Genomic DNA, 72,089 nt, shown 5'->3' on the forward strand with positions numbered 1-72,089 from the left:
TAGCTGCAGCAGTAGCTAGGTTCATTAATTATCTGAATGACATTAAGGCCAGCAATTGCACCGGCATCTATGGTGGCTTTTCGCTGAGAATCATTGAAATGTGCAGGCACAGTAACAACAGCATTTGTCACTGGTGACATTAGATATGTCTCTGCAATTTCTCGCATCTTCGTAAGGACCATAGATGATATTTCCTCCACGCAAAAGTGCTTCTCCTGACCCTTGTACTTAACAACAATCACGGGTTTGTCATTCACACCGGCGATGACCTTGAATGGCCACAACATCATGTCTTTTTGAACAACTGAATCACTAAACTTCCTACCAATTAATCTCTTAGCATCTGAAAAAAAAATTATCAATAGTTAGTTCTCATCATTCGTTTATTTGTTGAGTTAACATAGCAGTTGCATATCATTCATGAAAATCTTTATCAATATATGATTGTTAAACAAATGGTACCTAAATCATTTTCATTATGATAAACAAATACATTATGATAAACTTGTAAAATGGCAACAAACGGTGCCTAAATACGTTAATTGGTAGAGAATACAAAGAGAAATTTACCAAAAACAGTATTTTCAGGATTGGTTGCAGCCTGATTCTTAGCAGCATCACCGATCAACCTTTGATCATCGGTGAAAGCAACAAAAGACGGTGTTGTTTTGTTGCCTTGGTCGTTGTAGATGATCTCTACTCTATTGTGATTCTCCAGCCACACAGCAACACACGAATAAGTAGTTCCAAGGTCTATTCCAACAGCACGTCCTTCGTACTTTATCGCCATGATCTTTCAAATAATCAAAAGAAGCTGAAAGAAAGAAAAAAAACTCACAAAATTTGTAGCAACTTAATTTTAAAACAATAGTCTTTTTTGTGTTTCCGAAAACTCAAGCATCTACGTTTATAATATATATAGGTCACACAGAAAATAGGGTTTACTTTTCAAGCAAAGTTCGAGTTTGATTCAATCTGATATTGCATGCAATTGATCCAATCTTATATTATGAGGTTGTTTTTTTGTTACATATTATGAGGTTGTTAAGTCTACTTCAACTTCCCCCTGTTACTTCTCTCTTTAAAAACTATCAATCAATAGTCAATAGTATAGTATAAGTTTATTCTAAATATTTTATTATTATTTTTAATTTCTAAATCTAATATTTTATTCAGCATAAATATCTCAACAAACTTTATATATAAACTTTGATCTTATTTTATTTAAGTTTTTAATTTATTTTTAATATTTATTTAGCATAAATATCTCAACAGCTGAAAGTTGATAGCTTATAGCATATACCTGATGGCTTATAAATGATGACTAGTAGCTGATAAGCTACTTGAAGTGTTTTTTTTGCTTACATGTTTGGTGTCTTAATAAATATGCTTACAACGTTACTCATTATATTTTTAAAATTTTATAATCCTCTTATTCTCTACTATATCTCAACAAATTACTCATTATATTTTTAAAATTTTCTAATCCTCTTATTCTCTATTAGCAAGAAAATGGACACTTCACGTGCCCGTTTTTCCGCTCTTTTTATTGCGCTGACGTTTGAAAATTATGAATGGTGTTTTTTTTATGAATTTTTTATTTTGATTAAAACTAAAAATATAAATTTTTGTTGCTTCCAAGTTATAACAAAGCAAAATAATCATAATTATCTATTTCAATGACACCAACAATATAAAAGGTGTAAGTTGAGTGATAAAAGCTTGACTTTGTAACTTCAACAAACATTATTCAAATCTCACATGAATAGTTGTAAAATGATCATTAGTGCCACAATTATTAATAATAAAATTAAGGAATAAATTCAACATAATTTCAATTATTTTATAATAATGTAATTTTTTCTATAAAATATTATTTTACACAACGGTATTTGCAAATATTTTTAAATACCTTAATATCCATTGATATTCGTATAGAAGATATTCATATGAATGTGAGAACGACATAAATATCATCTTCATCAAATAGAGAGGGCTAACTACTATCTATACCCGTAGACATCCATTATCATCAGTGATAATAGTAAAGTAACATCGACAACAATATATAACAACAACAATAAAATAACACTTCCCTTGAAAAGAAATAGTCTCAAGGTATAAGAAAGAAAGAAAAAAATACAAAGAATAATACAAACCTTACAACAATTGATTCAAAATTCCTTAAAAAAACAATTGATTCAAAGTTAATAAATGTTTATTTGACATTCAAAATTGTTGCAACAAATTTTTGTTAATATATAAGAAAACAAACATCTAAGAAGAACAAATAAAAGAAACATTGATAAATTTAGCTTTTTCTGTTGTTGTTTAACAAAACAAAATGTTCGATGTCATCTCTTTTTTTCTTATATGCAACAAAGCATAGTAAAATAAATCAAAACATACTAAAAAATAAATGAGTATATTTCACTTTTTATTCTCAGTACAAAAAAGAAATACTCATACAAAAAATAAAGAATAATGAGATGAAAAAATAACATAGATAGATATTATATAGTAGGATAAAACACTAATAAAGAAAATAATTGAAGAGTGGTGGGGAAAAAGAATGCAAGATAAAACGATAATAATTTTTATGGAAAAAATAATAAAATATATTACAAATTAATAAAAAAACACGTAAAAAAAATGTAAGAATAATATAAGTGGTTAGTTTTCGTGAAGAAAAAAAATTAAACATAAGTTGTTGTGTGTATGTCTATATATAGGGGGGGGTAGATATGAATTATTTGTCAAGATGTCGATGCTAGATAGGAAAATGAATTTTATAAAAATAAAACATAAATGTTAATATGGGAGTGAAAATGTGCATAAACAATTGTCATTCTTCATTGAATTATCTAATAAGGAAAAACTTATAGGAAGATAATTTTATTCCATCAAATAGACCCAGTGTGAGATGAAAGCACATGAACATGATAAACTTATTTTCACTAAATGTAAATTAAATATATGACTCGTTTTTTATATATTAAAAAATGATTTTTACATTCAATAATTTAGATACTATTTTTTAGAGACTTTATGAAAAAGCATAATCAATTTTGTGATTATTTATCGTAATAACAAGCACTTCTTTAGAAAACAATTGGAAAAATGTAAAAATGCTCTAGAGAAATATTAATGTTCACTTGCCACCCAAGTTTGCTTTCTTCACCGCTAGGTAAGCTCACCAACCTTCTCTAACCACCACCCTTCTTCCCCAATCATTCCATGTCCATGTCTTTTGGATGCTACGTTTCAAATCGATACCAATACCAACCCAGAAAAAATTGCACCCTCCAACATGAACCCTAATCGAGATTAAACATTAAACCTTCGAAACCCAATCCCACCAACCATTATTCCATGGAAATGCCTTCAAAATGGCACAAATGGTTCATATCTAACCAAAACACCACCTCAAAACATACAAAAGAAAACCAGAACATTTGCTCAAGCCCTATCAAATTTTTGTGATATACGCACCTCTCAACTTCCCCAACCGATCTTAAAAGGTGATAACTTTGCTATAACAATCCTGATGAGGAATATGTTGTTGGTATTGCGGCATGAAAGCATAATTGCATGCTAGAGTCATTTGGCCAAAGGGTTCCACCACTCTCATTGTTTTTGAATTACGATCAAAGCTATCAGCTATGTGGAAGAACTTTAACAAGTGGGGTATTCAATCCTTAGGTAAGGGATACTATGAACTCACTTTTTCTTGTTTAGAAAGATGTAAAGAAAGTTTGATCAATTCCATCTTGGAATTTAAATCCATGTATTTTGAAACTCTTCACTTGGATCAAAGATTTTAACCATAGCAATCAAACTAGTTCATCTGCACATGTTTGGGTTAGACTTAGAATACATGGCCTTTCACATGAATATTGGCGCTCTAAGATCTTATTTGCTATTGCTAATACGATGGGAACCCCTATATGTACTGAATCTGCATCTACAAAACCTATGATTTGTAGAATATTTGGCCAATTTGTGAGAGTTTTGGTGGATATGAATATTACCCAAACTCTAAGATATAAAGTTCTTGTTGAGATTAAGGGTTTTCCTTTTTCGCTTTTTTTTAGAGCTTGAATATGATAATTTACCCAGTTGTAAAGGTAAGTTGTAGTTATTTTATGTAACTTTGAAATATCAGATTTTTTCTTTACTTTTGGTTGCATTGTTCAATTGCATTCATTGCTTCCACACAGAAGAATCCGTGTGATTTTTGCATTGTAAAATATATTTGCACAAATATTCATTTTTGTTTTGCTCTATTAGTTAGAAACTTTGCTTTACTTCCCTCGAAAAAAAAAGAAAAAGAAACTTTGCTTTACTTGCATTGAGATGAAAGTTTCTATGATTCCCCTTGTAAAGTTCAAATATTAAAAGCTAGTATTTGATATCTTGAAGCCAAATCATCCAAACATTTGAATCAAATTTCTTTGAATAAATGCATTAGTACAAATTTTACTAGGAAAAGGTAATGTTTCTCAACCACGATTGCTTCATTCCGAAGAAACCAAAAACATAGAAATTCACCCCAAAAACTGACATAAACATGCACCTCAATACCTCATAATAATTTCATAACAATCAAATATTACCCACCATTATTATTATTTGTTTGTCAAAAATTATTATTATTATTATTTTTTATATATATTTTCAAGGAAATTTTCAAAATTCACCTCATTTTGTTGGTCTTTTCTTTTCTATCTTATGAATGAAGAGTAATAATAAAATTCAAAATGCATGATGATGCATCAATGGACCCTTGTAAGTTGTAACAACTTGATGCTTTCAATTTCCAAATGTACTTTCTCATCTACATAGTTTGGACAGATTCACATTTTCTGATAAATAGAAAAAGCTAATTAAACCCAAAATGTAAACAACAAAAAGTTATTAAAAGGTTCTAATTAAAAAACTAAACAAGAAACGGTTCTTATAATCTCTTGTCTCTTGTACAAATGAGAGAAAAAGCCGCTTAAGTCAAAACTGAACCAAAACCGAACCAAGTCAAACCCGGTCTAAGCCGGATATTGAAGCCCCAACTCCACATTCCATGAGCCAACACCACAATCCTTCAATACAACCCTTCTTTTCTTCACAGGAACCACATGGTAAACACGTGAAACCGGTTCAAGCCCAAGAGTCAGCTCCAAACCAACCTTTTCCTCTCCATTCTCACCGGTTCGGTCAGCCGGCTTCATTTTTCGGTCCAACTCCGGTTCATCTCTAAATAAGATCATCGAAGTTTCACTCTCGCTATCTTTACTCTCTCCATCCACCACCGCAACCGCCTCAGACTGGTGGCTAATCGACGACTCATGACTCACTGACCGGTTCATCACCTCTTCAACCGGTTCAACCGAACCGGTCGGTTCAGTTGAACCGGATTCAACTCCCTTGTTATCATTACTACTCTTTTCCTCTTCTTGTATTTTCAGCTTGGCTAAACTCGACCGCTTACGCGACCGAGGCTTGACTCGTTGTTGAGTCAACTCAGTCGACGCGGCTGAGTTTTCCTCCTTCGACACATGGCGGATGTCATAGGCTTTGAGTGGTGGGCCCCTCCCGTTAGCAGCTGCTTCCGAAGTTATCGGCGTGATCGGTGCGCCTTTCAAAACGGCTTCCACCGCGGCTTGACATAGCTGCCAGCTTCCGGACCATAATAAACCGACTGAACCGTAAATTGGGTTCACTATTCGACCACATGCTTCGTACAACAACGAACGAAAAATTGCTGCAAATTAAAAACAAAAAATATCAATAACTTGTTTCTTGATTAAAAAAATTGACAAAAAAAAACACTTGTTTCTATGTGTGTGCTCTCAGGTTCTAAATATAAGAAAATTTCGTCTATAAATATATCAACTTTTATTGATCCAACTTTTTCTTATAGAGAGATATGTGTGTCCAATTGCATGTTTAGATAAACGGTGAGATTTAACAAAACTATATATTCTCATATATGTAATTTTATTAAGGTCACCGTCAATCTAAACATGCACTAAAATTGTAAAATAATTATTAATGTCACTTTTTACGAACCTGGACGAAGATGTTCGGGACCAGCGTTAACAAGGTTCATGAGACCAGCACGACCGTAGAATTTGGCGAGAAACACGGTGGCATTAGCCTGTGATTCAGGGCTTTTGATCCATTGCAAACAAGGTCTTATGCTACAGTTTTCACTGCAACCTTTTCTTAGTACTCTACAACCGTTGCAACTCATCCGCATTTTTAATGAAAATTTTTCAAAGACCCAATTGAGAAAATAAGAGATTTAGAGAAGAAAAATTAGACTTTGATGAAGGCTAAGATTGTGTCTATGAAAAATATGGGAAAGAAGTGTATATATTTATTTGATGTGTGTTGAGAGAGAGATAGAGAGAGAGAGAGAGAAAGCCAATGGATTTTCAGGTACTAGATTGTGGGGAACGCAGTTGTTTCTTAACAATAGTTTTTGTTTTGTTTTATAGTACTACTTTTGTGTATGTGTTGTATTATTGTGTTACTATAAAAACCATGGTTTTTCCACATTAAGGGAGGTTGGGGTTTGAGAAGTAAACAACCAAATTTGTGGAACAAGATAAATGAAAACCACTCTCATGATAAGTGCGTGTGATTAACTTCCAATCATAGGACACTTATCCCTTTGTTATTGGGATGGTAGATGACGTGGAGTGACCTTCAAGAGCCAGCTATTGAGCACTATAACATTTTACTGTGTCGTGGCTTGCAAGTTGTAACTTGCTTGCATAGAGAAGGAGGTACACATTCAATTCAAATTGAATAAAAAAAAATTGTAAGAAAAAGGTAAAAAATTATTTAGAAAATTTTGCATAGAGAAGTTTTTTTGACCGTTAATTCATCACTATTAACCTCAAAAATAAATCTTGTAAAACATTTATTTGTTGAATTTTCTTTAAAAAAATTGTTGAATATCTTTTAGTACAATGTATTTTATATAAGTTTACTTAAAAATATGGACTGAAAATTAAGATAAAAAAAAATTGAAAGATTATATCAATGAAGATTTTTAGAGACAATATTAACCCTCAAAATCAATTCTAGATTCTCTAAAGTCTAAAGATTAAATCAAACTTACACGTATTCTATTTCAATCTTTAAATTGGATTCACTTTTACATCAATTTCAAATTTAACCATGATTGTGTTCATGCCTTTATCACTATAGAAATCTACCATATTACGGAATCTTTAACACAAGAGAGAAACTAGGAAAAAAGTTGAAAGTGAAATTTGAAGAAAATAAGAGAGGTGGGTGTCAGAAAGTACATGCAAATGGGTACAAAAATTAAGAAAAGAAGAATAAGGCGCGTGGCAAACACGATCAGGTGACAGAGTGCGGTCGAATCGCCACATATTATGGTGTGTCTTCATTTCAAAAGCGGTTTTGGAATATTATTTGAAAAAACAAATGGTGTAAAAGCTCCTGGTTTTTGGGAATTAGATGGAAAGTGGTTTTTTAGGACAAAACAGGTAACTGGTTTCTGGTTTTTGGTTTTCATTTTTTGGGACTGTGGGCGCTGAAAGATAGAAAGAGAAAAAGTGTCAAAGCCAATGGTTTTAGTTTTGGATAGATTGTGTGGCGTGTAGATGTTGTAAGTATTAGATTGGTTTTTGTTTCTAATCAAATGTTAGGAGAATAATTAGTTAATTAATTTTATCAATAGTTTAATCTTGTGGGACAAATATGGATATTGTTCAACTTGCATTTGTTTTAGTAGATCAAATTTTAGCACTACATTCGTCTAATTGACACATGTTATGTGTCATACACATTTTCCCAACAAGTCATTTTATAAATTCTTTTTTGTTAAGACTTTAGTCACACATGTAATGTTGGGGTCTTACAAATATAACGATTATGTCAACTTGTATCCTAAAAACATAAATTAAGGAGATTAAAATAGAAAAAAAAATGTTCTAATTAAAAATGGATCTTGTTAATTAGTGCTCTCGAGGTAATGGTTAAGGAATCTACAAATAGAAATTTTATCTTAAAAATATAATACGTTACTTTTTATCAAATAACTATTACACAATTTTTTCATAAAAATTTATTTATTTTGGATGTTTAACCAATGCCTTTAGCGCACGAAAATTTTGTAACCAAGCAGCAAATTCAGTGGCCGGATACTAACTTCTTGAAACTTCAGATTCTTGTCTTTTGTGGCTTGCAACTCCATAAATTACAATGAATATCACCTAAAATTATATGAAAAATGCCTACTAAAAATGTAATGACATAATGTCATCACATTGTGGGCACATCCAAAGAATGTCTTGATGAAAAGGCTATATGGGATGTTTGTTTCAGATGCGAGGTTGGAATTTTGTCCAACCTCGAATATGTAGGGTGTTGCATACATATATTTCATATATTTTGTCCAACTATATAAAAAATAACTTTAAAATGACTTGTTATGAGAATCCTACTCGGCATGAGATTGATTTTCCTTTGATAAGAAATGTAGAAAATGTGCACTTTTTTCACCTTTCTCCTTGGAGGAAATTGAGTTTTCCATTAGAGAATGTGATGGAAACAAGAGTTTAGGCCTAGACCATTTCAACTTCACCTTTAGTATATTCTTTTTGGATTTTATGAAGGAGATATTATAGTTATGTTGTACCAATTTCATGAAACACGACCCTTCTAAAAGGGTTGTCGTCTTACTGTTTGGCTTTGATCCCGAAAGTGGAGTCACCAAGTAGACTCGAGGACTTCCGTCTGATATTACTTCTTATTTGGCTTTATAAAATTATTGCAAAAGCAGTAAGAAAAGTGGTAGAACTGAGTAAATTCAAATTATTCCCTTTGGGTATCAATGGCACAATAGTATCTCATCTTAAATATGTTAACGACGCAGTATGTATAAGGACTTTGAAGGAGAATTTGAGGGATTTGAAATGACTTATGGGCTGAAGGTGAATTTTCATAAAAGGTTATTGATGAAAGTTAATGCCAATGATTCTTTCTTCCATTCAAATACTTAGGATTTGAAATATATTGAAATTATGTGGTAACAAGTATGTGAGTTTGGGTGGGATAATTGTTTCACTAAACTGTAGCTTTACATCGCTTTCTCTCTCACACTCCCCCCCCCCCCAATATATATATATATATATATATATATATATATATATATATATATATATATATATATATATATATATATATATATATATATATATATCGGTAAATGCATGGAATGATGTGATGTAGATTCAAAGCAATTTTATTTGGGGAGGGTTAAGAGGGGGGAAAGAAAATTCATTGGGTAAGTCGGGAATGGAGAGTTTCCATTCTAAAAAGGACGTGGGTCTTTGAGTGATAAATCTTTGTATTGTTAATTTAAGTGTCTTGGTGAAATGGAGGTAAATGCTTTTAGACAAAAAACAAGCTTAGTGAGTAAAGACTATAAAAACTAGATATGGGGTGGATGTGGCGGGGAACCGGAACTTGGAGGAAGTTGGAATACAAAACAATGCCTCTTTGTAGTGGAGGAGTATTTTCTCTTTGGGAGGGGGAAATCCACAAATAACAAATTGGTTCTCGCAAGCAACATTAAGGAAGGTGAAAAACGAGCTGAGTACTCTTTTGGCATGATAAGTAAGTCGATTGTGGTTTTCTTAGAGATAATTACCTTCGATTATATTCAGTTTTGTCCTAACAACACTTGAAAGTGATTGTGTTAGATGGTTGGATGAGGGGAGTTTGACAATGAAAACTACATATAAGATGCACACCCTTTTATGAATCTCTTTTTGCAACATCCATTGATATTGGGCTAGGAGCATGTTAAGGTTTGCAAGTAGAGAAATGTACAAATTTTGATTGTGGGGAATTCAACCATCAATTTTTTCTTCTTATGTTTAAGTTTATTTTTAATTTTTATTTTTTGTTGTGAACAAATGAATGATGCATTCTCATGGTTGAATTCAAACATAAGAGTTGTGATTAAGTTGAAAGAGGTCCTTTAACATCTTATCCAAATGCAATTGGATTAAGTCTATTTTTTATTCTTATAAAATTATAATTTTTTTAAAGTGATATTTTTTTTTTTTTTTTTTTTGGTAGCCAGGTCCGAACCTTAAACCTTGCATATTTTATGCATTGTCCATATCAACTGAGCAAAGTTCACATGGACATTTTTGTTTTTGTTTTAGTATAACACGAAAATTAATATTTATTTATTAAAAAAATAAATTATTCTAATACTCTTATATACAACAAAGATTCGAAGCATACAATTTTTCTACTGTTTAAGAAGTAAACAATTATTTTTAATTAAAAGATGAACATAAACCAAAAGTAAACTTTATCTCTTTTCTAAGAATTACAAGTACATTTAACGACATGTTTGGATTAGTTTATTTTAGAGCTTATAAAAAACAGCTTATACAGATAAATAAGTTTTTATATATTATTTATAAGTTTTTAAGGCAGTTTATGAAAAAACCGTTTATGAATATACACTTTTCATTAGTGAGAGTTTATAAATTAAAATAAAAGTTTATTTATTTACATAAGCTATTTTTCATAAGCTCAAAATAAGTTCAACCAAACCGAACCTAACTCCATCTTATTTGTAAATAAAACTATAGATGACTTATATAAGTCATAAATTCTCATTTGATTTAGGAAATACTCCATCCAGTCTTAAATATAAGACAATAAATTTCTTTTAAGTTCATTGAATAATTAATGTATTTTGGACTATAATGTAAACTAAATATATCATTTATTCAATTACTTTAAAATATAAACTTCTCTTATATTAAGGATCGGAGGACACTGACCGAGGCATATGTGTTCCGGGGGTTCAGCTGAACCACCTCAACCTACTAAATTTTCACATATATCTAGTAGCTTTTGGCTTTCAACCCCTCAAGTGTAAGTGCTGCACCATGTTTGCACCACAAATTCTCATTTTAACTCCAGTAACCCACGCTATTTCATGTGTGGCACCATGTTTTCATTGAAATGTTAAGTACTTCGCCACTAAACTAGGGAACATATGTGATATATATATCGGTTCATATTTATACATGTTTAACATTTTAAATGTTTATAATATTTGAAAATTATAATATAGAAATATGATAAAAATAGTATTTTGTAATTTATAAAATATATTTTAATATAGTCACCATGGGTCTAAATGAGATGATAGAGACATTATGTTATACAAGTGTCTGAGTTCGAACATCTAATTTTCAACTTATTCACACCAAAAGGGGGTGAATTGACAAAAAACAATATATTAAAATGTTATGTCTCTAATATTCATATTTATATCATTATATAAAGACAAACTGCAAAGTTAATCATGAGTTAACTACCCTTTTGGTCGGTCCTTTCTTTTGAAAAAAATTACTTTAGGAATCCAACTCGTTTTTAAATTTAAATTGAAATTCATGCCTGAACTATAAAAAATTTGAAAACTAAATATATTTACTTAAACATTTTTTTCAAATTTAAATTAAAAAGCAAAAATAAAATATAAAAACAACGAAAAATAGTATAAAAAATGTGGATAAACAGACATTTTGTATCTGTTTTCCGCTGGTGATATATAATACTGAATTTTCTTTTAAAAATATATTAGTTATATATATATATATATATATATATATATATATATAGTATAATTTTAATTAAAATTTAAAAGTGTAAACCCTTTGAATCAGGATCCTTGCAACGCCACTGTCGAAGGAGTACATCAAGACTCAAAAATTACACTATACTAAAAAAGTTATCACTTTTGCAGCGAAGTTTTATGTGAATCAACTCGATTTTTATGGTGATAATAGTCTGTTGGTATCGAGTCATCATTGCATTTGCATGTAAGGAAGAAAAAACTACTGCTTATTACATTCCATACTATATACTTTGAGAGGGCATTCTTGAAAAATATATTCAATACTATAGAAAAAGGAATTAAAAAAATATGTAGCGGTGGCTGTGAAGGCAAAAGTTGTATGAGCACATGCAAACTGTCCAAGATAGGGAGGGACGTAAAAACACACGTTTGGGATTCATATCACACAGACACAACGTTTTCTATGTATTTTAATTTAAATGATATATAATAACTAAAATAATCTAAATAAAAATTGTAAAATATAAGATAAAAGATTGTACATCAAATTCTTTTTATTGGATACTTATAGTTTTTTCAAAATTTGCCGGGATCAAATCAGGTTTCAGATTTTTTATTTGTAACTTTGTAAATCTTTTGAAAGAATTTAAAGTATTTAGGGGTAATTTTTGTTTGCACCACCAAATAGATGGGTGCAACTTAGACTGCCCTTTTATTTTAGTTTGCATTATCTTGACGTTGTTATGTTCAAAATGAATTTTCCACCATTTGGAGGAAGTGAATATCTGAGTATGTTAGATCAGCCACGACTTCGGTATGGTGAATGGTTGTCCGACGGAGGAGTTTTCTATGGAAAAGGGGCTTGGGCAAGGAGATGCTCTCTCCCGGTTTCTTTTTTTACTTACGGCAGAATGTCTCAATGTGTTAATGACGTTGTTAGTGAATGCGGGGTTGTATATATCGTGGTTACCATGTTGGGCATCATGACAATGTTTGTCTTTCTCATCTTCAATTTGCAGATGACACATTGATACTTGGTGAAAAAAGTTGGGCAAATGTGCGCTACATACGGACGGTATTGATTCTTTTTGAACAAGTGTCTAACCTAAAGGTTAACTTCCACAAAAGTTTACTAATAGGAGTTAATGTGTCCGATTCTTGGTTCAAGTTTACAAAAAGTGGTTCAAGTTGCAGCCATCTATTTCGTGGTACAAAGTAATGGAGACTTTCTTATCTCTCGAACGAATTTTAGAATGGAGTTTTTAATTTTTTTTATCAACTTGAAACTAAAAGACAAAATAAAGAAAACTATGAAGCTTGATGTTTGAACATAGTTTGAAACATATGATGTTTGAACGGTTCATTTCAGCCCTACCTTACTTCTGAGACAACTCAAATATAGTTTGGAATTTTAATTGAAAACTAACTTGTTTAACTTGGTTTATAAATCAAATGAATTGAATTTAAACTGATTAATTTCTTTAACGAAATAAGTTGAACTTAAACTATTTATAGTTCAAATAATTTTGTTCATGAATTGAGTCAATAATATGAGTTTCGAAATGAAATAGTATTTTGAGAATTTTGAATTCTATCTACAAAATCTTAATGATTTTTGTTTCATTTAGATGTACTTTCTTGACCAAAAAAAAATGCACTACTTCTATATTTTATGTGCTTTTATACTTTGATTTTGGAGTGTTTGTAGTTGAATAGGGTTTTAGTTTTTTATTACATACATACATACATACATATATATATATATATATTGTATCGTGTTCATCTATTAAGCACCTTATGTTTAGGAGAACTCTTATTTTCATTTGATCTTGGTCTTTCTTAGAAGAAAAAAAATTAAAAGATTAAAAATAAAAAAAAATTGACATCTCTTAAATAAAAAAATATTTTAAAATTATATAATTCATATATGTGAATTAAATTTAAACAAGTTAAATTTGAATAAAAAAATTATACGAAACTTTAGTTCAATTTCAAGCCGAATAAATTCTTGTTTAGTCGAGTTCAACTCAACTTTTTTTTTTTTTTTTAAAAATCAACTCGACTTTATTTGGAAAATGTCAACAGTATGTGTGGTAAGGTGGCGTTCATGCAATGCGACAAAGGAGGGTTCGGTGAAGGAAAGCGCGTGGCAATTAGCAATTATGTTTAGATGGGATGTCAGAATGACGGCCATAATGAATTGAATTCCCAATTTATTTGGAAATTGGAATCTTATATAATTATCTCTTTGCCAACTTTCCAATTTAACTCCTGATTTTTGGGAACACTATTTCTCTATTCTCTATACTTTAGCACTTTAATTTTTTTGACTAAATTGTTCTTAAGAGTGGTTTCTGGTTTAGAGTCTCAGTCCTATGGGCGACTCTGGTTTGAAAATAGTTTATGTGGTTCCCACCTAACAGTTTTCTATTTAAGTTCATTGAATGGAACTAATGTTTGCTTAATTGTTAATTAGAAAAGCTTGATTAAATAATTGGAACTAAGTAGTGTTATTTATTTAATTAAATTGTCAGGATTAAACTACTCAATGGCAAATGGATTGATCACCGACTCTAAAACGTTTGATAATGATAAGAGAAATTTGATAGAATCAATTATTTTTATCATAGTATTTGTTTAGCCAATCAAATATGACAACTCAATGATAGATTCTATCATATTATGCATTGTTTTAAAAATTCCATCGAAGCCAAAAGCTGAATTTGTCTCTTAAACGTTTAATTATTATGAATGAAGAGAATTTATTTAAATTGAGTTGGTGGTGTTGGTTTGGATTCTTGAAATATGTTATTTTTGAAGTTTTATTTTGATTCTTTTTTATGTCAATTTTAATGAATTTTTGTTTTGAATAAGCTAAATTATTAATTTTAGTGAATTAGTTTAACTTCCTTAAAAAAAGTTTATAATAAGAATTTGATTGAAGATGAATGCTAGCAACATTCGTTATTGAATATTTTCTATAAAACTCATTTTTTTATTGGATGAAATTCACACATGTTCCACAACTTTGTATGGATTGTATTTCTAAAGTGTACATTTACAATGATTTAAACCAATAAAAGAGTGAGTATTAGAGAAAATGTTAAAAGAAAGAATTGCTTGCACTACTTTTTTATTGAATAAGTTGAGTTGATTTATGGATTTCATTTACATACCTTACTTTGAACTCTTAACTTTTTTTTTTTTTATTGGAAATAATATGTTCTTATTATCGAAGAACAATTATTATGTGACATGTTCGTCAGCTACCAAAGATATTTTGCATCATAGACAAAAAAAATTGTTTGTCTTCTTTTTCCATCCAATTAGTTTTTTATTTTCCCTGCGAACTTTGAACTTTATAATTCGAAAAATATTAATGTTTCTAAATCTTCTAAAACACGTTTAAATACCTTCAAAAACTCTTCTTCATTTATTTTTTGAATTTTATAATTTGAATAGAGCACACAAGCAAAAACGGAGGTGTAAAAGAAATAGCTAAAAAATTACTCCTATACTTTATCAAGAAGCCCATATATAAGAAGAGTTGATTAACAAGAGAATGAAGAAAATTGCTTTTTTTCCCTTTGGTTTTTCCTCATTCCCACATGATTTTTCTAAACAACCTCATAGCGAGTTAATTTATGTTTGGTATCCAGCGTTGGCTAACTTGCACTGGTACCCAACGCAAGTTAACATGCATTGGTGTAACACCCCGTTACCCAAAAGTAAATAAATAACAATAATCATCAGAGTATTTCACCAAACGGGTATGCTACATTGCAATTTCAAAATTCTTAAATAGAAAATAAAACTATTTAATCAAACCACTTGATAAAATATGAAAACATAGCAGCGGAATAGTTTTCAATCCAACAACATCCTACGGCATTAAAGGCCTTAGCATAATTCAACAACATTGTTCAAAAGGCAATAAAGGCTCCACATCACAAATCCAAAATTCGATACATGGAAAAGAAACAACAAGAATATAAATAACAGTTCCCATCCCACGTATCAGAGCCCTAGACACGACTCTTGAGCCACCATCGACTACTCAGGATCACCTGCAAGTTACCCATAGGAAGGGCAACATTTTCAAGCAGAAGGGGTGAGATTCACAACAACAATATAGATATTAAATCTTCAATTGAATCTAACACCCTATAACTTCAAATATAAACATTTTGCAAATATCCATAATTATTCACAAGCCACAACAACATCATCATAATCATCCACTTAAGAGGTATGTATACAATGTACATAATATCAACAACATCAACAATACACCAAGACCACAATGAATACATATATATATGAATGTATATCCAACATCAACATCAACCAGATAATAACTGAAAGAACAACCGAGACTCATGCAAATGACATGACCACTGCTAAGACACCATCTTAGACTTCTGAATGAGATGCATTATGCATGTGGTACCAATCAGGACCGAAGCCCTCACCGCTTTTGAATGGTTAAAGCATTCATCAGGACCAAAGCTCTCACCGCTGTTGAGCAACTAGTACTCCAGGACCGAAGCCCTCACCGCTGTTTTATGCATATGCAATGGACCTACTTGTGTATATCTACATACAACTGACCATGCAATGCAACTCCATGTGACTCCACTTAAACGACATGTATGATTCAATACTTTGCATACATTTCATTCATCATCAGTAATCATCAATTCAGCAATCAAATCAACCACAATAATGCATAATTACATGAAACTATGCTCAACACAACAACATTAAGGTACTACCATTCATGCACGAAAATCAACATTCAGGAACTGAGTAGCTCGCCTCGCGAGCACATCTGCTCGCCATGGCGAGTTCACAAAAACACTAGCTCGCCATGGCGAGTTCAAGGCGAACTCGAGGCGAGTGAAAATCAGGTACTCTCGGGAAAAAGTGACATTTTCTCACTCAAACTCCAATTCTAAGCTCCCTATTCATCTTTTTAACCTAAAACTTTCACCATTCATCATTAATATCCTCTAGGTACCTTAAACCATCCCCAAAACATCTTATAACAACTTTTCAAAAATGAAGTTTTATCCAGGCTTACTCGCCATGGCGAGTTGGACTGCTCGCGAGGCGAGTGATGAAGTTGCTCACTCGCGAGGCGAAGCATGAATGCTCGCGAGGCGAGCGATGAACTTCTGTACGGGCAGAAATCTGGTTTTTCCCCAAAATCCCATTTTTCTTCCAATCACTCCCCAAATCAGTTTACAGATGCAAATTAACTTTCTGTATGCACTTAGAACCTATTTCTAACATCAAATTCATGCTTACAACTCCAAAAACTACAATTTCAACATAAAAACCAAAATCCCCAATTTTTACCAAAACCTGTTAAACTCAAAATCAGACTTTAAAATCTACTCTATTGAAGTAAACCCCACCCTTACCTTAGTTCAGAATGAAAAATGCACAGCAAAAAGGGTTCCTCTGGTTTTCTCTTCCTTGGCTTGGTTTCACGTAAAACTGTTTCTGACTCCCACTTTCTATTTTCTTAACTTCCCACTTAAGAGTAACTCCCTCCTAATTACACTTAACTCCCCCAAATTCCTAATAACTCCAATTAATTCCCCAAACACCAAAATAATTAATATTTCATACTTATTCTAATTATTATTAAATAAACCATATAATAAAATAATACACCACATAAATCACCCAAAAATCACATATACACAAATATATGCATATATATACTCCGCATAAATCACCAAACATCATATATAATAATATATATATACTCCACATAATAAAATAATTAAATAAATAACTAGGGCGTTACAATTGGCACCCAATGTGAGTTAACATATGCCAGTTTTAGGCAAGCTAACAACACAACATTGTTTGCCAAAGACGCTGACATTACAGTGTCTTATACTTAGTGTAAAAATTAGCAAGTTTCTTTGATAACTCAAAAGAATGAAGAAAACACATTTTGTATTCTATCAAATCAACTATATAGGTTCTCACATCGGGTGGAAGACTAATTGGTAAATAACACATCAATAAAAAGTACAAAACTTTTTGCTTTGACCTCTCTCTAGACAAATCTACTTACCTTATCCCTTTTTCCAAAACAGGCTGCCCAGATGTAGAATATAGGCAGCGGTGGTGCGACGAGATTTCATCTCCGCACCACCCTCTCCAACCCCCCATGGGTTGCTCTCTGTTCGGGTATCGAAATGGGTTCCGATTTTTTATTTGGTTGTGCTTTGTTTTTTCAGATCTGACGCTATTCATCTCTTTCCTTTGCCAACAACTATAACTACTCATTCTTCTAGAAAGACTCTTCCCACATCACTGTTACAGCTTCTAAGAGCCATAGTCATCAGCTCAAGCCTTGTTGTTGCTTCCTAGCTTTATTTCTTTAATTCCATATCAACACAACCACCTTCGCTTCCGATCTACACATGCATCCTCCTATTGGTGTTGTTACTGGCAATTGGTGGCTATAGGGGGGTCGTGATTTAGGGTCTTACATCAGAGCCATTTGGTGTTGTTCAAGTGTGTTTTGGTCGTGTGGGTGGTGCTACTCGAGTTTGACGTTGACGGGGTCGTTATGGCGGTGATGTGGTGGCTGTTCGGTGGGTGTTTTTGTGCAGAGGAGGTGCCGAGAGCAGTGCTGCGTGGAGTGGTTGGTCAGAGGTTGATGTGTGATTCGGATGAAATGGGGTGGGAGGTTTTTTGGTTTGGGTGTTGTTTTCTCCGGCGACGGTTGCCTACACCTTGTCACCGACAACAACCTGTTTACGATCTAGGTTGTGTTCCCACTTCGGACCGGCGTCGATGTCCGTGTTTTGTTGTTGGGTTTCGGCTTCCTTTATATATGTACTTATGGTGCCACCTGTTTTCTTGGTGAGGCGGCTTAGGGTGGTGGTGGTATTGATGTGTGGTGGTGGTTTTGATTCGATTGATGTGGTGGTGATTCGGTTTGCGTGGGTGTATGTGGGGTTATTTGGTGTGGTTTGGATGGGTGGTCGTAGTTTTGGTGTTGAAAATTTTGCAGACGAGAGCTTTAACAAGGGTGGTTGGTTTTGCTTGTGTCAGAAGGTGGGTCTTTATGTGGTGTTTATGAGGAGGAAGGTGTTTGTTGGGGGTGATTTCTTTTAGAGGCAGCCTATTTTACACGGGTCCTTGTTTCGTCGTCACTAGCTCTTGTTTGCATTTTTTAGGATTGTTAGGTGTTTATGGTGTTTGGTGGAAGTGGGTCCCGTTGAGCTGAGTCTTTCCCTTTGAATCTGTTTGTTGTTTGCACCACCGCATATCATGTCGGTTGCCATACTTTTTCTGTGTTGGTTTCCGGTGGACCGATTTTTTTGCTTCGAGATCGGGAGTTGGTGTCTAGCTGTAATTTTGTTTGGCGCAATTTGGTGTTTCTCTGATGTATCGGGGGTGAGGGGTGCCCTTTTGATTTGGTCATAAAGTCTGGTGGGCCGATCACTTTTGATTCAAAATCGGAAGTCAGTTCTTTGGCTCAAGTTTTGGTTTTGGGCTTTTTATGGTTTCTTTCGGTGGATCGGAGGTCGAGAGGGGGTGGCAACTGTATGATCCCTCGGATAAGATCTTTTCAGATGTGGCTCAACTTTGGTTTCATGACAGGGAGTTTAGTTTTGAGGGGTTTTTCTTTGGGGGGTGAGTAGTGACGATGAGTGGTATTAGATATCGTTTTTACAGTGGTTGCTTTCGTGAAAGGGGTCTGTTTTAGGTGGTGATGTGTATTTTGGTGGATGGTGTCTTCAAGGGGTTTTTAGGGTGTTTATTTTCGGGAGTTCCGCCTATATACGGCGTCGTGTTTGTATTCTCAGTTTCATCGATCTCCGTTCGTCTTGAGTAGAGATGTGGTTGTTTAATAAAATTTGTTGTTTCAGAAAGAAAAAAAAAGGTTCTCATATCGAATTCCCTTGTATAAGATGAGTGTGACAAACACAAATGCATTCCAATATATTCTTTTGAACTTAATCCTACTGCCCTACCAACTGACAAGTTTCAATTGACAGAGGAGCATGATCAAGCTCAAAACAACATCTTAGAAATGCATTCATGTTTGTCACATTCATCTTATACGAAGAAATTCATTGTGAGAACATATATAGTTAGTATAATACAACACGTGTTATACCCATTCTTTCGAGTTTTCAAAGAGACTTCAAAACCTTTACACTAAGTATAAAACACTTTAATGCAAACACCTTCAGCAAACTACCATGAATTAAACTTAATTCCAACAAAATAACGACACAACATAATAATACAATTTTATACAACCTAAATATTTTCATCTAGCTGAATCAAACTGTTCAAACATTCAAACATTTCATCAAACACTTGGAGTGCAAAATATACATAAACCTTAAAACCAAAACTAAAATATAAACATGCAAACATCTAAATATTTAATTAACTTAAATCTAGTCTAACAATGATTCATAACATTTAAATGTAAACATTTCCTACCAAAAAATCATAATTTAGATAAACCATAAAACTAAAGCATTTCGAATTTAAGAGGAAAAATGTAACGTATAAATATAAAATGTCAATGGATTATGAAAAATTACTTGTTATTGTAGTGGTGGCTTATTTGAACTTGAAGAAATTTGATGTTGGATGATTTGAGAGAGTTTAGAGATTGAGTTATGTGAAATGGAAGAAATAAGATGTTGTGTATAATAACGTAATGTAACGTCCCGAATTTAGATCCAAAGCATTACGCTTAATTCATTTTCACTTTTAAAAACACTACTATTTTTTCATCAATAATAAATTCTTAACAAAAACTCTAACAAAAATTCGTAACATAATTTAATTTAATTCTCAAAATAAATATCCTTCAAATTATTTTTAAAATTGCAAATTCAATCAAAAACCCAATTTCGTCTCTGTACGTGCTTCAAGCAAAAGCATACACATGTCTTCTTTGGTACCTAAAATGTTGGTGTAAGGGGTCAACTTCCATAAACAACAAACCATACAAATCAAACCAAACATACAGTACAATATTATAAAATAAATTGAACAAGACATAAGCTGCCAACAAGAAAAGAAATATTCACAAATCATTCTTCTTTTATTTTTCTTTAGGTTACTTTGCAATGCAATGCATGCTCCTAAAATTTAGACAAACATAAATTTAACCGCCACACATGCAAACATAATTATTTATCCGCCACACAGGCAAACATAGTTTTTTTTTAACCGCCACACAGACAAATATAATTTTTTTAATCCGCCACTAAGGCACACAAAATGCATATGATATGAATGACATGAATGCAATCCAACCACTAAAACAAACACAATCAATTATTAATAATCATCATGCACATGACCCAAAACCAATCTTTTCATAAAACTCATTTTTCCATTATTTTCTTTCTTTCTTTAATATATCAAAATCTAACATTTATTTCTCAAACATCACAACACATGTTTCTTCACATATATCATTCACATCACATCCTCATGCACAAATATCATATAAAACATAATTAAAATCATAAATTTTACCACATAAAGTTGTGTTTTACTTTCATTTCTTCTTAACAACAGTTATGAATCATACTCTTTAAATTATAACACCTAACAATTAGTTACAATTATGATAAGTATGGAAAAGTGTCCTTACCTCTAAGACTTGTTTTTCAAACGCAAAAACTCAACAACCTCACGGACAATTTGCAAGAGAAAGAGTTCAAAGCTTCAAAAATATAAATCCTAAAATTAGAGACAAAATAGGAATAAAAAGAATATATAGAAATGGTTGGAAAGGTGTTACCTTTGCGTCACATAAAAAATGGAACGAAAGAAACTAGACTTGAAAAACTATTTGATGAATGATAGTTACATGAAAAACTATTCATTATAGTTACATGAATAATAGTAATAATTATAGTGTAATTATTATTATTTTAGTTTTTTTGGTCAAGACTCATAGCATAATTATAGGGATCAGTATTTGATATGTGTGAGGTTGGTTCCTTGTATTTAGGGGTTAACAAGAGAGGAACATGACTAATGAAGAGAGACGTGTTTTTTTGACTCAGCAAAAAAAAGAAAACTCACGGCTAAAATTTGAGTGAAAATAGGCATGGACTAAGCAGAAAATAACCACGTACAAAACAATAGAAAATATTTTTGGATACCCTTTAAAATATTCTAAAAACTAAATACATATGATTTACTATAGTTTTTTCCTCGTGCTACTACCTCCTTGTCCATATTATATATATTTATATTTATGAGAAATTCTCATTACAGTAAGTTTAGTTACTAACACTTTAGATAGAAATCTAACTAGTAATCCAGAAGTCCTAGCTCAACTGGCAAAATGCCGAATTTGTTAGGCCGGATGTCATGACCAGGGTTCGAACCCTGGTACCTCCACTTGTGTGTGTGAGTTTATAATGACTTTGCCATTTCGTCTATCTACCAAAAAAAAAAAAAAAAAAAAAAAAAACAAATCTAACTAGTATTTTGGTTTATATAAAAAGAAAATAGATAGATTCACTAATTAGTAAAATTCAAATTGATTTACTATGTCGGAGACAAATACATAAAAGATTATCTTATTAAATCACACTAAATTTACCAATCAACAGATAAATTAATTGTTACAATTTTCTTAAATCAAGAAAAGTACTACGAATCACATATATATAATGTATAAAAATATTGGGATGTTACATGTAATGTGAGTTAACTCATGTTGGTAATCAAAGCGAGTTAACTCACGCTGGATACCGAATGTGAGTTAATTTATGTTGAGATTATTTTTTGAAATTTGAGGTGGAAATGAGCAAAATGAAAATGGAGAAAAGCAAATTTCGAGAATGAAATGGCCATATGCGACGAGACTTCATTGAGCCAAGAGATGGTAACCATATGGGCCGCAATGCCACTATCTCTCATAACAAAGTCTAGACTAGAATTAGGGATACAACCTTTGTTTAGCATTTGATCCCCCAATACACATTAGGGATACATGCATTACAAAATATAGATGATTTTCATGCATGATATTACACTTGAAAATGAGTCGAACCAAATCGAATTTGGGTTCAACTCGATTCGACTAGTTAAGAAATGAATTGACTCGAAATTCGACATGAATTTTTTTGGCTCGAACTCGACTCTATTTAAGCTCGTGAACAACTTAGTTCAGCTCGATAGCTCAAACCGAATGTATCAAAAGACAAAAAAATATAAAGTAATAAGATTGTTAAGAGAGACAAATTCAAAAGAAAAGTCAGCCCTTAATTTATTTAGCATAAAAGTAGCTGAATTACTACTCCCTCTGTCCCTTAATGTATCCACTCATTGCCTTTTTCACATTTCTTAAGAAATGTTATCAGTGTAATTAATGTGTCTGTTTTGTGTGTTAATCTTATCAAATTGTCATTTGTTTGTATGTGTATTAAATTTGACTTTTCATATTTCAAGACAAGTTAGTAGTATTAATTAGGGGTATGTTTAGGAAAAAATAATAAATTCATCTAGTAATTTGAAAGGGGGTTTACATTTAGGGACAAAAATAAAATAAAATGGGGGCTTAGATATAGGGACAGAGGGAGTACACGGGTAACCAATGATTTACTACCAATTTGTCATAGTTAATTATCATCCACTTACCTAATGCTCCATTTACTCCATTTAGGCAATGGATGTGTGACATGTGGCAAAAAAATCTAAGGGTTGAAATTAAAATATTTGTTTAATAATAAAAAAAACCAACAAAACAAAAATGTCTCCCCTCTTCCGTTGTTTCCTTCTTCAGCATTCCATCATCTCCGCCTCCTTTCATTGTCAACCTTCATCCACCGCCGTTCATCGCTGCCCTCTCCCTTAATAACAACACATCTAAAATGAATTTATGTCACCAAAAAAACTATGACACCCAAGTATTTCTCCAAAGAAACAAAGTAGCATGAAAAGTCTGACGTCGAAAAGTAGTTAAATACACCCACTTATTTTTTAGAAGGAGTATTTTAGCAAGTGAATAACTAAAAAGTAGTTAAATGCACGTTAAGATGTAGCTTTGCTAAAACACTCCCACATAAAAATCAGTGGATGGGTGTGTTCTAGCAAACCCCATATATATAGTTTAAATATAACATTAGTCAAGATTAACTCAATTGACAAGAAGTTGATAATTACTCAAAAAATGTGGTTTAACTCATGCTGCGGTGCACATACCCCGTAAGTGAATAATGAACAAAATATCTTTATAAGCATTTTAAATTTTAAGGTTTGTTCCCTCAATTTTTTATTTTTTTTTAAGGTTTGTCTAATTGTATATGTGTTCATCTTTTTTCTCATGGTCAAAAGCCATTTAATTTTTTTTCTTCCGCCTTTTCGTAAAAAAAATATCGCCTAAGTAAACTCCAGTTTCAATTTTTGTAGAGGTAAACTTTTATAAGAATTAATTCTCTAAAAAACCTTTTAATTGAGTTAATTCTCTAAAAAAGCTATCAATATTAGTTTCAATTTGGATGATTTAAAAGATAAAACAAATGAGCATAAAGAAAAAGACCAAAAAATAACCTCGAAATTCCTCTAAAGAAAAAACCTTGAAGTTATGCATCAAGGTGACTATACAATTGGATGTCAAGTGCTTAAAGTATGAGTTTGATTATGCTATTATTGCAAGAATTCTTCTTTTTTCAACAAGTTTTGCTCCCATCCAATCAAACCGATCAAAATACACCTGCGTTAGTTAACTAACACAGGTGTAAATTTCTGTGTTAGTTAAGTGAAGCAGCGTGACTTAAGTCACGCAAGTGTAAAACACTGCGTGCGTTGACTCACGCAACAATTAACACATGCTTGAGTTAACTCACGCTCAGTCTGTGCAACAAGTTAGAACTGACAAAGACCTCTATTTTTCCTAATTTTTTTATTCCTTCATACATTCATTCAGTCAATTGCTTACATTTTTCATCATTCATTCAAGCATTCATTTAATTAAGCATTCACTCATAATTAAAATACGAAAAATAACGGAATAAAATAACGAAAAATGTCATAAAAACGCCAAAAAGTGCAAATGTAATAAGATTACATCCAAATCCGACAAAATGTCATAAAAAACTACAAAAGTCAAAATGCTCTATCCCGTGGACTCCCACTCCTCCTCCGCGGAGCCGACATCTGCTACAACATGCTCCACCGGGACTGTATGCCCTGCATCAAACGAAGAACCTCATATGGATTACGAAACAGATCAGGATGCCCCGTTGCACTGTCCACTCTGGCTCTGATGTTGCTGATGATCTGATATGGGTCGGGAGGATGTCTGGCCCACTGCTGCTCAACAAGAACCTCCTCGTAGGGAGGGACAAAATGAGGATGGGAATCAGTTGTGTAGTCAGGAATGGCCACAGGGGGGTTCACAATAGGATGTGATATTGTACAGAACCATATCATGCACACCCTAGAATGGCACCGCGGCTCGTTATCCGAAACCAGATCACCCCTCTCCTGTTGGCTGAGGACATGTAGAGCAAACTCCATGAAGGCCGTAACCACCTCCCCTGGCGCCAGAGGCCCAATGTCTGTAGGAGGCATGTGAACAATTTGGACATACCCATACTGCCTAAAATCCCGTTCTGGCAAGTGACGGACCCTCTTGTCTCTGCAGGCCATGATCCATCCGGAGTACCAACATATGTCCTGAAAGGGTGTAATGTCTCGTCGTCTCTCGTACGACCTGACATGAGAATGGTCCAACGAATCAATGACATCTCTATAGAGTCTGGGATCAGAAAAGCCCCTGATAGGTTTCCATTGATCCATAAGCAGGGGCAAGAGTAGGGTTGTACTCATCATTGCGATTCCTTGGAATGAGGTTCCTGAAGTGCGCCAAAGCTCATCCTTGCAAACACAAAGATGGTGTGAAAAATCGTATTTGATAACGTTTTGAAAGTGAGGGGTTGTGTGTCTGTTGTTGTGTTATATGGCTTAAGTCACGCTGCGTGACTTAAGTCAAGTAGAGCCTTATAACGTGTGTGAGTTAACTCACGCAGCGTGAGTTAACTCATGTAGGGGTATAATAGTAAAATCAGTTGGACGCGAGTGAATTTTGTTGGGAGAAGAGCATTTTGAAATCATTTATCTTTACATATTTCTTATTGTGTTCTTCAAACTCTTCAATTTCTTAATCGTGAAGTTCCTTGTTGCACAAACTTTCTAGTTAACTTTCCTAAAATTCTATCTACGTTTACACTTTATCATATATATAAGTCTAAAATTTACGATGAGATAAAATTGACTGATATTGAACAAATTCATAAAATATTGTGCTATTTTAAAGATTAAATTGAACAATGATTATAAATACAAGACCAAAATATCTTATCTACCCATATATAAATTATTCAATTTTTTTAGGAAATAAAATAATACTATGTAAACTAGTTTTACAATGACATTTAATTGAAAAATCATCACGCAATCATATAAACACATATTATATTGATTGTCCAATTCCTTGAAAAAACATGTTAGTCCAATATAAATTTGTAAGATCTTGTACCATTTTTTTTTTTGGTAAGATCTAACCCCTTTACGATATCGATATAACCATATTGTTAGACTATACATCATTGCTTGAGTTCAAATCGATAATGTGCATGCCCCATTTTCTCAAAAGTATTTTCATAGAATTCAAATATATTTATTACTTTTTAGAAAAAAGAAATATTTATTATTCTAAAATTAAAAAAGAAAAGCAAAATAAAAAATAAAAAATCGTTTTCTTTCGGCAAAAAGGAACAACGAGCCCTAACTACACCATCCAAAAAAAAAAATGTCAGGAGGAGTGAAGAGATCACTGAGACAATTCACATTCGGCGCCGGAAAAACCGCCGGCCGTAACTGTTACGGCCGCATCACCTCCTTCCACCGCGGCGGCGGCCATAAACGTTTACATCGAGTCATCGATCTCAAGCGCAACACTTCTTCTTCCGTCGGTATCGTCGAACGCATCGAATACGATCCTAACCGTTCATCTCGTATCGCTCTCGTTCGTTGGCTCAACGGTATCAATCCACCTCCACAACGCACCACAACCACCGCCACTGCCGCCGCAGTATCCACCGCATCATCATCCTCCAGATTCCTCAAACACGATCCTGCATCAAACGGCGAAATTCGTGGTGTGTTTGGTTTGAATTCGTTGCTTCCACAAATCCACGCTGGAAGTAGTTCAGGGAAGGTGTTTCTGTCGGCGTTTTCGGGGAAGGGAGATGAAAGTGAATCGGTTTCGTCGGCGTTAGGGTTACCGAGGATTGCGGTGGCAGCGTCGAGACCGGAGTTTTTTGGTGTGAAAGGGGATGGTGAGAAATTGGAGATTAGGAATTGGAAGAAGAATAGTGATGTTTGGATGAATAGGAATAAAAGGAAAACGGCGATTTCGTGGCAGAATATTGCTTGATTGTGTAATTTGGAACTTTAATGTTTGTTAAATTTTAGTTTGGATTTTGTTTTATGTATTTTGAAGGATAATGCGTGAATTTGCAATCGTGAATTGATGATAATTTAGGTTATTTGCTCTGTTGAGTTTGATTAGTTTTGCAAGTGGAAATAATTGTTGCTGTTTATTTTCAAGCTTTGTACCAATGCTTGATGAAGCGAATTTGAAGAATAATAGTGAAGCTTATAGATCTTTTGTTGAGTTTGAAACTATATGGCACCGACAACTGATTGGAGGTGTGTCTCTGACACGACACCGACACATGTGGATATATTCAATTCAATCATTTTATTATATTAAGTTATTATTATTGTTGTCTGCGTGTTTGTGTCGTTTTTTATAGGTTAGAACGATGAAGTGGTCATGAGTTGTTTTGCAGGTGGTAGAGTTTGTCACAATGCAGCATGATTATGATGATGAAGATTGAGATTTGAGATGAACTAATCAAGCATTGCCTTTACTATTCGGAAATAGGTATATCTAATATCTTGATAACTGATTTGTGTATTTAGGTTCTAGGCATGTTTGATATATGGTGCACTGACACTGAACAAGTTACTGATATTGTCACATGATAATCTGAGAAAATAGAATTGATTGAAAGTAACCACATGTATCGGTGTGTGTTGCTGTATTTTGACACAATTTTAATTTGAAGTGTCGATGTTACATAGTATTTGATTACTTGGTCTGAAAACTGGTCATTGTCTATTGAAAAGGTTTTTCTTTGAGAAATTTATATATTTAGGAGTTTTTAGCCTACAGTCATAGTCATAAGGTTAGTAAGCACTTCATTGTATTCCTAAACATAATGTGGCCCCAAAAGAAGTATCATTTTTATACTGAAAACAAGATAATTGTATTACCGTATGCAATTTCCCTCTAAAATCTAGTGTACATTTTCTCTTTGCTTAATGTGAGTATACTGCTATGATCTGGAATCTATACCAGACAACACTGCTACCATTCTTCTACCATCATTTGAAGTGACCTTTGTTTGTAGCAAGCAATGAGGCATTGTATTCTGTGGACCTGTTTTTTTTTTATTTGACAAATATTAGTTGTTAGTAAGTTATGTTAATTGTCAAAATTAGAACTCTGGACCTCCTTATTGTTGTGACTGGGTGTATACATTGTCTCGAATGTCAAATTGCTATTGTCATGGAAATTAAAGGACAAACATTGTGAGGTGCTTCTCATATATACTTAATTACTTATGTCATGGGAGTAATGAACTAGGTTTTATGGGTTTTAAAGGGATACATAAGTCCTAAGTTCGGTGATTGCCTTACATTTCAGAAACAGGGATAGGAATCAAATGATTTTTTTTTTTTTTTTTGGGGTTTAGTTAAATGCTCAAAATCAATGCTTGATGAAGTTAGAACTTGGAAAATAATATTGAATCAGAAGCCCACAGATTTTATGTTCAGATTGAACTTTGAAGTGGTCATGAATATGTGTAGGCTGTAGAGTTTGTCTTCATTCAGAATGGTGGTGAACATTAAGATTTGAGAAATACTATAACTAATCAAGCAACACCTTTAATCTTTGGTAGATCTGATATCTTGATAACTGATTCGTATATTTAAGTTTCAGGCATGTTTGATTACTTGTTTTCAAAACTGGATTTTGTCTCTTGAAAAACACTATGTATGTTTGAAATGACGACGAGTTTGATGAAATCAAAGGGACACCGTGATTTTGTTGAAGTCCATAAGTGTAGCTTTTGCTGAAATTACGGTCGCACGTTGCGATTTGTCAAATTCATTGCCAGACATACATGTTTGAGATCGATTCCTCTCTTTTCACAGCTGTTTTGTGCTGAAAAATTTATCCAATTTAGTTTTTACTAGCTTACAAATCATAGTTCAGGAGCTATGAAACACACACTGATCATGAAGCTGACACATAAACATCATTAATAATTTCAGTGATTGAATGTAATCTACAGTGGCAGTAGTTAGTAAGTTATGCCTGTACTTAGAATAGGCTTCAATTTCAAACTGTTTTGGATGTTCCGACTCAACCACTTGAGCGAACACCTTGAGGATTTTAGTGTAGAATTATTTTGGCTATTCTTCTGTCATATAGTTATCTAACTGAGACACTGTATTGTTCCTATGTTGGCACGTCTCGGCTAATTGCAGCAACGTAACTGCTGTATATTTTTTTCTTCCATTATGCAGTACTTAGGATTACAGAATGGCTGCCCACTTATCAAAGTACATGAGTCATACTCAACACTTTCAAATGAAAATATTCTACCCTTTATTTCTACATAGTAAGTTCAATGTGGCAACAACTAAACCAATGATTGATCAAACTATAATTACCTATACTAACTTGATGTAAATTACACCCTTCAGCAACAAAAGTTGAAGAAAACAGGCCATTTGAACAAACCATGTTCCCTGAAGAATAAGCCAACCATGGCCCAATTTCGGAACATCTTACGATATATTTGCAATACCCACTTTTGATTTATTAATTTATGGTCGATAACACTAACTTCACTCTTTTTTGTCATTTTTTTTTTTACTAACTTTACTCTTTATTTAGTTCATGAACATGATCCGTTAGAGAAAGATGAACAATTGACATTTTTGTAGTTCAACAATCCATGTGAGTATACTACGCAAAAAAACCAAAGTTAAACCTAAATTTTTATAATTTTAGAATGTATATACATTAATACCTAAATTTTTAATTTTTTTTTTAATAATTTAGATGTTTCATTTCTAGGTATCAAACTCAACATCGTTAGCACACACTCTTCCAATCTTCTATGAAGGAATGAAGTGGAAACTCGTTCATATGTTAAAACAAAGATGAAGAATTGAAGTGGAAACTCAATCATGTGTTAAAACAAGATGAAGAATCCAAGATCCGATCAAAAGTATATCAGTACAAATCCAAAGTCCAACCTATCATAGTTACACTATACTAAGAAAAGGCACTTCTACAACATTACGACCAAGACCCATTTTACCACCTAGTTCTTGTCATTTGCGACTGTCCAACAATTTACTCCATCATATGACAACATTCATGTAGCCAAGATTCAATTTACCACATCCATTAAACCAACTATTCGGTATTTTAAGTGTGATATCTGTCATTTTTCGAAGTATAACCAAAGTACTTTTTCTCCGAATTGATCCGAATGTCTTATTCATTCTGATGTTTGGCGACCATTCCATGTTCTAGTATTTCTTGTGTGAGATTGTTTGTTTCCTTTATTGATGATTGTTTTCAAGTAACTTGAATTTTCTTGAAAAACAATAAATCAAAAGCATCACAATTGTTTATTCAATTTTATAACATGACACAGGCACAATTTGGGAAAGATATTAAAATAATATGTCGACACAATGGTAAATAACATGTCAATCATAACATTTCCAACTTTATCAGTAAAAAGAGCATCATTCATGAATTTACACATGTTGACATCCGTCAAAAAAATGGTTTCGCAAAATTAAAAAAATGATCATTTATTTGAAGTTGCTCGAGCTCTTTTCTTTCATGAAAATATGTCTTACTTCACTCGTCCTCAACCTCATGTGGAGGGTATGTGTGCTCCGACTTTGAGTTCCTAAACCCTGGTCATAGCTTCCCTAAAACACCTGTCTCAGTTCCTTTTCTTTGTCCAATTTTTTAACTACTGAAGGTGAGTTTGTGTGTTCCTATTCCAAGTTTCCTTCTCCAGTCCAATTCCCTTTATCACTCTCTAACCTGAAACTAAAAACTCATTTTCCAAAGGAAAAATTCCCTTCCCCAGTTCGACTTCCAATTCAAACTTTTTTCCACCCTACCATCTCTTTCCAAACACACAAATCCACTACTTTGACCTCTAGTTGTGTAATGAGAAATAATCTCTCAACTATTCTTGATTGCTTATAATCCATATTAGTTAACATTAAATACAATACTATTTCATTAAAGAAATTAATGTTTTAAGTCAAATTTGGTTGAGACACAGATACATGCAATCAGAACCTAACACTAATAGGCTAATAGCACACAAATTAGTTGCAAAATGGATCAATGTGGTAATGACATCGTAAACAAATAAAAATAGGTAAGCAAATACTAGATACTTTTCTATGACCATTAAAATTTTAGTTCAAGCCACTAATTCTAGCGGTTGCAAGTTGGAAGCAAATAAAATGACAAGTACCGAGAAGCCACTTATATTAAGGGACGACGGGAGTACATTGGAGCATCATAAATGGCAAGTTTACATGTTGCAGAGGCTCTTGGGCATGAGCATAGTTTTCCTTTTATTTTGAAACATATATTCCATATTGTCATGGTTTGTAAAACTCTCGCATTCTTCAAGATATACCTTGCTAGCAGAAGCTCACCTTCTTGACCACCGTAGTAGTTGAAAATATTGCAAGTTGTAAGGTGTAATGAAAGGCACTGCGGAACAAAATCTCGGTCCACCCAATTTTCTAAGTCACATTCTCCAGCCCTTACGTCCTCGAGTGCGTTGACCTGTTAATGATGCACACAAAAAACATAAAGATGTGTGTTTAGACACTGAGTGAGACGAGGAAATTTCTCACCTTATCCTTTGTAGGGTTGAGTTAGGGTCAACCCAATTTCTAGTAGTGTGCTATAAAAAGATAAATCATATAAAAATTAACAAACCTGATCAAGTTCAAGCCTTTGAAGCTTAGGGCAATGGTTGAGAACGTCGACTAAGGATTGCCAACTATCCAAAGAAATAAGCACCAGTTGGGTCAAATTATTAAAAGTAGGAAACAAACCATCATAGTACTCCACCTAGAACATGAAGAAAGATTCATTGTTAGAAGTCAGAGTAAAATTTTCACATTTACATTATACAGTTAAATTAGAAATAAATAACAAATTAATTAAGCACATAATTTACCTCTTTCAAGTAAAGCGATTCAACACTACAAAAGGGTTCCAAAGGAAAATCTTCAGATATGTCTGAAAGTTTTGCCCTAACCAACTTGGGTAAACATTCAAGCACTCGATCAGGGGAAGTTGACATGTTTATGCTAGCGTAAATATATAAAATTTCAGCTTCAAAATCCTCAAGTACTGGACAACCACTAAAAAGTTTAAAAACAAACCAACGATGATCAAAATCAACGTGGTATAAATGTAGGGTTTTGAGCAAGGGAAAGTCAACATGAGAAGCGGTAGATATGGTTAAGTCTTTCAATTTGAGAACCACAAGGTTTCTAAAACTAAAAATGCAAGGCGGCAAATAATGGTCAATGATAAAATCGAATTCAAGATGCACCAATTTACGTTCTGCTGCACCGGTTAACCATGACTCAATATCATAGTCCAACAGAGAAACTTTTTCAAGATGATGGGAATCGTAACTCCCTACACTTAGGCACAACTTTTTGATGGGTTGGTTCACACTTCGTTTGAAAATGGCTGCAAATACCAACTTTGGAAACAGTGATACAGAATAATGTGGGAACATGCGGTATTCATGAAGATCAAGAGTGGGAACTAAGAGCCAGAGGGGATTCCATCTTTTTGAAAGGAGGCTTGTGGTAAAAGCATCTTCTGTTTCGAGAAATGAGAGAATGTGACATATGATTTCATCTGACAATGAGCTGATTCGATCTTCCTCCATCTGCATTTCAAAATTCAAGATGTGATCAACAAAAAAGTGCTTGAAACTCCAGATTTAACTTTCTTTACTAATTTCAAGTGTTTATCAATTTTCTATAAGAAATGAATTTCCGATTTCCTCGAATGAAAAGCTCGTGATCTGATCTAAAACCTACAACTCACAAATTAGAATCATGAAACTCACAAGTGAAGTTCATTGTGAGTTAGAGGTTCTAGGTTCAATCCTGAACGAATAAGTAAATATTCATATAACAACCAACATTTGTCATTCAAAAAATCTATGAAGCACATATACTCCTCAGATTATCCTGTGTCGGATACTATCGTGTCCAACTCAGACACTCCAACACATACGAAGCACCGATACTCCTCAGATTAAGCGTGTCCTTTGTCGGATACTATCATGTCCGACTCAGACACTCCAACACATATAAATACATTGAATTATGTCATTTTTTTCAAATTATTATTGGTGTGGAGGTGTATGTGTCCGTGTCATGTCCGATGTTTGTGCTTCATAGCCAAAAAAAATCATAAAAAATAAGAAATTCATAATCAAATTCAGTAGAATAAGAATGAAAAGAATCTAAAACCTAAAACTCATAAATTAGAATCATGAAACTCACGAATCAGAGCGTAGGAGACCACAATATTAAGCGTGAGAAAACAACTTCGATCTGAGCGAAGATCAGCTTGAAGCTTGCGGTGGTGCAGGAGAAGCGGATCGCCGTGTGCGGGGGAACGGTGGTGACGTTCAAAAACATAGAGAAGTTCTCACTTGTAGGGTGTTCGCGTTGCAGTTTGGTTCGGTTTTGAGCATAAAAGTCATCCAACTACGAGATAAAAAAGCACCTGGTTTGGTTTGGTTCGGTTGATTTTTAAAAAGTCCTCCAAACCAAACCAAATCAATGCGGCTTGGATTAGTTCGGTTGGTGCGGTTTATCGCAAGTTAAAAAAATATTACATTAACTCTAATATTGCCAACTTATTACAAAATAAACATAGGACATTTTATTTTGTTGTTTACATGATAAAATATGACTATACAATTATACATGAATTGCATAGATCCTAAACTTTTATTTTCAATTTCTGCTTTAATATGTCATGTATTACCAGTGTCATAAACTCGCAGAACATACCACCAAAGTTACATGGATAGCTCCATCATCCAAAAATAACATTTCAGTACCAAACAATTTTAGATATCCTTATAGCATAACATTTCAGTACTCAACAATTTTAAATATCCAAAAAAAGACCTTGAAGCTCCAAAATAACATTACAATTTACAATACCAATAAAAGTTATCTATTCAAAATAACATCATAACCAAAATAACATTTAAGAACCAAAAAAAGTTATTCTTACGGTTTGGTTCGATTTTTGAGATGCAAACTGCAAACCGCGCGGTTTAGTGCAAAAGTCATCTGAATTCATCCAAACCAAGTGCGGTTTTTTGCGGTTTTGATTTGGATTGGTTTGATTTGTGGTTTTTCTATTGGGTTGGTTCGATTTTGAACACCCCTACTCACTTGTGGAAGTAACGTATATTTTCAATATTTATTTATGATAGTATTTGAGAAAATTATGAATATTTTCATTTTCAATATTCATAATTGTACATTAATTCATAGGTAGACTAATAAAATTTCTTTCAAAAAAGGTAGACTAATAAAATGTTAGACCCACTCTAATGCCAATTTTGGTGGACAAGTCCTGCCTTAGAACGGGGCCTCCGTCCTCTCGGATTAGTCAATCTTTGAATTGAATACCTAGTTAAAAAAAAAATAAAAAAATTAGACGACCAAATTGTTCTTTTTTACTAATGTTAGACCCAATGGGTTAACAGGTACTCGTTCGTTTTAATCTTAGGTCATTTAAGATTGAGGCGCACTTTCACTAAAATAAAAATAGGGATTGATTTAAAATATTAATAGAGTTGGAAATCAATTTGAAAATAACTTATAAATATAGAAACTAATTTGATGGTTTATCCTAAACAAATAATTGAGACAGATAAACTTAGATCAGGATACAAAAGATAAATTATGTATTTGTTTTTTGGTTTTCTGTGGAACCAAAGTTTTTGGGACAAACATTAAGACAAACTTAGCAAAACTATGCGCAAAAACGCATACAAGGTTATGTCATAATTTCCTAATTTTAACATATGAAGCTGTAATACAAAGGCAAGGCCTGACGTAAAAATATGAGCTTGTGTTTTGTTTTCCTAAACCAAACTTAATACTTTCAATTTAACAAGACAAATAGTATAGGAATTGATGAGAACATGATATGAATAAAAGTTTACATACAAATAACTGATCAAATTAAGTGTCAGTAAATCAATCATAGTTTTTAAACATTTCCATTTGCCATATTTTATGTTTCCAGAATCTTGCATAATCATCAGTTGTAGGAACATTCATTCATACAATTCCAGGCCCTGAATATTATTGGCTTAAAAATGAAAACAAAAATGAAAATGAAAACAAGATAACGGTTGAAAAGACATGGATTAATGAGGACAAGATCAACTTGAACCATCATCATTAACTACATCTAAAGGACGGGCTAGACAACTAGGGTACTTAAAGGGGAGAGTTGTCAAAGGACCGTCATCGGAGTGTCCTAGAATTGCCAAACCTAATGTGTATCCAAGGGCAAGGGCAACAGGAACAGCAACTGCGTTTCCAACTTGCATGTACCTGCACATTAAAGATGGAACTATTGAGTGCCATGCTATACATAATAATGGAAAGAAGACAAAAAGTTATACAAAGATAGAAAATGTTACTGACTAAACTCAAACTATAACTACTTTAGTCTTCTACATTTAGCAATCTTTCTAACCATATTATTAGTCCAATAAGAAATATTACACCTAAAAATTCTGGACTGATCCCTAAGAAGAGTTATTGAGCAATTGTTGTGCAATTTAGTAATAAATATGGAAGTTAATTATAATAGGTTAATCAGTTTTTGGTTAAGGAATTGGAAGGAACATATTCCAATTTCAAAATGGAAGGAAGACTGAACATTCAGCCGTCCTTGTCTTTAAACTTCATGTCATAAAATATTGTGTGTATTATCTTAAATCATAAATATATGAACTTTGTGTATACAATTCTACAGAAGTTTTCTAACATCAAAATTCTGTTTATATCCTTCATTAATTAACTCCAGATAAGATACCAGTTCGAACACATACCTCTGTTTGACAGGGCCACAAAGCTTATAGCAGTCTGGAAATCCTTGTAGCCTTGCATTCTCTCGAATGCTAAGAACTCTGTCTTGGTCTGGATGGAGAAGAGCCTAGAAATGAAATAACTTAGGATTGAGAAAATGCATAATCATAAATGAAAAAGAAAACGATCGAAATAAGTACTTCCACTTATATAACAAGTCCAAACAAAGAACATGGTCAGATGAGTTTAATTGAAAAAATGCTAGCATGCTCATCCTAAGGTTGATAACATTTCTCAAATACAACATTGTTTTAAAGAGGTTTTGCAATGGGAGGATAACATAAGTGGCATTAGTTTTACAAAATATAATGTACACAACTTCAAATAACAACCTGATTATGAGGCTCGGCCCTTGTTACAACCGTGGACACAATTTCGTCCCACCAAAGTCGACCAAATGGCCTGTTGTATTCAGCAGATACATAAGAACTTTGATATAGATGAAATAAACATAAAATATGATGACAAAAAATTGATGTACATATATACATACTTAGAGGAGGTCCCGCGAACAAATGTCATAGCATAATCTGGAACCTATGTGGAAAAAAAAGGTTGTGGTCAACAAAGAAATAACTTCAAAATAAATGTGTCCCTAAGACAAGACAGGATTAGTACCAAGGGCTTCCCAGATTTTAGATACACTCTTTTAAAAGACGGGTCCCATTCCACCTTATTTTCTTTAACAAGAACACCCTTGAGGTCCCTGAAGTTTGCCCCCTAAAAAGGCAAGCAAGCACAATTAGAATTTACATGGAGCAACAAAGATAAAATAACAGTACATAATATCAATTAAAGATAGGGAACCTTCTCCTTTGGAATGTGGCAAACTCTCTCATAGTCATCGGTATTTAATTTCAAAGGCCTATGATCATACAGCATACCACTTGGTGCACTTTGAGAGTCAGCCAAATAATTCACCATCTCTGGAGTAGAAAACATAAGATTCAAAACCAGTTCAGGTTAATGATGAAGGAAGCAAGACAAATTTTCTAACCACGTGACATGTAACAACATGCAATGACCACATACACAATCCTAGTTATAAAAAAGACCAGAGTAAGACAAAATGCGGCCAGTACATTTTAGCTGATAAATAGAGATTGTATGAATCTTACTCTAAGTGAGCTTGATATTTAATTTAAACACATTGAAATATGAAACATTCATTCATAAAAAAACCGCTGACATCTTTCATTGCAATGACAGAGTACCAAAAAAGAAAACAACCAAGAATAATTCAAAACTCAAATCAATACAAAACATACCACTTCTCTTTAATCTGATATATTTTTGAAAATCAGTACGAGGAGTAGTCCCGTAGCTCTTTTCATCATCGCTATTATCATTTTCAACCTGTTTGATAGAAGAAAACCAAGGAAAGAAATGGAATCAAAATTTTATAAGAATCAAACAAACTATATTAAGAATGTATCTGTGAGCAAAAACAACATACCGGTGGGAGATCATCAATTGTGTCCCCAAGGTATAATGCCTTGGCCAGCTGACACTTTTCATTAGTGGAATATGCAACTGTTATTGCCTGCATTATGAAAGTACCCAGATCACATTGATTAGAACTTTACAATCACAACATGGGTTCCTTATCTAAGAAAAGGGCACAAACATCTCTATTTCTATCATTTCTTACTTCAAACTCAATAGGGATGACGGATCTGGATTCAACCTCATGAGTTGGTAACGGATACGAGGGTAATTTCTACAAACAGAAAAGTCGATAAATCATTAGCCTTCCATTTTAAAACATTTAGAGAGTAACTTAAATAACACAACAAATTAAAAATCTAGTACTAAGCAACAGCCTTACTTCAGTAGTTAGAGCTCCCCAAAGAAAAACACGCATCCGAAATTGAGGGAGGCCATATGACCCTGCAGCCATCATTCCCATACGAGCTTGGTAATTCATTGCCACTAGACGGCCTACAGCATAACGCCCCAGAAATCCTCCGGCAAATTTCAAGATGTCAACAACATTCTCCATCAGAACATACTTAGGCTTCAAGAAATTGATAATGTCCATGTAAACAATTAATTGCTTATTTTTTTCATCATCCAATGGAGCGTTTTTGTTCCTGAAGCGATTGAAACCACTAACACCTTGACAAGGTGGCCCACCACAAATAAAATCGGCTTGGCCCTGGACAAGCATAAAGTAGTGCAGATAATTTTAATGAATAACAGAGAGTTGATAAACCATTAGAGGTGAAAGAAGCGGTTGAGTACAAGTCAATAATGAGGAGTGGTGAGACTTACAGGAAGAGGCAATATCTTTTCCTTATATCCATTTATGACAAAATCTTTCATAGCATCTTTACACTCGCTGTTAAACAATAATCACAGTTGGAATCTAGCATACAATTAACTATAAGCCTAAATTAACAGCAAATCTTAAGTGAAGCAATGTTTGAGGAACAATAATCAATATCTTGATAATTGGAATATACCTCAAGCCCTCAATGGGCTCCCATGTATCATAACTGGAATCGTAACCCTTCCACTGCACCTGAAAGATTATAAATTTATAGCATAAAAAATAATGACCACTAGCTGAAAAATTAATTGCATAAGATAAAGTTATAAGGCAAGAAAACCTACTCTGAAATATAGTCCTGGTTTTTCATCTTCGTTGGGATCGCCATAGCAAATAGAGAGTAGTCTTTCAACCTCAAATACCTCAGAGTCAGGTGAATTATTTGTAGCTTCACCATCAGCTTCTTCACCAGCTTCTTCACCAGCATTCAAATCAGAATCTGTGCTTTCTGCTCCATTTAGCACAAATTTCTCACAGAGTTTAGCCCACTCTTTCAGCAGACTTAAAAAGTCTTCTGTGGGTTCATTCCTCACCTGAATTTGACATTTTGGAAAGCAATATATGCATGTTAATAAGAATAATAATGAACTGTGAAAAAAGTTACAATGACTAGTAGTTAACTACAGAATAACACCAAAACGTACATGAGTTTCTGGATGATTCAGCTTGAGACTCTCACATGCATGGTCATTTATATCCACGGCCCATCTCTTGAAGTCAAAAACAACATTATAAAATTAGTAAAGATATTCTGTACAAGCAAAGTTAAAATGAACCAAAGAAACATTATGCAAATTAGTCTAAATACCGTGACAAGCTTAATGCCAGAAATAGATGCTCCAAAGCAAAGGCCAGTGGACATAGCTCCACACCCAGAATACAAATCCAGTAAAGTCCACTCAGGCCTATTACATTCTTTAATTTGACTTGATTTTTCTTTAACCGCATTTTTATCAGCTGCATGGACATTGTACCCAGATTCACTTGAAAGTGTTGAAGTCTCACTTTCTATTTTGGCAGGTGATGTATCAATCAGGGTAAACCACAATCAACATAAAAAAAAGTTTAGCAAAGTTACATGCAAGAAACTTAAACAAATCATCATAATTAAATTATGAAATCATACCATTGCCAACATTTGAGAACGTTAAATATGGCACAGTGTACTTCATGTCAAAATAGAATTCACAAGGAGGAATTTTCTTCTTTTTTGCAGCCTGTAGTGTATAAAATCAACATATTTCAAAACTCTGAACATTATAATGCAATTATACAACAAAAGAACTACATGAAGCACTTACATCAGGAGAAATTTGTACAATGTTAACTTTCCTAACTAAACAATCTAAAGGATTTTCATCTTTTACATCAGATATGAAAATCCTCTTTTTGTCAACCAGATTCCCATGGTCCTTAATCACCTGCACACACATTCAAATCACCAAAATCAACAATAACCCTAAACAGCTAAACAAACCAAAACACGAAAGAGTTACAATTCAATCTTTACTGTGTCTTCGGCTCTGTAAAACCATTGGGCAGTAAAATATTGTTCTTCATCAGGAGTTTCAAACATCTCCACAATCCTAGCAATGTAATCCTCCTTTCCTTCCTCCCCCTAAACAACATTCATCACATCAACACAGTAAGATCAAAACTCAAATGAATTGAAATCAATAAATAAAATGTTTTAACATAACATAAAGAAATGAACCCTAAAACACATTCTTCAACATGAAATCATATATAAAATAAAAACACAGTTTTCAACATTGAATCAGAGAAATAAACCATAAAAACCAAATATTCCACAAGAAATGAACCATAAAACACACAATTTTAAGCAAGAAATCATGTCAAAGAAAAATTTAATTTCCAACAAGAAGAAATAAACCCTAAAAAACAAAATTTTGAACATAAAATCAAACAAAATAACATAATACACAATTTTCAACATGCAATCAAAGAAATAAACCCTAAAACACCAAAATTTCAACATGAAATAAAGTAAAATAAAACAAAAGCACAAATTTATCAACATTTAATAAAATAAAATAGAAACCTTGACATAAGCATTATCCTCCAGCTTATATAAAATCCCATCAACCTTCGCTTCATGATAGTGAAACTTCGCCTTCAAACTTTCACCCTCACTCAATTCACTACAAAACACAATCATAATTCATATAGCAGTAAATTTCAAATCTTGCATTAACACAACAAAAAAAAAAAAAATCAAAAAAAAAAAAAATCAAAATAACTCACTCGTTCTTGGTGTACCGGTGAGGCCATTTCTTTTGTGCTTCATCAGCCGGAATAGGTTCTCCGACGAAACATGCATCATCGGAGTTAACCGAAGATTGCTTCGATTTCTTTCTTCTAGAAGGAAGAAGCGAAACCAGTTCTTCTTCAACTGGAGATTGTTTAGCTTTCTTCCGTTTAGAAGAATGAGGAACAACGTCGTCTTGATTGGAAGATTTGCGAACGCGTTTTTGAGGCATTGTTAAGGTGAATGAGAGAATAAGCGCTTATTTTTTGTTAGGAGAAGAGAGAAGAAGGTGAAGAAAAAAGCGATTATTTATATATGAAGCGGGAAAATGAATCAATATTGCGCTTACAATTTTCGCTACTTTTCTTCATTTCCCGCACTTGTTGAACCCGCTCAGTGTAAATGGAATTTGTTAAAGGGAGTGTTTGGTAACACCAAAAAAAGAGCTTATAGCTTATAGCTTATAAGCTCGTCTGACAAAAAAAGCTCTGTTTGGTAACGCTTTTTTACAACGAGCTTATAGCTTATTTCAGAAGCTTATAAGCTATTTTTCAGAAGCTACTTCAAGTAGCGTTTGAGCTTATAGCTTATAGCTTATCATGTTTTCTTCCATTTTTATCCTTATTGATTTATCTAAAACCCATTTATACCCCTTTATAATTTATTAAATGTTACGTTTATATATAGGCAAATTCTATGGTACACCCAACAATTTGAGTGTACCGGTACACCAAATTATTAAATCAATAATTAAACGAGTTGTTTTTTTTTGAAGAAAAATAATTGTTTTCTATCATTGACAATTACAATAATTAAATCGTATTTACCAAAAGCGTTGAAGAAATAAAATTTACTTTTTTTGAATTTTTATTACCTATAACAAAGAATATTGATTATTTTTTATGAGAAAATGTTGAAAATTTAATATAATTCTTATAAACAATGAAATAATGTTTTTTCTTATAAAATGATGTTTTCTAAAATATAAATATCGATAAATAACTCTTTATTTCATAAAATAATCCTTAAATTATAAATTTTTGGAGTAGGAGTACCGGTACATCTCAATTTATGTGGTGTACCGTAGAAGTCCCCTTATATATATGAAAGATGTCACATTTATATATTTTTTTTGAAGTAATGTTACATTTATATTTTTTTTAATGACGTTAAGTTTATATTTTTTTAAATAAACGTTACGTTTATATATTTTTTTTAACGTTGCGGTTATATTTTGTTACGTGCTTTTATATAATATTGTTTCTATTGTGCTTTTTCTTTAATCATTTTTTTTTGTGCTGTTTTTATATATATTGTCTAATAATACATATACCGTTACGCATTTTTCTTACAAAAGAAAAAACATATATTGTTTCGCTTCTTTTTAAGGGACATTTTTTTTTTTGAAACATATATATACATTGTTAGTTAAATTTAACATTTTTTTTATAGTTTATAGTTTATAATTTATTCTTAGATTTATAATTTAATATGGATAGATAGCAACATATTTTATTTTTCTTGAAAAAAAGAAACATATTTTATTCTTAGATTTCTTTGTTAGCTAAGACTTAAATGAATATAAGTTTAAAATAAAATTTCAGTGGAAAATAATTAATTTAACAATAGTATATAAAATATATACATACATATAATATATATATATATATATATATATATATATATATTAAAATAATAAATTAGAATTACTAAATTTTAAGTATTCTAATTTTTTGTAAAGAAAATATTTTAAATATCAATTGATATAAATTTTATTATGAATGTCCTTTTATGTCATTTTACGTTTATCAGCTAGATGAAACACTAGTTTTACCAAACAGTTCAATTAGCTTATCAGCTATCAGTCATCAGCTATAAGCTATCAGCTATCAGTCATCAGCTATAAGCTATAAGCTATAAGCTAGCTTATCAGCTATCCGCTGTTTTTACCAAACAGCCTAAATGTTGTTTACTTTTGACACTATTTATGGAGTGAAGTAATTTCCCACTCCTACATCTATAGTAGAAAAGCGAGTTCAAAATTTCGACTCGGCCCACCAAAAATAGCGGGCGAAACAGATCGGTCCGGCGGGTTGGGCCTGTTTTGCCACCCCTATTGATTGTGCACTTATTTAATAAATAATCTTTGATATTAAAATACTTCATTAATATTGTCACATCAGTCCTTCAATATACTTATTTAATGTCATATCAGCATTTGTATGTACTTGCTTATTGTCAATTAAGTTTCTATATGGGAAAAATTATTGTGAGTATTGAGAGATTATTTTAGCGTCATAGACTATTTTGACTAACAGAGTGCGTAATAAAAGACTATTTGAAATTTTGATACATTGATGGACTATTGTGACTACTCATTGTAAGGAACACGAGTAAAGATATTTGTAGATGCTGATTGTGAGACATCATGTTAGGTTTGCAATCACACATATTGAGAGGACAAAACACATTGATGTGAATTACCATTTTCTGACAACTAAGAAGATGATCAAGGTAAACAAAGTGGATACATCAGACAATCCAGCCGATAAGTTTACCAAGCTGGTTCCGCAGAGTGAGTTTCAACATTGTTTGAACTAGTTCAATGATAGAAGTCGTTGATTGCCCTCAGAGGGGCAAGGCCTGAGGCAGAGCAGGCCCATATGAGCATTCAATGTAATGCATTTGGCACATCTGGTAATTCGAGTACATCTGGTGCATCTGATTATTCGGAGAGGATTCAAGTCAAGGTGGAGATTTGTTGAAATATGTCTTGAATTAGTGTTAGAAAAAGTCTCACATCGAAGAATAAGAAGAAATATGTAAGACTTGATCATATAAATAAAGATCTTGTGTGTTAGTATTTCACCAATAGTTAATAGTTAACGAGTCTTGCTATTGCTGATATTACTTCTACTATTCAGTATATGTAATCATCGATTATAGTGTAATTTTTTTCAATGACTCTGCATGTAGATTAGTAAGAATGTTGTTGGATACTACGTTCAATCTTGTGTCGTTTTTTATTCTATCTTTTACTATTATTATCATTATTCTTACATCCCGTTATAACACATGTATAACTTCAAAAACCACACCTTTAAGTTGTGTGGTAATTTCAAAAACCATACCTTCGAATTAAGATCACAAAAAACAACTTCTTGAAGATGGCTAAAGGTAACTAACTACATTTAGGTTTTGTATCAACAATGCTAGAAAAGCTGAGAACAAAAATGCTGCTTCGAGTTATAAATAATACTGAAGAGCAACAAATCAAATCAATCAGGACCGAATGGGTAATACTTCAAAGTTGCAAACATGTCATCAACATGAGCATTGAGTATAATACAATAAAGCAAATATATTCTAGTTTTTTACAGGCCAGTTAACCTTTCATTAGCTCAACTGTTCAATATTTTTCTAATAGTTCTTAATTCCTGTTGTTTCTATTGTTATCCAATGTAATATGAACGTTGTTTTAGGGTTCAAAATTATTGTTTTCGCATTTTCAACACATAAGTTTGTTCACAAGTTATAAATGAATGATATTGAGCCCCATTAGTTCGTTCCCCTACATGGCCTGGTTGAGATTTTTTTAATGGACACTTCAAAATAATATTATTTAATAATAATACTCTCCCGTTCTAAAATAATTATTTAATTAAGGAGGGTTTGTCGGCTATTTGAGTCCCACAAAACTCGAATGATCGATCTCCGCAATTGCGCCGCACGCAGATGATACCCGATTTAAAAAAAAAGTAAGTGTTGTTTTACTTTTACCATGTGATTGTCTTTTTTCCAATTCTACTTCTAAATTAAAATTACTTGCACTACTTTCAAGCCATTCTACTCGGTATATATACATGGAAATGACTAACAACCAATACTTTAAGGATAAAAGGTCACACTATTTAATGTATTGTACGCAACCTTACTTTATTTTACACAAAATGATGTTTCCACGACCTTGAACTCATGGTCTTTAAGCTACATGATAACAACTTTATCGTTGCGACAAATCACCCTTAACAATCAATACTTTTAAGGAATATAATGTAAAATTGCAACATTGTTTAATTTAATTATAGATTTTCTTAATCTACTTGAAAAATTTTATGCCGACATTTATTTTAAAACAAAATTGAAAGAGTATTATTTAGGCCAAATTTCACTTTTGATCCTTTTAGTTTGACAGAATTCTTAAGTTAGTGCTTTAAGTTTCGAAAGTTTCAATTAAATCCTTTTAGTTTGACATAATTTCCAAGTTAGTCCTTTAAGTTTCAAAAGTTTCAAGTTCTTTTAGTTGATAAACTATTTCTGTAACACCCCGTTTTCCCAATATACAAATTTCTTAAACATTTATCAGAGTAAAAACCATAAATGGGATATCACATAGTAACGTAATCCAAAAACAGTTAAATAATAATTTAACCTTCACAAAATATCTTAATATAGCAGCGGAATATTAGTTCAGAAGTCATAAATCAGTTTAGCACGTAGGCCCCGTCAAAATATCTCAAATGAGTTAAATCAACTTAACAAAACATAATAATTGTTCAACATCATAAAACATAAACATGATAGTCACGTAAGAGAATGAAGCATGTATAACATTAAACCCCATCCCGTTACGTATCAGAGCGACCTAGACGACACAGTGAAGGCAAGGCCAACTCACGAAAGCAAACTGCACACTAAGCACGATCACCTGCAAGTTACCCATACGAAGGGCAACATTTTCAAGCAGAAGGGGTGAGATTTCATAATCAAATAACATTAATCAATGTAATTGCGAATCATAAATTAACATCATAATCATTCCTTAAATAACATTGCATAATTGCTAAACAGTTATAACATAATCATATATCCAATTATCATGAACAAAATCACATAATTGATAAACACTTATCACGTAATCACGTATTCAATCATCATCAACAAGGCATCTTAATCATGACAATGTGACAATGCTCTTAGACTCCTTATATGCATGTGGTACCAATCGTCATCATAAGTATTAATATACTTTAATCGTGCGGAGGACAAAGCTCCTATAAAACGTGCGGAGGACAAAGCTCCTAATAAACGTGGTGAGGACTAAGCTCAATGATATGCTATGCATGAACTCTTAACAACAAAACACGTAATCATCGTAATCAACATGCATCCAATAATTTGGAGCTAAATGTCATCTTATTCATTACATACAATCATCATGCACTTAGTTAAATAACAGCAGCAACAGCATAATCAAGTTACATAACAGAATGATATCATTATATCAATAGCAATTCATTTGCATCATAATTAAACTTCATATCTTACACAATTGCACAATACAATAATCATGTTCAATTAATTACAACATGTCTTAAAGGCTTTACAGATTGCATTAGACTTCATCATTAGGTTTCGTTACCAATTAGGGGTTCACTCTTGGTCAAAACGTGCGACACAGATCGCACTACACTCAACAAACTACATTCTGGGCTAACTCGCGAGGCGAGAGTTCTCACTCGCCATGGCGAGTACCACTCAACTCCCAAAATAAACTTGTTCTGGGTTCCCTCTGATCCTACATTCATTCCTAATAAATACTAGGCATGTTCAGGCACTCAAAGTCCAACTAAAAAGGTCGAAACACAAAGTATGACATGCTCTCTGCCTAAGCTCGCGAGGCGAGGAAGGGTTGCTCGCCATGGCGAGTTGCACCAAACAACTCGCGAGGCGAAGGGAAAGGGCTCGCGTGGCGAGCGATGAAGGTCATCACTCGCGAGGCGAGGATCATCACTCGCCGTGGCGAGCGATGAACATAAGCACAGGCAGACTACGGGTTTTCTCGAAAATCCATCAAACAACATGGTTCAAAGCCTAATTTTGATTCCATAATCCATCCTAAACATGTTCTAAGGTTAAAGGATGGTCTCTACATCAACCTAAACAAGTTTTACCGTTTGATCATCAATTTTTAGGGTTTTGACCTAATTCCAAAACTTTTCTAAATCAATCCCAACTTTGTCAATTAATCATCAGAATTACAGCAATCAACGTTATTGAATTATTAGTCTCACCCTTACCTTGTTTGAAGAAAATCGCAGCACTCTTCCTTGGTTTCTCTAGACTTGGCTTTTTCTCCCTTTTTCTCCAAAACAGTCGTACGTACAATGTTTTTCTAAAACTAGGTCTAACCTTTATATACCTCTTCTTAATTACTTATCTTATCTCACTTTCTCCCCCAAAACTATCTAAAATATCAAAACAGCCCTCAACTAAATATTTTATATTATTTTCAAATCCTTATTTTATTTAACAATAAAATAATTCTCATATCCTTATCAAATCTTCCAAAACTCATAACTTATCACGTCATCGATCAAATCATCAAAACATACCAAAATCATGCATATATTATATAATTATAATATAATCTCCTAAACTCGATTAAATAAACGATTAAACGAAAGTGGGCGTTACAATTTCACCGTTACCCCTGCTGTCAGTCTCCGTTTAACTGATGCTGATGTAGTCGTTAAATTATTGACTTGGATCAAAATGTTGCCTTTTAAAAGCTCCAGGGTGTCATAACGTTACGTTTAATGGTCACAAATGATCATTTGTAGTGCTAGAAAGACAGCTATTTAAAACAATAAATGTCTTTCTAGCACTATTAAACGACATTTATATTGCTAGAGTGATCATTAAACGTAACGTTTTGACACTCTGAAACTTTTAAAAGGCAGCGTTTTGATCAAAGTCAACAACTTAACGACTACATCAACATAATATAATTATTAACTGACAATTGGGGTAACGGTGAAATGGTTTATCAACTAAAATGACCTATTTGAAACTTTTGAAACTTAAAGGACTTATAAGTTGGAAATTCTGTCAAACTAAAATGATTTATTTAAAACTTTTGAAACTTAAAAGACTAACTTAGAAATTATGTCAAACTAAAAGACCAAACGTAGTATTATTTGACCTATTATTTAATATTTTTTACTTTATTTTATTTCATGTGTCTATATGAAAATACGTGTTAATGGGAGATGATTTCATTTTCAACTATGTATGGCTTCACATGCCTTATATTTTGCTATTTACTTGGAAATTTCTCATCTAATTGTGAATAGGAGGCAGTAGGCACATTCTCAACTACCCAACAAAACGGATAAGAGACTGTCAGTTGAAAGGGTTCATTTTATTGATATTTTTTTTTCTTACTAATATTTTTCCTCCCTGAGAATCCAAAAGCTTGGACAGGAACAAATGTTACCCATACATGATAAATATTTTGTAAAGTAATAGTCACAAAATTCCACGAGGCCAACATACTACAGTGGAACTTTCAAGGATGACCAAAATATCTACATGACCACCATCACACATTTACACATTTCTTAGGAGGAGATAAGATTTGTGGGGCAAAATCCACATGGCACTGTCCTATTGGTTTATAATGATAAGGCTAACACACAAATTTCCATTCTTGTGTGGTTAATATAGGTTCAATGATTATCATTTTCAAAATCTAACAAGTTGGTATTAGGCAGTAGCCAATTACCACAATATTAAGACCATAATATTGGAAATAGAAAAATAAAAACCATTATATATAGCAAGTTTTAGTAGAAGCTTTGCAATTCAAGTAGAAGTGTGTTTTACTTGTGAACTAAGAAAAAAATGGCTTCCTCTATGATGTCCTCTTCAGCTGTGACTACAGTTAACCGCGTCTCTTCGGTACAATCCGGCGCGGTAGCTCCATTCGTTGGACTTAAGTCCATGGCTGGCTTCCCAGTTACAAAGGTCAACAAAGACATTACCTCCATTACAAGCAATGGCGGAAGAGTAAACTGCATGCAGGTGAGAAAAAACATGCCTACTATTTTAGTTTATTTGAGTATATTATTAGCATAATGGAAACAATTTATGACATGCCCGTAAACTGTTTTCTTCTTATATTTTCATAAGCTCTTCAGGATAGTTTATGAAAACAGCTTATAGATTATGTGAAAAAAGTTTGACTTTCTTTTGTCAATTGTTATAGAAATAACTTATTCATAAGCACTTATAGATTTGTTGGCAAAAGTACACAAGTTTGTTGACCCTTTTTTTTCAATTTTAGGTGTGGCCTCCTATTGGCAAGAAGAAGTTTGAGACTCTTTCATATCTTCCACCATTGACCAGAGAACAATTGGCGAAAGAAGTTGAATACCTTATAAGGAAGGGATGGGTTGCTTGCTTGGAATTCGAGACCGAGGTCTAGTTTTAATTTATTTTCAATGCCTTTTCAACGAACATATATATAGTTTTGAACTTAGATGGTTAATCGGTTTGTCATGGTTAATCTACTTGCAGAAAGGATTTGTGTACCGTGAGAACCACAGTTCACCAGGATATTATGACGGACGTTACTGGACAATGTGGAAGTTGCCTTTGTTTGGAGCAACTGATGCTTCTCAAGTGTTGAAGGAGCTTGATGAAGTTGTTGTTGCTTACCCTAATGCCTTTGTCCGTATCATCGGATTCGACAACGTTCGTCAAGTTCAATGCATCAGTTTCATTGCACACACACCTGCGGTCTACTAAATTTGAGTGTTAAATCACTCTCAGCTGCCATTGGAAGAACATCTTTTTCTCTCAATTTGTTCTGATTGTAATGTCTTCCTTTGTTTTTTGGTTTTCGCTTTCGGATTTCAAAATGCAAATGTATGGATAAGAGTTAATAAATGAAATGGTACCTTTTTCATTCTCAAGTTAGTAGTATATGTTGTTTTCCTTGTAATGGCTTGAACTTGAAACTTTAAATAACAAAGGAACTAATAGTATGATATTAAAGAAAAAAAAATTGCATTTCCACCTAATTCATTCTCATCTTTACCAAAATTATGCACAATCAGTACATCTTTGCAAGAAATATTTTTGACAGAAATTATGAACTGAATATCGCTGGCGCTCCAAAAAGCAATCCGCGGTCTCAAACTCATCTTCATACGCTAAATTTTAGGCCTTAGCTTTTACTGGTTGGGAATTGCAATTCCTTGCATACCTTCAGCATGATTTCCATTTATTTTTTATTTTCTAATCTTCCTCATGCAGTAACAGCCAATTCACTCACTATATGGCAGCCAATTCCATCTTTTACGAATGGAAAAAATACATTGAAATTGACCGTCACATTGTTATGGAAAAAGTTTCAACCGCAGTTTTTGCAATGTCGACTGCCTATTTCCGCAGTCGATCAAGTGGCAGACCTGCTCACAAAACATCTTGAACCTACCCACTTTAATTGTCTACTTGCCTACCTGAAAGTTCTAAATATACAATACTCATATATTAGTAACTAAATGAAGGGACTAAATTGTTAGTGCAAGATGTGTTTCTTGCACTCCTAGGAACTAAATGAAGGGACTAAATTTGAAAGAAACACTATGAGTGAATTATATTGATTATGAAAACTGAATGAATGAATACATGGGATACAATTACAAGTATTTAAAGACTTTTCTAATTACTTGAATCACAAGTAAACTAACAAATACAAACCAACTTGTTAGTTACTAACCACCAACTTCTCTAACAAACTAGTTGTAACTAACTACTACTTTGTAGTTGAATTAATCCACAACAATAATACCTTAGCTAAAACTTTAGCTTAAACAATGCAAGGCATTCTATATTGGTGATTTTATTCATGAGTAAAGTGGACATATTTCAAAAAGTAAAAGGAAATGATACTAAGAGCCAAAACCAGCTATAACTTATAGAAGTGTACATGTTTTAATTTTTCAATAAATCCTAGAAAAAGTGAGAGATTCTTGAAGATTATAAATAATGCTGAAGATAAATAGATCAGAAATTAATATAACCTAATAAACAAGACTTAAAACTTCAAGGTAACGTCTATCCGGTAATGGTCTTGAGCAAGTTCAGATGGTGCGACGACATGCACCTATTTTTTAAGGGCACCAATAATCTCTTATTAATTTTTTAGTCCTATGATAAAAGACGTTGTATGTAAAGGTTGGGGACAGTAATCGATTAAATTAAGTTGTCCTGCTTTAATTTCTAATTTTTTTTTAAGAATGTTTCGAGAGATGCTAGTATCGAACCGAGTACCACAAAGTTGAGAGGTGATTTTCCAATCAAGTGATCTCTCTTTTTACTGGCATTTTTTCTAAGAATGTTGATTGTGAAGTGATGGATGATCAATAATTTTGCAGATATAAATGCAAAGATGATAAATTTAAATGATTTCGAAGAAAAAAATTTCTCGGATCATATAGAGCATCCAAAATCTCAAGGACAACCCTACTTCCACTATTAAGTTCTTCTTACTTATCATAGTCCACCTTTCATAACTTTGGAAAAAAAAATAAAGGAAAAGAATGAAGTTGTAATTTTATTGCATTTTTTATGGACCTATACAACCATTTTTAAGGGAGAATAAGTGCCATTCTTTTGGTTGTTCCAAATGTAAGTATCTTCCACGGTATAATTGAAATTGGCGTGGATGTGATTTATGTGGTCAGAGGTCGTATGAGATGACTGGGTATAGAGAATATGCGTGTGAGGATCATTAGCCGAGAGAACATATTTAACCGTAAGCTGAATGTCATGAATATCTATATAAGGAACAAGAGACCCAAGAATTCCAAGAGTTGTCCATTGACTAAACCAAAAGGATGAAGACCCAGACTCAGCACGCCAGACATATCATGCTTTAAGAACATTTTTAGCTTTGATGATGGAGGACGAAGTGGGAGAGCCGTTGGGGCTATCAGTTGCTTGAGAGGAGGTTTGCCAGAAGATTGAATCACGTCCAACACTAGCTTTCCTAAAAGGCAAGTATTCGCCTCCCTAGCTGATCTGATTCCAAGGCCACCAAGAGATTTAGGACGAGAAATCTTTTTCCAACCTACTAAATGAATGCTTTTATCATTTGTACTTCTCTAAATGAAATTTCTAGTTGTTTGATCAATGTTTTCACAAATGGATTGAGGAAACCAACTAATCTGCATGTAATAAGATGGAATGGAGGAAATAATAGAAGAAAGAAGAGTTAATCTATCAGGTTTATTCAACAATCTATTATTCCAGGATACCAATCTTGTTTGCATTTTCTCAATAATAAAATAGAAATTATTCCTTTTCACCCTTCCTTTCAGAATAGAGAAGCCTAAATACTTATCAGGAGAAATAGTGCTTCTAATTCCTGAAATAGATGTCAGCTTGTTAATCTTAACTTGAGGAATGTTTGAGAAATAGAAAGCTCTAGACTTGGACAAATTAATTTTCAATCCTGAAGCATGACTAAAGCGGTCAAATAAATTAGAAAAGACTCTTAGCTGAGAATTTCTTGCCTTAGAAAAAAGGAGGTCGCCGTCCGCAAAAAGAAGATGGGACAACTTCGGCCCTAAGTTGGTGATGTGGATGGGTTCCCAGTTTCCTCGGAGGACAACGTTGTTGATGGAAATTGAGTGTTTTTCCATACAAAGAATGAAAAGATATGGTGAGAGTGGATCACCTTGTATGAGGCCATGAGTAGGCTTGAAGGGAGACATCTTTTTCCCATTCGAGAGGATAGAGAAAGTGGAGGAGGCAACGCAATGCATGATAAGATTGGTTGTGATAGTAGAGAAACTGAAATCTTGAAGAGTACTCTTGAGGAAGTCCCAGTTGAAAATATCAAAAGATTTCTCAAGATCAAGTTTGAAAGCAGCAGAACCTTTTTATTTTAGACCTTCTCATAAAATAAAAGATTTCCTGCAAAACAATGGCATTGTCAGAAGTGCTTCTGCCTGGAAGAAAGTTGCTTTGGTAGAGACCAATAATAATATCAAGAATCGGTCTTAAAAGATGGAGTAAGACTTTAGTGATAATCTTGTAGACAATAGTGCAGAGGCTGATCAGTTTAAAATGTTTATAAGTGGTGGAAGGCCGATTTGACAAGACTAAAAATATCGTCCCCAACTATATGCCAATATTGTTTGAAGAAAATGCATTGGAAATCATATGGACCCGGCGCCTTATAAGGCTTCATGGAATTCAGGGATATAACAACCTCCTCTTTAGTGATTAAAAATGATAGAGTTCTCTCGGAGGTTATTATCATTATATATTAAATTCATATAATGGAGGTTGTACATAACTGATAAATTTGAGAGAATAAGAATATGAAAAGTGGCAAATTTTTAAGAAAGGATGAGGAGATTTTTTAGAGATGCCACACAGGAACAATAGAAGTCTAAGGTTAATCGAAGTTTAGAATTCAAGATAGTATAGAAGATAGATAGATAGATGATAGGTAACGATTATTTATGGAATTTTTTGAAAAATACTCTCTAGAAAAACGAAATACTTTTTAATTTTGACCGAAAAAAAATAATACTTTTTATTTACATTTATTTTATACGATTGAGTCAAACAAAAATTTATTCCATGTTTTCTCGATAGATGTATATATAGCACAATTGAGGTCATATTCATCTCAAACAATAATAGTTTTAAGCAAAAGAGTAGTGCTATATGTCCCGATAAGAGATAAAGTTCTAAGCATGCATTTTGGCGAAATACAAGGGTGGGTGGCCAATGAAATATCGTTGTGAGACAATCACGATGTATGGTCTCGTGATACTAAGCAATTTCCAATTCAAAAATGGAGGTCTCACTCTACGATAGAGTTTCAATCAACCCTTTTCTCGATTAATGCATTTCGATTTTAGTTCAAAATTATTTGTTGTAGTCTTGAATTGATTTTTAATTTTTTTTCTTCAGGTTTTACATCAAAAAATCTCACGGCGTTCGCTTCCTCCTCACTAGCTGAAAAGAAGAAGGTTATGTTCATAACGGGTACAATTAACACTTGAAAAACTATACTTTTCATCTACTTAGGTACTCATTTCCACTATGAAACCATCAATTCAAATAAAATTCAAATTTATTAAGATCTTGACTTGACACCAACTTGGTACCATAATTTGAACGTTGTTCGATTTCACATCACATATTATGCATCATCAATGATACATATATGATTTCCCTATGATTAATTTTTGCAAACACATGCCTGAAACTCTATATTCATAGCTGAAAAATGGACATCTAACCATTATTGTAGGAGGGTCACGTTCTTACATTGAAATATTAGTTGATGACCCAATCATTGAATTTTGTTCAAAATGTTATTGTTGTTTCAAAAATCAATCACAATGAAATCATAATCCTAATTATTGCTGACGCCTAATATGTGATGTCGAATCGAACAATGTTCATACTCTAATACCTTGTTGGCGAAAGGTCAAGACCCGTATAGACTTGAATTTTATCTGAGTTGATGATTTCAAAGAGGAATCAAGTACTTAGGTAGATGAAAAAAATTATTTTTTCCAATTCCAATTGCTTTCGTTATGAACAAAACCTTGTTCTTTTCGGCTAGTATATTGAGGAAAAAAAAGACAAGATTTATTTTATTTTATTTTTTATGTATAACCTAAGGAAAAGACAATAATACAAATAAGGCTTAGACACACTTTTGACCCCCTAACTTTAAACTAGTTGCAATCTTGACCCCCTATTAAAAAAAAAACACATTTCAGTCCCCTAAGTTTCCCCCTTTTTGCAACTTTCAATTTTGATCATTCAAACTCAACCATTTAGGACAATAAAAATAAGCGGGGTATTTTGTTTAGCAAGTTTCAGGCGATCTTGACCTTCTACCATCTTGAATGGTTGATTTTTAATGATCAAAATTAAAAGTTGTAAAAAGGGAAAACTTAAGGGACTCAAATGTGTTTTTTTTTAATAAGGGGACATAATTGCAACTAATGTAAAGTTAGGGAGGCAAAAGTGCGTTTAAGTCTAAAAATAATTTAAATATACAACAAATGATTTTGAACTAGAATTGAAATGGATTAATCTTATGCATGTTGTCAATAAGGATACTATGTATATGAAGAAGAGAATCAATTGAAACTTTATTTGTGCTATGTATAATGATGTATGATATATGGAGAGAGGGACCACTATAGGCGAGTTTGGAATCAATTTTGCAGAAGGTTCATGGAGGGCGGGTTTATCGTTGTAGGCGTGGTAGAGGTCTTAGGACTATCCCGTAGTTTTATGGTCTTGTAATAGTATTTTGAACAAATTTGATGTTTTTAATTTGATGTTTAAATATTTGTTTTGTATCCTACAAATATTTTGTTTTTAATATTATTTTTGAAAATTGTGTTGTTTCTTATCTTTTCATTATAATATTTTATTTATTCACAAATGCATGTTTATATCAAATGATTATGTAATCTGTATGTATTAGAGTGAAAACAAACTCTATTTCTATTCTAATACCTTTCGGATTATATAATTCGAACATTTTTATGACATTCAGATTATATAATCTTAAATATGCGTTTTTTTACACCACAATTTCCCCTTCTGGGGTGTTTGCTGCATTTTTCTAAGAATGTTGATTGTGAAGTGATGGATGATCAATAATTTTGCAGATATAAATGCAAAGATGATAAATTTAAATGATTACGAAGAAAAGAAAAAAAAAATCTCAGATCATATAGAGCATCCAAAATCTCAAGGGAAACCCTACCTCCACTATTAAGTTCTTCTTACTTTTCATATTCCACCTTTGATAACCTAGGAAATAAAATAAAGGAAAAGAATGAAGTTGTAATTTTATTGCATTTTTTCTGGACCTATACAACCACTATATGCTCACGTTCCTACTTAGAAATTAAAATTAAATTGTTCTAATTCAATGTTATAATCAGAAAACTAGCTTTGAAGGAAGGAAATGTCTTACTCGATATGACTTTGTCCACCGAAACTGACATCAAGGGGGGATCGAACGTGAAACTTTGAGAGAAACAAATTCCAAGATCACAAATTAACCACAAGGTCAACCCCAAATGAGTTTTTTTGGTTACCATTAGAAAACCGTGTATATTTTAACATAATTTGGATGATTAATTATGTGTAGTATATGTGTATTTAAACACTTAAAAATGATGGCTAATTGTATTCATTTAATGATTAATAGATTGCTACCAAATATAATTAACCACATCTTTGCAGTTTGTTACACCCAAAAAACTAACCACATATTTGAACCATGTTAACCATCTAATTGATGTCAAATTTGTTTGTCAAAGTAATACAACTCATCATCGATTTGTGAGTCTTGACATTTTCTACAAATAAATGTATACACAAACCGATTGCTATAAATATGATACACTTATTCTTTATCCCTATGAGGAGCCAAAGCCTGAAAAAAAAACTAGTACCATACACGATTGATATTTTTAGTTTTTTGGTCAAGTGGTTTATATTTATGGAAGCATTAATAGTCACACAACTACACGTGGCAATTTCATATTGGTGGCTAAAGATAAGGCACCACAAAAATTTCCAATCTTGTTGTGTGGTTAATGGCTGCAATGTTTATCATTTTCACAATCAAACAAAATTGTATTATGCAGCAACCAGTTACCACAATTTTTAGAACCATAATATTGGAAATACAAAAATAAAGACATTATATATAGCAAGTTTGAGTATAGGCTTTGAAATTCAAGCAGAAGTATATCTTACATTACTAGTGAACTAAGTAAGGGAGAAAAAAAATGGCTTCCTCTATGATTTCCTCTTCAGCTATGACTACAGTTAACCGCGCCTCTTCGGTACAATCCGGCGCGGTGGCTCCATTCGTTGGACTCAAGTCCATGGCTGGCTTCCCAGTTACAAAGGTCAACAAGGACATTACCTCTATTACAAGCAATGGTGGAAGAGTAAACTGCATGCAGGTGAGAAAAATAATAGGCCTACTATTTTAGTTTATTATTAGCATAATGGAAACAATTTATGACATGTCTGTAAACTGTTTTCATCTTATATTTTCATAAGCTCTTCAGGATAGTAGGATAGTTTATGAAAACAGCTTATAGATTATATGAAAATAGCTTATAGATTCATTGAGAAATGCACACAAGTTTGTTAACCCTTTTGTTCAATTTTAGGTGTGGCCTCCTATTGGCAAGAAGAAGTTTGAGACACTTTCATACCTTCCACCATTGACCAGAGAACAATTGGCCAAAGAAGTTGAATACCTTATAAGGAAGGGATGGGTTGCTTGCTTGGAATTCGAGACCGAGGTCTAGTTTTAATTTATTTTCAATGCCTTTTCAATGAACATATATATAGTTTTGAATTTAGATGGTTAATTGGTTTGTCATGGTTAATCTACTTGCAGAAAGGATTTGTGTACCGTGAGAACCACAGTTCACCAGGATACTATGACGGACGTTACTGGACAATGTGGAAGTTGCCTTTGTTTGGAGCAACTGATGCTTCTCAAGTGTTGAAGGAGCTTGATGAAGTTGTTGTTGCTTACCCTAATGCCTTTGTCCGTATCATCGGATTCGACAACGTTCGTCAAGTTCAATGCATCAGTTTCATTGCACACACACCTGAAGTTTACTAAGTTTGAGTATTTAATCACTCTCTGCTGCCACTGGAAGAACATTTTTCGTTGTTTTTCGATTTACGCTTTCGGATTTCAAATGCAAATGTATGGATAAGAGTTAATAAATGAAATGGTACTTTTATTCATTCTGAAATTAGTAGGATATGTTGCTTACCTTGTAATGTCTTGAACTTGAAATTTTAACTAACAAAGGAACCAACAGTATGATATTAAAGAAAGATAAATTACATTTCCAGATAATTCTTTCTCATTTTCACCAAAATTATGCACAATCAGTACATCTTTACAAGAAACTTTTTTGAGCAGAAATTATGAACTGCATATCGTTGACGCTCCAAAAAGCAATCCACGGTCTCAAAGTTATTTTCATACGCTAAATACTAGGTCTTCGCTTTTACCTTCTGAATGACAGCCAATTTACTCACTATATTGCAGCCAATTCGAACTTTTATGAATGGACAAAATACATCGAAATTGACCGTCATAATTTTAGGGAAAAAGTTTCAACCAAAGTTGTTGCGTGATCTTACTGCCTATTTCCGCAGTCGATCAAGTGGTAGACTTGCTCACAAAACCTATTGACCCTACGCCCTTTAATTGTCCAGTCTTCATCTGTTAGTAGATAATCCTTTTGTTTGGCTTTTCAATCATGTTTGTATTTCCTATTCTATAACTTCCATCATGAATAACATTTTAAGTTCTTCACATTTGATAATACCTTAGCTGAAAAAATGTAAGGCTCTCTGCATTGGTGAAAATATTTAAAAGAGTAAATCAAAATGATACAAGAGCCAAAAACCAGATTTTACTATTCAGAGTTTGCTATTTATTTATAGGGCAATGCTAAACCGTGCCCCCAGAGGCAATGGTTAAGCATCCAAAACAAGAAAGTTTTCACAAAAAAAGTAATGTAATCGTTATTTAGTCAAAAGTGAGACCTTATGTTTCCAAGACAAAATTTCTATTCATGGATTCCTTAACCAATGCCCAAGAAGCACTGGTTAACAAGACCCTTATTTATAACACTCCTTCTCAACTTAGTGAGTGGATATAAATTATTCCAAGCTTGCAAGTAAAAAGGTTGAATCATTCTGTCGGACAGAAAACTCTTTGTTAACACATTTGTCTGTTGATGCCCAAAAGGAACATAAGCTGTAGTTGTCAGTTCTGTTGTGAATTCGGTAACTTCAAATCTTACACCAATGAAATTTAGATTTGTGGTGAAGTATCAATGTAAACTAATAACCACAAGCAACAACAACAATTTTAGATCTAATCTAAAAACTAAGTGTAAAGCAAAACCACAATCGAACAAAAGAAGAAACAAGATAAAGAGAATAGAGAAAAAGAGCAACGCCAAACAACCGTTTACCTAGTTCGGTCTATCATTGACCTACTTTGGGAAAGAGATCAAGTTCCTTACAAAGAGATACAAAAAAGGGTTACAAGAAATTCGCTTCAACAAGTTCTCCAAGACAAAACCTAATTTCTACCTTTTTCCCAATCTCATTCCATGAACAAGAGACTCAATGATTTCACTCACCAAAGGTGTTTCCCAATTGTTTTTCAACTCTAGAATCTAACCCCCCAAAAGAGAACCAATCCATATCCTTTGATTTCCCAAAAATATTCTCTTTTGGTTTTCCAAGACTCACTCAAGTTGCTCGCAAAACTCTCCTTTGATGTGTTTTCCAAAAGGGTCTTGTTACAAGTGTCCCCGGGACACTCTTTAAGCATTCCAAAATTAGTAATTATTTTTTAAAAAAGTTAAATGTTTCGATTTCCAATGCATTGATTACACACTTTTTTATAAATACATACTACTTATAGTCCTTAAAGAGTGTCTCAGGGACACTTGTTAACATTTCCCTTTCCAAAATTGTGCCCCAATTTTCCAATTCATACACGATCGATGCAAGGGAATGTTATCCAAAATCATACCCCAATTTTTGTCGAACCAAAACTCCAATTGAACTTCACATTGTATCTTCAAATATATATTCCAACACTTGTTTCATCCATAATAGCTCACAAATTCCTAGTGCCATAACTCTATATTTTTCCTCAACGATTGATCAATCAACTACACTTTACTTCTTATTCCTTCAAGCAATAAGGTTCTCACACAATAATGTACAATGGTTAGAAGGAAATCTTCTACTTGCATGACCCACCCGCAAACCGTACCGGATCCTCATGGAATATTGCATAACACTTTATCGTTCCAACTTATCACTTGGCTGTATCAATTTGTTTGATAAAGTTTCATCTGAAGTATATACTATACACACACAAAAATAAGAAGAATTTCAAAATTCATTCTAATACTCACAGCACATTCCTAAAAAAATATATATATATATATATATACTCATAGCACAATATGTGCCTAATATTAAGAATAATAACAACAGTTTAAAAGATCGAACGACATGTTGTTAAAGCCAATGATTTAACAATTAACACTGATTTTAACCATAGATTTGAACCTGATTATGCTCTATAAAAAATAATAAAATGAACAACACCTTTGTATTTTGACACATGTTATAAACACATCACTAAAACAGCACAATCAACTTTCATTTCGACTCTTTTTTGTTCGCATCAAAGTTAGCTAGGAAATAGCAAGCACAAATGTACTTTTAATACAAACAATTAATGGAGACGGAAAAATCAATTGTAGTTTTATAACCAATAGATAGCCAAATCCTATCCCATAAACATACTCCATAATAAACAAACCAACTATGAATGAACATAAGTTATCTATTTTAGAAGCATTCATCATCCAATATACATTATAATTCAAGCCTTAAATGCTAACACATTTAAGCTTCTTTGCCAAAAAAAATTCAATCGTTACTTTCTTCACAATATAGACCCTTCAAGAACATCAACTTCTCCGTGGATAACTCTTTAGAGATAACACATGCAAAACAAAACGCGGCAGTTGGAGAGCAAATAACAAAAAGTGATGAAGATAGTAATGGAGAGCAAGCATGGAAACTACAACAAAAGTATATATATAACCAGCCTTCCTTCATCATACGTATAAATAGGACAAAATAATCCTTTTGTAAGTTGGTTTGTGTTTTAGTGGTTCACTTATTGGTAAAGCACAATAGCCATTGGAGGTACTATCTTGTTCCAAGATTAATTTACATGCTAGAGAAACAAATATTGGAGTTCCTAGAAGAAAAAAGAATACGGCAGTTGATGTTGATGTGGGCGTGAAACATTGATGGAATGAAAATGTGATAGGCAAGAATTGGAGTCCCTAGAAATTAGAGTTCCAAGGTTAGCTTGCATAAGAGAACGGACGAAAGGATGGAATGGATGATTAGGAAAGTTGAACATTCTTGATGAGGCCAAAGACATTGAATACATATTGGCGCCTTCCTCGTCTCTAATATATATGCCAATACCTACTCGATTGTCATTATTTGAAAAAGAAGCGTTTATGTTACATGTTTAATACATTTATTACTATATGATATGAATATCTCTCATATTCTTAAAAAAATAAAATCTCACATATTTATTTGATAATTATAAAATATATTTTTCAATTAGTTTTTCTTGTTAATGTGAATATGATTTGATATATATTCGGTAATTAGTTGAAAGCAACATATATATTAGAAAATATGATGCAATAATATTTTAAATAAGTTATAATTTTATTATATGGTCTATGAAGCCCAGATACATGATACGATTCGACACCGATACGGGAAAATTTTAAAATATAAGATACAATACGGCTTGGATATACTTCAATAAAAAATTAAATTTAAACTACATATTAAAACTCAAAACACAAAATATGGACTAAAACTCAAAAGCAAAAAAATTGGTGCAAAACCCAGACCAAACAAAATAGAAAAAGGATAAGGCACAACAATGAAATTGCCTTCACACAACAATCAACAATTTCATCGTTCTCAAACAAACAAAGAGAGATGAAAGAGACGACAACAACAATAGAAATATAAATGTAACTAATATTAATAATAAAGAAAGCGAAAATTAGTCAATTACATATGTGATATATCCTAAATAGAAAACATCATTACTTAGTCAATTACATATATACCAAATATGATAGAAACATCAGGTAGCCCGCACATATCAGTTTTCCACCTCCTATCGCTCTTATCCCAGATGTATCTGAAAAGTATCGCATAATTGTTTTTTTAAAAAAATAAAATTTCATATTCGGATACTCTCCTGATACGTATCGAGAAGTATCAAGCATGTATCAGTGCAAGATACACAGGGGATAATGTTCATCATCCATTTTGAAGTATCTGGACTTCAGAGTATATGGTACAAAATATACATGTGAATCAAAAAGAAAATAATGACGAAGATTATGAAGTTTTTGTGTTTTTTAAATGTGTGAAATTTTATTAATTTTTTTATAAAAAAAGTTTATTTAACTTTTATATTATGAAATTTATATCATCATATTTTTTTATAAAGATTGGGTTAATAGTTATGCGGTCCGATCAATGACCAATTGATCCAACCATTGACCTAATGACCCAGTGTTTTGGCCGAATCGACTACCGGTTCGGGTTTTTAAAACACCGGATTCACTGCAAGTATTGGGTCATTTACTCATGTAATTCATTGTTGCTGGGATAACTAACATATTTCAGGTCCTCCTCTATGTCTGACCCGAATTCCCATATAGAGAGATATTTTAAATAGGAACCAAACGCAAGTACTGGACATAACAATATAAGATAGAACAACACATCAGAAGGTAGAACAACACATGACAAATTTTTATGGCATTGAATAATTTTTTGTTTTATACAATTTTTGGGTACGAAATGCTATTTTTGTATTTTTGACAACCTGTACGTGAGACAAAAAGTTGTGATGTGGTTTGATGAGGGACAAAAATATCAGCTTTTGTCATGTCCCTTGCCTCCAGTTTGTCCTGTACATGAAACAATTTTACAAATCAAACACTGGACAACTGAAGTTGTTTTGTCCTATCCTTTATTTTTTAGCAAATCAAAGGCACCCATTATATTATTTCAGTGTTTTAGCTATTTCTATCTCATAGTGGATTTTCGATTTTGCCAAAACCGAATCAATTCATTGTTTAAGAGGACTATGATTCATCTCCTTCATAGATGCTTGCAAGTATTCTTAGTTTTATGTTCGAATTAGGGGATGTTTGGTTTCTTACTAATCCGCGGTCAATGTTTGAATTTCTGTACTAATACATCCATAAAAACTTGATTTGTTTTGACATGTGGACAATAGCAAAAAAGTGTCCTTTTTTTAAGGAAAGCAAAAAAGTTTTTGAACAAGAGGAAAGCAAAAAAGTGCCCTTAGCATTTATTAAAGGAATACAAATTTTAGATGGTATTCTGGTTGCTAATTAGGTAGTTGATGAATCTAAAAAATTGAAAAAAGAATTGCTTTTATTTAAAGTCGACTTTAAGAAAGCATACAATTCAGTTGATTGGAAATATTTGGATGATATTATGGTTACGATGTTGTTTCCGACTATTTGGAGGAAATGAATGAAAAAATGTGTTGGGACTGCTACTGCGACTGTTTTATTGAATGGTAGTCCCACTGAGAAATTCACTTTAGCTAGAGGTCTGCGACAGGGAGATCCCCTTTCACCTTTCTTGTTCCTTCTGGTGGTTGAGGGGTTTCATGTGATGATGGAGTCTATTGTTAATACTAATAATATTTTTAGTGATTACAAAGTAGGGGGTCGGCCATTAACTATTTATAACCCTCAGTTTACGGATGATAACTTTGATTTTGGGGGAAAGAAGTTGGGCTAATGTTCGAGCTATGCATGTCACCCTTCATCTTTTTGCAGCGAGGTCTGGTTTAAAGGTTAATTTCCACAAAAGTGAGTTAGTTGGCATAAACATTGGTGGGTCTTGGTTAGCTAAAGTTGCGGCGGTTTTGAATTGTAAGGTTACAACATTGTTTGTTTTGTATGTGGGCCTCCCTATTGATGGAGATTCTCGTCGATTGAATATTTGGGAACCGATGGCTAATCGTATTAAGTCCCACCTGTCAAGTTGGAAAAGTAGAAATTTTTCTTTTCCATTTGTTTGGACATGGAAGTTGGTGTTTTGGAGGTTATGAGAATCAGAGAGTTTAATTTAACGTTGTTGGGTAAGTAGTGTTGGAGGCTGGCGGTGAATTGAAAGGGTCTCTGGTTTAAAGTCTTGGTTGAGAGGTACGGGGTTGTTGGGGGAGGTTGGAGGAGGGTGGTAGGGATGGATGAGTGTGGTGGAGGGAGGTAGCAGGCATCCGTGATGGCGTAGGTGCGGGTGAAGGATGCTGGTTCACTGATAATTTGCGCATTAAGGTTGGTAATGGTGCCACCGCTTTGTTTTGGTTGGATATGTGGGTGGGTGATGTTCCTCTTCGGGACAAGTTTCATCGTTTATTTGATTTATCAGAAAATAAAGACTCGCCTATCGCTCAAATATTTTCGTTAGGGTGGGGTGAGGGAGGGGAGGCTTGGAAGTGGAAGAGAAAATTATGAGCGTGAGAGGAGGAGATGGTAGATGAGTGTAGGGTGTTACTGCTGACTGTTTCTTTGTAGGGTGATGTTCATGATGTTTGGTCTTGGGGTCCTGATCCAATTGGTGGGTATTCGGTCAATGGTGCATGATGTAGGAGGGTTTCCATAGTATTTTATTATTTCAATCTAATTTTATTATTGGTTGTTTTGTTTTCAGTTTTTTTTTTGCCCATTAGGGTTTTGTTATTTCCCTAGTTAAGCTTTAACATTGTAGGCCAAAGAGGCAACTTTTATTCATTCAATAATATTTTAGAGAGTTTTTCTCAATTTTTGGTGGATTATGGAACCCTATTTTCACAAGTTCATCGCTTACAAACTTGTTCCTTTCAATCTAGGTTTAGCGCTTGCTAGCCTATCCTTCCGTACTAGTCAGTTGGTATCAGAGCAGGTTTCTCCTGTTCTTTTCCTAACATGATCAGCCATAGGCCGGGCAGGCCTTGAGGGAGTGCAAGGTGCTCAATCAAGCCGGGCCTCCAAAATCTATGGGCCTCCGAAAAAATTAACTCTAATACCCACCCCACTTAAATATAAAAATATATATGTTACTTCTTTACACGTTTGAGTTTCTTCTAGACTTTAGTTCTCCTATCTGGACATAAATTTGGTACTATCAAACCACTACCAATTGGTATAATGACTTAATCAGTCAATTTGAAAAGTTATTTCATAGAAAGAATCACAACAATCATTTCTTTTTCACATAAACCATTCGTTTTCCCCTTTCCCACAACGGATAATTGACATATTCAAATGACACCGTTTGTAAATTCTACCTCTCTTTCACTTAATTTTTTTGTATTTCGTTTCATGTTTACAAGCTCTTCTGATTCTGATTTTTTAATAAAGCTTAGCTACACAAAAAAATTACGTTTTTATTTTATTGGGGATCTATTTTAAATAGAGAGCCGAGCCTTCTATTTCATAGGGACGGCCCTATAGGTGATCAAAATTAAATGGAAAGTTTAGTCTTCTTTATCATTCCCTTCTTTTCAATTAAAGTTGTCGTCCCTCTAAATTTCCATTCCCTATTTCAATTGTCGTTCAAGTTATTAACTTCATCCAAAGTCCATTTATTTCAAGTGCTGCTACATATTACTTTCTTTTTTCAATCGAATTGCTGGCTGTTGTGTATCATATTTTGCTGGTGGCTGTTTGAATTGAATTTGCATGGTTAGAAATTCAACATTATGTCGTGCCCTTATAATCTACCTCCTCCGGTCCTATATATAAGAAACAATTTACTTTTTTGATTCATTGAATAGTTGATGTATTTGGTCTATTTCTGAACTAGGTACATCAATTATTGAATGAATCTAAAAAGTTAACTTTTTCTGATAAATAAGACCGGAGGTAGTATATGATTGCCGCAACCATTCTTCTTTTTAATTAAAGTTTCCATCTAATTAAATTTAATCCAACCATGAGAGATCAACAGGTCGTGATTTTAACTGCGGCCATCAAAGCACTATCAGATCAGATGGCAACGTTGATAGCTAAGGTTGACGAGATAAAAAACAGTAACAACAACAGAAATGATCCGAACAGAGGAGGAGGATCAATTCCGGTTATTAGGGTTCGTAATAACAACCATATTATTGTTATGTATCGAAAATTAGAACATACTCGTGAAGGTGAGAAAAAACACAAGAAGGGGGGGTTGAATTGTGTTTTCTTTTTCTCTCTAAAAAATACTTCTTCTGATAAAACTTCAGAAGCAGTTTGTGAATGCTTCTGATGAAATGATCAGAATCAGATATGCAGCGGAAAAGATCAAAGCAGAGAAAAGAAAAGCAAGACACAAGCAGTTATCCTGGTTCCTTCCACAAAATGGAAGTAATCCAGTCCCCCTTGCACTTCCAAGGAGATTTCACTATAATCACAAAGATTACAAATGCTCAATACTCTCTAAGTATGAGACTTCTCAAAAATGCTCAAGCACACACGCAAGAGTCTTCCAATGCTCAAGCACTAAGCAAGAGTCTTCTAATGCTCAAGCACGCAGGCAAGAGGCTTCTTATCAAACAAAAATACAATGAAATAAGTTTGACTTGAACACTTGATATACAATCAGTGGTGTTCACAATACAATACGTTAAAGACTCTAGACTTTTGAATTTCTAAGATGTATCAAATCAGTGCAGAAATTCAGTGTGCTTTTGTAGAATCAAATTGACAGAGTTTTGGCACTTTTTAACTTGTGTATCTCTATCTACAATCTTCAAGTCTTCACTCCTTTATATAGAGGTGTGAAAGAGACGTTGAGATGATTTGCACGTCTAAAGAGTCGTTTGGAATCCTTTGATCATTCACCAGTAATCCTTTGCCTGATTTGGGTGTAGTCCTTTGAAGAATTAGCTTCAAATTCATTCCCATCTTGAAGGCACAAATTCTGCAGGCATAGCTGTTGTCTTGTCTTGTAGCGTGGACAAAACAGAGTAGTGGAGGTAGTGGTTGTACACTTGTACTTTGTCAACTCTGTTAACGAAGGACAAATACTCAGTGCTATCCAAATGACCGTTGATACCTCCCTTTCAATTCTTCGTTCTTCTTAGATAATGTTGAAATGAGAAACATCTACTTTGGATCTTCAGTTTGAATTTACGGATAAAATGTAGCTTCTGGTGATGATATCGCTTCTGATGAAAACCTTGCTTCTGATGAGCTTCTGCTTCTGATGACGTCATCACTTCAGATGCACTTCAGCTTCAGGAGCACTTCAAGCTTCAGACGCAGTTTTCTTCAGATGCTATGAATTCCTTTGCTTTCCATTGTTCTTCCAAGACCTATTGAAATTACTTGACTAGCATTTGGTCCTGTATACTTGAACAATAATTAGTAATAACCAATTGACAATTTTTAATACCTTGTTATCATCAAAACTCATTAAGGTTCATTGTAAAACACATTTTGTTCCAACAACTCGTGAATCTGAACAAGTTGAAGGATGATCATTACGAGTTTAAAATCTCCGATTCGATATATCGTTGTCCGTTTTGTTACAACAAGGATTCCTTGACCGACCTTTTGAGACATGCTTTTAGAATTGCAGGTAACTTGCGTAAGACGGTTAAAGATATTGCCAAACATTCAGTTTTGATAACATACATTCTAAGGTATCATAATGTTAATGTTGATAAAAATAAGCCACTTGATGTTAATATTGCTAGTGATAGCCACTTGGTGTCGGTATTGCTAGCGGTAAGCCAGTTAATTTGAGTGTCGTTGATCAGAAGTCGCTTGGTATGAATGTAACTAAGTGTCAGCTAGCGAACGTGAATGTTGTTGATAGTTTTGTTGCCACAATGGAAGAATACATTAAGGAATCCACCAATGAGAAGATTTGTACAACATATTTCTCTAATAAGAAGCCGCGGTTATCCTCCGATGCATGCTCAGAGATGCCAGAAATAATTATCACCGAAATTGAGAGTACGATGGATGTTAATCCTCCAGAATCTGCTGCGATAATCATCCAGGCTTCAATTAGAGGATATTTAGTTCGGAGAGCACTTCTAAAGAGTAAGAATGTAGTGAAGTTGCAAGCTGTTGTTCGCGTTCACTTGGTTAGAAGGCATGATGTTGGAGCATCGCGATGTATTCAAGCTATTACTAAAATGCAAGCTCTGTTTTCAGTTCCGAATCACAATTCAACAATGGGATTAGGAGTCAATATTGCAAGAATGAAAGGGGGTGAAATTTAAGGAAGATGATTCCCAGAGTATTGACTGTGAAATAGTGGAGAAAATGGAAGCTCGATAAGTGCCATAATGGTTATTCGTGAAATAGATGATGGTCAATATTTGATGCTTCGGAATATGTTACCTCTGATGTGATTCAAACACCACTTGAAGTTTTCAAAAGCATGGAAGCTGATGGGTTTCCCATTAAGCGTGGTCGTGTACCCATCACCTATGCACCTGATATTTTGGAAAATAATATTTTGCTTCTGCCAAAGAATCTGAGCGTTATGAATGTCACCAAACCAGAGTTCACCAAAGATCAAAATGTATATCCTAATCAAAGCACAAAACTCTAATGGGATGAGAAATGGAAATAGTTTTGATGCTGGAACAGTTCATACTACTAGTTTGGACATAACTTCTTTGAATTTCATTCAATGGGATCGTGGAGGGTGGTCGCTTTGTTCATTGGAGGAGTCAACATTCATGGGAAGCTCTTTATCAGAATAAGAACTCGGGCTCGAGTTCTTCAGAGGTGGAGGAGACTCATGCACAAGAGTTTCCATAGTATTTCAACCTAATTTTATCATTTGTTTGTTTTGTTTTCAGTTTGTTATTTTTGGCCCATTAGGGTTTTGTTATTTTCCTATTTAAGCTTAATAGTTGTAGCCTAAGAGACAACTTTTATTAATTCAATAATATTTTATAGAGTTTTCTCAATTTCTGGTGGATTCCGGAACCCTATTTTAACAAGTTTATCGCTTGCAAACTTGTTTCTTTTCAATCTAGGTTTAACGCTTGCTAGCCTCCGCTTCCGACTGCGTCAATGCATACCGTATTCTGACTGACGCGAACTCCCTCCACACTTTCATTCCATCAGACTTATTGTGGAGAAAGGAGTTCACGTTGAAGGTCTCAGTGTTTGCTTGGCGACTATTTCAGAATAGATTATCAACAAAGGGGAATTTATTTTGTCGCGAGATCATACCTCATGAGTCTCAATTATGTGTTAGTGTTTGCGGTAAGGAGGAAACAACCCAACTTTTATATTTAGGTTGCATAATGTTTGGTTCTATTTGGAAACTTGTTCGAAATTGTCTTGGAGTTCATTTGGTCGATCCGTTGAATATTGTTGATCCGTTGAATCACGTCGGTCATTTATGTTCTTGATTTGGTTTGCGACTTTTTGATCGATTTGGAAGGAAAGAAACATCATGATTTTCGATGGCAAAGAAAATGCTATATATATATATATATATATATATATATATCTTTTTGATATCTTAAAGCAAAAGGAAAAAAGGGTCCTTAGCCAATCTTTTAAGAAAAAATAAAATAGGGCTTAAATAAATTTTTGATTGCATAAAATTTTGCATTTAGTTCCTCTAAAATTGAAATTCTTAAAACTAATGAATAAATTTATTTTGTATTTGGGGTTTAGGGTGTCACATAGATAATTATATACGAGGTTTTTTTTAAAGGAATTTATATATAAGGTTATAATTGCACCAACAACATATTTTTCACCCGGAAAAAAGAGAGAAAGAAAAGGTTGTAATTACATGTTATTAAAAAAAGATAACAATTTATTTATGGAATTTTTTCCTAACTACTTTCTAGATAAACGTAATACTTTTTTTTTATTTTTTTATTTTGACCGTACTTTCTAGAAAAACGTAATTTTTTTTTTATTTTGATCGGAAAAATCATAATACTAATTATTTACATTAATTTTATACGATTGAGTCAAACAAAAATTTATTGCATGTTTCCTTGAGAGAGGTATATATATAGCACAATGGAGGTCATATTCATCTCAAACAAAACATTCAATTAAATAATATATTACTAAAAAAATGAAGTTCTCACACTACAGAAGAGTTTCAATCAACCCTCTTAGTTAATGTATTTCGATTGTAGTTCAAAATTATTTGTTGTAGTCTTGTATTAATTTTTTATGTTTTTTTTTCTTCAGATTATACATCAAAAAAATCTCATGGCGTTCGCTTCCTCGTCGCTAGCTGAAAAGAAGAAGGTTATGTTCGTAATGGGTGCAACATACATCGGAAAAACTATACTTTTCATCTACTTAGGTACTCATTTCCTCTATGAAATCATCAATTCAAATAAAATTCAAATTTATAAAGATCTTGACTTGACACCAACTTAGTACCAAAATCTGAACGTTGTTCGATTTTCACATCACGTTATGCATCATCAATGATCCTGATATGATTTCATTGTGATTAATTTTTTGCAAACACATGCTTGAAACTCTATATTTATAGGTGAAAATTGACACCTAACCATTATTGTAAGAGGGTCACATTCTTACATTGAAATATTAGTTGATTACCCAATCATTGAATTTTGTTCAAAATAATATTGTTGTTTTATTTAGCTTGATGCTTCTTTGCCTCGTTTGATTTAATATTTATACAAAAGAGGAGACCAAATGGTTGAGGCAGAGATTGTGGATGAAATTAGAGAAAAGGAAAAATTGGATTCCTAAGCTTGATTGTTATTTTGAGATTGAAAAGGAAAAATCTCTAATCTTGTACACAAGACCTGCCTCGACCACTTGATAAACTCTTTTGTCTACGTATTGAAACAAAATAGGCAAATAAACATCTAGCCAAATGAAACAACATTAAATCTTTAAACAAAATGTAATAATTGCATCATCAACTAATATTTATAAGTGAGAATTTTCCCTCCTATAATAATGTCTAGGTAACAATTTTCAACTCTGAAATATAAAGCTTCAAACATGTGTTTTCAAAAATCAAGCACAGTAAAATCATAATCAGAATTATTGGTGATACCTAATATGTGATGTGGAATCGAACAATGTTTATATTCAGATACCTTGTTTGTGACAAGTCAAGATCCTTATAGACTTAAATTTTATCTGAGTTGATGATTTCATAGAGGAATCGAGTATCTAAGTAGATGGTAAATTTATTTTTTCCAATTCCAGTTGCTTCCATTATGAACAAAACCTTATTCTTTTCAGCTAGTATTGAGGAACAAAAAACCATGTTTTTTTTTTTTTTTTTTATGTATAACCTAAGGAAATGACAATAATAAAAATAATTAAAAACTACAACAAATGATTTTGGACTAGAATCGAAATGGATTAATCTTATACATGTTGTCAATAAGGATACTAGTTATATGAAGAAGAGAATCAATTGAAACTTTATTTGTGCTATATATAATGATTTATGATATATGGAGAGAGGGACGGCTGAATATGCAAATTTGGAATCAATTTTGGAGATTCATGGAGGGCGGGTTTATCATCTTGGGTGTCGTAGGGGTGGCTGAGGTTCTAGGGCTACCCAATAGTTTTATGATGTTGTTGTAGTATTTTGAACAAATTTGATTTTTTTATTTTATGTTTGAATATTGGGTGTTTGTAACATATGGATAATTTGTTTTTAATTTTATGTTTGAAATTGTGTTGTTTTTGATCATTTTCATTATAGTATTTATTTATTTATTCACGAATGCATGTTTATATCAAAAGATTATATAATCTGTATGTATCAGAGTGAAAAAAACTCTGTTTTTGTTATGATACCTTTCAGATTATATAATATGAAATGTCATAAAACAATTCGGATTATATAATCTAAAATATGCCTCTTGTGGGTTGTGGGGTGTTTGACACTTTTCGGATTATTTAAGCCAAATTATTTTAAGAAGTTTCGGATTATATAATCCAAAACGTATGTTTAACTGAGACCTACACAAACATCTCTAGGGTGCTTTGTCTTCCAATAGTTTTTATACTGATTGGATTATATAATCCGAACCTAAGGTATTTTGAGAAAAAAAATAGGGCGCTCAAGAACCAAATAGGGTGGAAAAAGTAATGGCTAATATTGATTGCCCCAGTAAGGAGCCAGAGCCTGAAAAAAGTACCATACATGATTGATATTTGTGGAGGCATTAATAGTCACAAAACTACACGTGGCAATTTCATATTGGTGGCTAATGATAAGGCTAGCACAAAAATTTCCATTCCTGTGTGGTTGATATGGCAGCAAAGTTTATCATATTCACAACCAACAAAATGGTATTATGAAGCATTACCACAATTTATAAGACCATAATATTGGAAATAGAAAATTAAAAATAGTATATATATAAGTTTGAGTATAGGTTTTGCAATTCAAGCAGAAGTATATCTTACTAGTGAACTAAGGGAGAAAAACATGGCTTCCTCTATGATGTCCTCTTCAGCTGTGACTACAGTTAACCGTGCCTCTTCGGTACAATCCGGTGCGGTGGCTCCATTCGTCGGACTCAAGTCCATGGCTGGCTTCCCAATTACAAAGGTCAACAAAGACATTACCTCCATTACAAGCAATGGCGGAAGAGTAAACTGCATGCAGGTGAGAAAAAACATGCCTACTATTTTAGTTTATTTGAGTTTGTTATTAGCATAATCGAAACAATTTATGACATGTCCGTAAACTGTTTTCATCTTATATTTTCATAAGCCCTTCAAGATAGTTTATGAAAACAGGTTATAGACTATATGAAAAAAGTTTGACTTTAATTTATCTTTTGTCATAAAAATAACTTTTACATATTTAGAGATTCGTTGAAAAATGCACACAAGTTTGTTAACCATTTTGTGCAATTTTAGGTGTGGCCTCCTATTGGCAAGAAGAAGTTTGAGACT

At 33.1% G+C, this 72,089-nt stretch overlaps 8 protein-coding genes across 8 annotated transcripts in view; 4 read left to right on the forward strand and 4 right to left on the reverse strand.

The window, feature by feature from the left end:
* The window catches only part of LOC25497411 (heat shock cognate 70 kDa protein), a 2,145-nt gene extending 1,335 nt beyond the window's left edge, over positions 1 to 810 (reverse strand). Inside the window, 3 exon segments of the mRNA XM_039827397.1 lie at positions 1 to 13; positions 15 to 343; positions 571 to 810. The exon segment at positions 1 to 13 is cut by the window's left edge and continues 549 nt beyond it. Of these exon segments, the coding sequence (XP_039683331.1) occupies positions 1 to 13; positions 15 to 343; positions 571 to 790 (562 nt within the window). The 5' untranslated portion in view covers positions 791 to 810.
* Positions 811 to 4,793: 3,983 nt separating this feature from the next.
* LOC25497412 (LOB domain-containing protein 41) lies at positions 4,794 to 6,497 on the reverse strand. The gene is made up of 2 exons (XM_013591989.3): positions 6,067 to 6,497; positions 4,794 to 5,758 (listed from the first exon to the last, which is right to left on the reverse strand). The coding sequence occupies exons 1-2, from the start codon at positions 6,254 to 6,256 to the stop codon at positions 5,043 to 5,045; spliced, it is 906 nt and encodes a 301-aa protein (XP_013447443.1). The 5' UTR covers positions 6,257 to 6,497; the 3' UTR covers positions 4,794 to 5,042.
* A 19,922-nt stretch (positions 6,498 to 26,419) lies between these two features.
* Positions 26,420 to 27,361, forward strand: LOC25497414 (60S ribosomal protein L2, mitochondrial). Its single transcript, XM_013591991.3, has one exon. The coding sequence runs from the start codon at positions 26,487 to 26,489 to the stop codon at positions 27,111 to 27,113; it is 627 nt and encodes a 208-aa protein (XP_013447445.1). The 5' UTR covers positions 26,420 to 26,486; the 3' UTR covers positions 27,114 to 27,361.
* Positions 27,362 to 31,180: 3,819 nt separating this feature from the next.
* On the reverse strand, positions 31,181 to 33,745 carry LOC25497415 (F-box/FBD/LRR-repeat protein At1g51370). Its single transcript, XM_013591992.3, has 4 exons — positions 33,407 to 33,745; positions 32,053 to 32,781; positions 31,809 to 31,943; positions 31,181 to 31,652 (listed from the first exon to the last, which is right to left on the reverse strand). The coding sequence occupies exons 2-4, from the start codon at positions 32,779 to 32,781 to the stop codon at positions 31,344 to 31,346; spliced, it is 1,173 nt and encodes a 390-aa protein (XP_013447446.1). The 5' UTR covers positions 33,407 to 33,745; the 3' UTR covers positions 31,181 to 31,343.
* A 1,360-nt stretch (positions 33,746 to 35,105) lies between these two features.
* LOC25497416 (putative DNA (cytosine-5)-methyltransferase CMT1) lies at positions 35,106 to 41,043 on the reverse strand. Its single transcript, XM_013591993.3, has 20 exons — positions 40,629 to 41,043; positions 40,426 to 40,525; positions 39,874 to 39,981; positions 39,665 to 39,784; positions 39,490 to 39,580; positions 39,172 to 39,371; positions 39,008 to 39,073; positions 38,648 to 38,896; positions 38,497 to 38,555; positions 38,306 to 38,372; positions 37,860 to 38,189; positions 37,683 to 37,751; positions 37,488 to 37,574; positions 37,300 to 37,387; positions 36,839 to 36,957; positions 36,650 to 36,751; positions 36,525 to 36,568; positions 36,364 to 36,433; positions 35,995 to 36,098; positions 35,106 to 35,491 (listed from the first exon to the last, which is right to left on the reverse strand). The coding sequence occupies exons 1-20, from the start codon at positions 40,862 to 40,864 to the stop codon at positions 35,317 to 35,319; spliced, it is 2,484 nt and encodes an 827-aa protein (XP_013447447.1). The 5' UTR covers positions 40,865 to 41,043; the 3' UTR covers positions 35,106 to 35,316.
* A 7,236-nt stretch (positions 41,044 to 48,279) lies between these two features.
* LOC112416064 (ribulose bisphosphate carboxylase small chain 3A, chloroplastic) lies at positions 48,280 to 49,391 on the forward strand. Its single transcript, XM_013591997.3, has 3 exons — positions 48,280 to 48,498; positions 48,761 to 48,895; positions 48,994 to 49,391. Exons 1-3 carry the CDS (start codon positions 48,319 to 48,321, stop codon positions 49,222 to 49,224), a joined length of 546 nt encoding a protein of 181 aa, XP_013447451.1. The 5' UTR covers positions 48,280 to 48,318; the 3' UTR covers positions 49,225 to 49,391.
* Positions 49,392 to 56,215: 6,824 nt separating this feature from the next.
* On the forward strand, positions 56,216 to 57,275 carry LOC25497418 (ribulose bisphosphate carboxylase small chain 3A, chloroplastic). Its single transcript, XM_013591996.3, has 3 exons — positions 56,216 to 56,453; positions 56,667 to 56,801; positions 56,900 to 57,275. Exons 1-3 carry the CDS (start codon positions 56,274 to 56,276, stop codon positions 57,128 to 57,130), a joined length of 546 nt encoding a protein of 181 aa, XP_013447450.1. The 5' UTR covers positions 56,216 to 56,273; the 3' UTR covers positions 57,131 to 57,275.
* A 14,279-nt stretch (positions 57,276 to 71,554) lies between these two features.
* Positions 71,555 to 72,089, forward strand: part of LOC25497422 (ribulose bisphosphate carboxylase small chain 3A, chloroplastic) — a 1,325-nt gene continuing 790 nt past the window's right edge. Inside the window, exons 1-2 of the mRNA XM_013592001.2 lie at positions 71,555 to 71,796; positions 72,054 to 72,089. The exon at positions 72,054 to 72,089 is cut by the window's right edge and continues 99 nt beyond it. Of these exons, the coding sequence (XP_013447455.1) occupies positions 71,617 to 71,796; positions 72,054 to 72,089 (216 nt within the window). The 5' untranslated portion in view covers positions 71,555 to 71,616. The remainder of the gene's footprint in view (positions 71,797 to 72,053) is intronic.

The sequence above is a fragment of the Medicago truncatula genome, chromosome 7 (genome assembly GCF_003473485.1).
Source record: "Medicago truncatula cultivar Jemalong A17 chromosome 7, MtrunA17r5.0-ANR, whole genome shotgun sequence".
NCBI lineage: Eukaryota > Viridiplantae > Streptophyta > Magnoliopsida > Fabales > Fabaceae > Medicago > Medicago truncatula.

Coding starts and splice junctions, on each gene's coding strand:
- LOC112416064 (XM_013591997.3), top strand. CDS start 48,319: ATGGCTTCCTCTATGATGTCCTCTTCAGCTGTGACTACAGTTAACCGC. Junction 48,499..48,760: donor GAAGAGTAAACTGCATGCAG/GTGAGAAAAAAC, acceptor TTTCAATTTTAG/GTGTGGCCTCCTATTGGCAA. Junction 48,896..48,993: donor GCTTGGAATTCGAGACCGAG/GTCTAGTTTTAA, acceptor ATCTACTTGCAG/AAAGGATTTGTGTACCGTGA.
- LOC25497418 (XM_013591996.3), top strand. CDS start 56,274: ATGGCTTCCTCTATGATTTCCTCTTCAGCTATGACTACAGTTAACCGC. Junction 56,454..56,666: donor GAAGAGTAAACTGCATGCAG/GTGAGAAAAATA, acceptor GTTCAATTTTAG/GTGTGGCCTCCTATTGGCAA. Junction 56,802..56,899: donor GCTTGGAATTCGAGACCGAG/GTCTAGTTTTAA, acceptor ATCTACTTGCAG/AAAGGATTTGTGTACCGTGA.
- LOC25497416 (XM_013591993.3), bottom strand. CDS start 40,864: ATGCCTCAAAAACGCGTTCGCAAATCTTCCAATCAAGACGACGTTGTT. Junction 39,982..40,425: donor AGGATAATGCTTATGTCAAG/GTTTCTATTTTA, acceptor AATGTTGTTTAG/GGGGAGGAAGGAAAGGAGGA. Junction 39,785..39,873: donor TTTACAGAGCCGAAGACACA/GTAAAGATTGAA, acceptor ATGTGTGTGCAG/GTGATTAAGGACCATGGGAA.
- LOC25497414 (XM_013591991.3), top strand. CDS start 26,487: ATGTCAGGAGGAGTGAAGAGATCACTGAGACAATTCACATTCGGCGCC.
- LOC25497412 (XM_013591989.3), bottom strand. CDS start 6,256: ATGCGGATGAGTTGCAACGGTTGTAGAGTACTAAGAAAAGGTTGCAGT. Junction 5,759..6,066: donor TCCCGAACATCTTCGTCCAG/GTTCGTAAAAAG, acceptor TTTAATTTGCAG/CAATTTTTCGTTCGTTGTTG.
- LOC25497415 (XM_013591992.3), bottom strand. CDS start 32,781: ATGGAGGAAGATCGAATCAGCTCATTGTCAGATGAAATCATATGTCAC. Junction 31,944..32,052: donor AATCGCTTTACTTGAAAGAG/GTAAATTATGTG, acceptor TTCATGTTCTAG/GTGGAGTACTATGATGGTTT. Junction 31,653..31,808: donor AAAGGCTTGAACTTGATCAG/GTTTGTTAATTT, acceptor CATCATTAACAG/GTCAACGCACTCGAGGACGT.